This window comes from Podarcis gaigeae (assembly GCF_964106915.1).
Source record: "Podarcis gaigeae genome assembly, chromosome: 13".
NCBI lineage: Eukaryota > Metazoa > Chordata > Lepidosauria > Squamata > Lacertidae > Podarcis > Podarcis gaigeae.
This window is the reverse complement of record NC_139689.1, coordinates 8,109,079-8,181,167: the sequence shown is the minus strand read 5'-3', so window position 1 is coordinate 8,181,167 and position 72,089 is coordinate 8,109,079. Positions and strand designations below refer to the sequence as shown.

General features: G+C 44.9%; 1 protein-coding gene across 1 annotated transcript; it reads right to left on the bottom strand.

Moving 5' to 3' along the window:
- Nucleotides 1-38,650: 38,650 nt before the first annotated feature.
- Nucleotides 38,651-57,975, bottom strand: LOC310830884 (uncharacterized protein; the record flags this gene model as incomplete). The annotated part of the gene is made up of 3 exons (XM_083710720.1): nucleotides 57,867-57,975; nucleotides 39,966-40,184; nucleotides 38,651-38,937 (listed from the first exon to the last, which is right to left on the bottom strand). Exons 1-3 carry the CDS (start codon nucleotides 57,970-57,972, stop codon nucleotides 38,651-38,653), a joined length of 612 nt encoding a protein of 203 aa, XP_083566846.1. The 5' UTR covers nucleotides 57,973-57,975.
- Nucleotides 57,976-72,089: the final 14,114 nt, after the last annotated feature.

Sequence of the window (72,089 nt, the reverse complement as noted above, 5' to 3'; positions counted from 1 at the left end):
TCCCGCCAGAACATGTTTTAAAAGGGCATTGGATAGCAACCAACCAAAGATCTGGTTAAAGAGGAACATTTTTGCCTGGTGCCTCAATGTGTATAATGGAGGGCCATTAACAACACAAGAAAACTCCTTTCCCCCCTGCCCTGAGGTGTGAACAGAGGCAGGGATTTCAGGTGATGGGGTGGGGTGTTTGAGGGGACAGGACAAGGCAGTTTTTGAGCAAGGTTTGCTGGAAAGAAGCGGCAGGACAGGAGCTGAGCTCCATCTTGGGCAGGCAGGCTGAAGGATGCCTGCGCTGCCGCCCCATGAAATGACCATGCTGTAAGATTTGGACTCCCACCATGCAGACAGGAGGTGTAAATAGGTGAATAAACCATATTTCTTAAACTGACAATAGTCTCTACTGCGTTTTCTATTCTTCCAAAGGGACACAGACCCTGTGTCAGTGCCGGGGACCCCATGGGTTCTTGCCCCCACTCGGCAACAAGAAGGGCAGGCATTCAACTTTTGTAACAATATTTTAGGTCATACCATAGATTTGTATAACAGCATTATAATATTGGCTGTTTTATTTTCAGTTCTTTTCCTAATGTGGCTGCAGGGATCTATTTTAAATGAAGGGGTTCCCAGCAACCAGTCTTCTTAACGCAATCCGGTTCTTCAAGCTGCAATGCATGGAGTCAGGGCACAGGATGTGGGCTTGTATACAGGGGTGCCATCTTGTCCTCAGGATTGTGGGTGCCCACAGCCGTAACATGGAGGTGCAACATCACAGGCACACGCCTGCACATAGTGCTCATTGACTTTGTTGGTGCCCAGTCCCTGCAAATTACATTATTGTGGCTGCCCAAGCACCCACGGCCCCCTGGAGTTGACTCCTATCCTTGTATATTGTGATAGGAATTTTATGGTCCTAGATATATGGTAATGTTCATAACTGCATGTACATAGATCAGCATAGCGTGTGGGCTGCAGGGAGAAACTTATCCAAATTTCCTTATGTAAAACTTGGAACCATTGAGGGAAATCACCTTTAATGTGTCTTTTGCTCCAGGGGCTACTTAAGACAAAAGGGTTAAGTACTGGACCATCAAAAGTCAAGAGGCTGCCAAGTTTCAAATCTAACATGCCAAATTCTTTTCACAGGTATATATCAAAGCACTCTGTGATGGCCTGGGATTCCGATTCAGAGGCTGAACCAGAGGAATCCCAGCCTGCACAGGAGTCCCCGCCTCCAGGGCCGGCTGAATTGGGGCAGGGCTTGGATTCTGAAGCGTCTGCACCTATGTTAGATCCTCAGGAGCAGGCATCAGGTGATCCCACTCTGGCTCCAGGAGTGGTTGAGGACTCAGTGCCTGCAGGTGAGTCTCCCCCTGGGCCCAGTAACCCTTTAGCCTCTCCTGATCTGCAGAGACTCAGGGCAGAGAGGCGAAGGGAACTGGTTGCTCCCAGGAGGAGTGCTCGCCTTAAGGCCAAGAGAGGCGGGTCTCCTGGGGGCTGGGACCGCCCGTAGCCTCAGAATAGATAAAGGCTAGTCGGCCCGGTCCCAGGTTGTGGGAGCAACATCGTTGTTGAGTTCCTGTTCCTGCCCGGACCCAGACCTGACTCTCCAGTGCTCCTGTTCCCCGCCCGGCTTCCTGTTTTGGACCTCACCCCGCTCCTTGTGGACTGATTTCCAGGCTAGAGACTCCGGACCGGACTTTGACTACGCCTATGGTAACCTGCCCCCCGGGATCAGCACAGTTTGCTCCCACCACCCCGCACTCCCCCTTCGCTGGGGTGCGTTCGGGAAAAGCCAGAAGCCATGGCCAACCAAGCAGCTGCCCTGGTGGCATTGGCCCAGGAGAACCAGGCCTTGACCCACACCGTGCAGCAGCTCAGCGATGTGGTCACGGCACTTCAGCAACGGTTGGACGCCCTACCGGCTCCTGGGGCCGACGCCCCGGCTCCTGGCAAGTACCCAGTGGCTTTGCCAGAGAAATTTGATGGGGACCCGGCCAGCTTCCCCATGTTCCTTGCCCAGGCCAAGTTGTATATTCAAGGGAGAGCTCGGAACTTCCCTGATGACCGCACCAAGGTACACTTTTTGATTAGTTTGTTAAAGGACCAGGAAGCCAAATGGGTGTTGCCGCTGCTCAGGCAAGACTCCCCCTTGCTGATAGACTATATGGGGTTTTGCAATCTTTTGGAGGCCGCGTTTGGTAACCCCCAGAAGGGGAGTCAAGCCAACCGGGCAATCAGGCGGTTGAAACAGGGCAAGTCCACTGTGGCCGCATACACCACGGAATTCCGGCTGCTGGCACAGGACTTGACCTGAAATGACTCTGCTCTTCGGGACCAGTATCTCGAGGGGCTTTCAGACGAGATACTGGACCAGCTGGCCACAATGAAACGCCCCACCACGCTAGACGTCCTCATTCAACGGAGTCTGCAAATAGACGATCGGCTGGAGGACCGTCGCCAGGCCCGGGGCCGCCGGCACTTCCAGTTCTCGGCGCCAGTTTCTACTAGCAGCTCCACGGCCACAGCCGAGTCATCAGAGGAGCCTATGCAGCTTGGGGCAGTGCAGCCACGCCTCTCCCCCGCGGAGAAGGTGCTGCGTCGGGAGGGGAATCTATGCCTCTACTGTGGCGGAAGCGGACACTACGCCCGGTCCTGTCCTGAGAAACGCCAGCCACAGGGAAACCGACAACCCCCAGTAGCTGATGGCCCTGGCTACCTGGGGTCCCAAACAGCGCAGAATGGGGCCGCACCAATTGAATTGCAACACCTTATGGTTCCGGTACGTCTATACCCTCCAGGTGGGCCCTGGATCCTTACCCATGCTCTGGTGGATTCGGGGGCAACCCGCTCCTATATGGACGCTGCTTTTGCTGCCCATCATCGGGTGCCACTTCAGAACAAGCCAGAACCGGTACAGGTGGAGGCAATCGACGGACGGCTCCTGCGTTCAGGTGCCGTTACTCAGGAGACCCAGCCCTTGGTCCTGTGTCTCCAGCAGCACCGGGAGATGCGAACTTTGGACATTGCCTCCATGCCCCAGTTCCCCCTGGTGCTTGGGATGGACTGGCTGGAGGCTCACAATGTGCAGATTGACTGGGTCAAACAGACTGTGCACTTCCCAGACCCAAGCTCCCACGCCCAAACCGAGATGCTAGCAGCTGCGCCCTCTGAGGAGGCTGCATCTACGCTCCCCGTTGAGTACCGGGACTATCACGACGTGTTCGAGGAACGGGGGCAGACCAGCTGCCGCCACATCGCTCTTTTGACTGCGGCATAGACCTCCAGCCCGGAGCGCCTCTACCAGTGAGTCGCTTATACTCTCTTACAGAGCCAGAGCGCGAGGCTTTGCAAGACTTCTAGCGCAAGAACCTGGAGAAGTGTGGGGAGCTCCGCCTTTGCCATGATTATCGGGCCCTGAACAAAATTACCATCCCAGACCGGTACCCCTTGCCCCTTATTTCGGAGTTGCTGGAGCGGGTGCAAGGGGCGCAGGTGTTCACCAAGCTAGACCTCCGGGGGGCCTACAATCTGATTCGGATCCGAGCCTGTGATGAGTGGAAGACAGCATTCGGGACCCGGTACGGACAGTTCGAATACCTGGTGATGCCCTTCGGTTTGTGCAACGCGCCCGCTGTGTTCCAACGGTACATTAACCATGTGTTCCAGGACTTGCTAGACAAATACGTGGTGGTGTACTTGGATGACATTCTGGTCTTCTCCCGTGACCCGGCTCGCCACGAGGATCATGTCCGGACCGTGCTGCAGCGCTTGCGAGAGCACCGCCTGTATGCAAAGCTCAGCAAGTGCGAGTTCCATCAGCGGTCAGTGGACTTCCTTGGTCACCGACTCTCTCCAGATGGGGTGCAGATGGATCCTGGAAAGGTGGCAGCGGTTCGGGAATGGGCGGCACCTCGGAACTGCAAGGACCTACAGTGGTTCCTGGGGTTCCTGGGGTTCCGGACCCAGACCTGTGCTCCTGTTCCCCGCCCGGCTTCCTGTTTCGGACCTCGTCCCGCTCCTTGTGGACTGATTTCCAAGCTAGTGACTCCGGACCGGACTTTGACTACGCCTATGGTAACCTGCCCCCCGGGATCAGCACACACTCCCACTGTGAGTTCCTCTCTTGAGTAGTTCGCCTCCCCAATGGGATTAAAATTTTATAACAGGTTTTTTGTTTTTTTTTTTGTGTGTGTGTGTGTGTATTCCTATGCATTTTAGGAACAGCATTTCCTGACAGACTTCTCACATGAAATAATTTCCCCTTTTAACAGGATATGGGAACCTCTAACAAAGTGTCCTTTGAGGGGATGCAAACAGTGATTTAAATACTCTATAAAAAGTAATTGCATTTGTATTTCTTTTCCCTTACAGCCAAACAGTCTTTCTGTTCTGCGAAAGAAGTCTGAATCCCTGCTATATTACTTGACTTCCCTCTATCTCTTTGTGGCTTTGACACCTTTTTAAGGTTACAAATAATCTGTTTTCATTTATTTAATCAGTTTTTCCATGAATTAATTGAAGCACAACCAAACATATTTCTTATTAATTCTCTCATTGTGGCTAGTTCAAGGTACTTGCACAACTTTAAATTGCCATTCATATTTTCTGGGTATTAACTCATTTCCCAGTATTTTGCTATTAACATTCTAGCGGATGTTGTCACATCAAGAAACACTCTTTTATTTTCATTTGGGATGTTAGAATGCCAAATTAGATTACTTCAGGTTTCTTAAAAATTGTGTGTCTTAGCATTTATTTATTTTTGGTTCCTTTTTTAAATCATTTTTATTTGATTTTACAAATATAATACTAAATACATATCCATATACAGAGATTTCTCTGAATCTTAAGACTTCCCTCCATCCCCTCCATGGGTCCTATTGTCAACATTTTCAACTGCATATTATTTTGTAATCTATATTTTGTATCCATCTGCATTAGCCATAGTGTTTGTTACATTACAAGTGAGATTAAAATCCTGCTAATGTTCTCATCTGCTTACAGTGGTCTCCTAAATAAATTATAATTTTTTCCCATTCTTTAAAAAAGGTTTTGTCCTCTTGGTTCCTGAGCTTTCCTTTTTTTTTAATAATAATTTTTATTGTTATACATTTTATAAAATTCCATCCAATTTTTCGTTTAAACCCGCCTACAACAAATCTTAGTTATTTTTTGACTTCCTTCAGCGTCTCTGACAATCATCCGTGGTTATACCTTTAATACACATTCCCTTTTTTCGTATTGCCATTTTCCCACCTTACTCCCATTATTTCTAATAAACAATACTTGTTTTCTTTTTTTACAGTGCCTCTTTAAATCCCACTAGCGTTGTATTCACGCCACATATATTTTTCAGATAATCCACAAATTTTCCCCAGTCTTCGATGAACTTTTGATCTTTAGTATATCTGATTTTCCCAGTTAATTTATCCAGTTCTGCATAGTCTGTCATTTTTAGTCTCCATTCTTCTATCGTCGGTATTTCCTCTTGTTTCCACTTCTGGGCTAACAGGATTCTGGCTGCCGTTACCGCATACTGGAAAAGCTTACAGTCCTTTCTTCTGATGTCCTTTCCTACCATACCTAAGAGAAAAGCTTCGGGTTTTTTCACAAAAGTATATCTTAACATTTTTTTCAACTCATTATATATCATTTCCCAAAAACTTTTCACTTTCTTGCATTCCCACCACTGATGAAAGAATGTCCCTTCCTTATCTTTACACTTCCAACATTTGTTATCAACCTTATACATCTTTGCTAATTTTACAGGTGTCATATACCATCTATAAAACATTTTCATCACATTCTCCTTCAGTGTAGTACAAGCCATAAATTTTAAATGCTCTTTCCACAGTTTTTCCCAATCTTCATATTGAATATTGTACCCAAAATCCTTTGCCCACTGTATCATTACCGATTTAACCTCTTCATCTTTCGTATTCCATTCCAGCAGTATCTTATACATTTTTGACAAAGTTTTATATTCATTATTTATAATGTCCTTTTGGAAACTTGATTCTTTTTCCACATAACCTTTTTCCTTCAAATCTTTTTTAAATATTTCATTTACCTGGTAATGATGCAACCAATCATAAACTAAATCTTTAACTTGTTCATATGGCTTCAATTTCCATTTTCCTCCCTCATTAATTATCAATTCCCCATAGGTGGCCTCTTGGCTGTCACCCAAATTCCCAAATACTTAACCTTTTTCACCACCTCTATCTCTGTTCGTTGTTGCATTAATTCAATCATATTTGGATCCATATTTTTTACAATCATTTTTGTCTTTCTTTTATTCAGTCTGAATCCTGCCACCGTGCCAAATTTGTCCATCTCATCCAATACCTCCTCAATGCTTTCTATTGGTTCTTCCATAGTCAGTACCAAATCGTCGGCAAAGGCTTTAACTTTGTACTCGTTTTGACCTACTGTTACCCCCTTTATTTTCTTGTTTTGTCTGATTGCATTTAAAAAGACTTCCAGAACCGTTATAAATAACAATGGCGAAAGTGGACAACCTTGTCTTGTTCCTTTAGATATTTTTATATCTTCAGTGATAACATTATTCACTATTAATTGTGCTCTTTGTTCTGTATAGATTGCCTTTATGCCATTGAAAAACTCTTGACCAACCTCCATACGTTCCAAGTTTTTCAACATAAATTCCCAAATTATGTTGTCGAAGGCCTTTTCTGCGTCCACAAACATTAAAGTCGCTGGTTTGTCACACCTATCAGACAGATATTCTATGACATTAATTATATTTCTTATATTATCTCTCAATTGTCTGCCTGGTAGGAAACCTGCTTGATCTTATTTTTGGTTCCTCATAGGTTGTTGTGTGTGTGTGTGTGTTTTACTTTGGGGACATGTCCATCACATGCTGAAAGTCATTTTCATCAAGTTCTTTTAGCGCATGCTGAATTTTAAGCCTTTTCCCATTGTTTTCCCATTCTTTTCAGTCCAGTAGTAATCTGTGTGGTTTTTGATAATATCTTTGTATTATTTAATAATAATTCTTTTCTAAATCTGATGTCTTTGTGTCAAGTCTGTTTTCATCTGACTGGTAATCTAATTTTTTGCTTTCTTTTTTATTTTTTAACCTTTGTTGTATTTTTACAGTTCTCTTTCTATACATGTGAGGTAATTTTTTATTTAATAATATAAAAAAAACAACTAAGTGAAGGAAAGCAAACAAACTTAGCAGTAATTATAAGAGTAATTATATGGAAATGTGATAAAATTATTGAAATGAATAAGATGCTTAACGCGCTGGGATTTTATTATTTGCAGCTAACCAAGATAACTCAAGGAGATTTTCTTTGGAGGGGGGCTTTTGCTCCTTCCTTTTTATAAGTCTGTCTTTTAAGTCCCCCAAACCCTGCCCCCTTACAGGATATCACTTCTACAGATGGAAAAGCAGCAACAACCCCTCAACTCAGTTCTTCGCCATCACAAGATTATTACCTGCAACAACAGGCACCAGAGTTTTCAAAGTGTCCACAGCTATCTCTTTCAAAGGATATAGACTGATGGGGGAGTGGGGCTGACAAAGGGGGGTGGAGTTAAATTGCAAGGACATTTTTTCACTTTTGAACCTCAAGACTCTGGGCTCCAGGATTGAAAAGATATATACATAGAAGATCACAATTGTCTCAAGATATGCAACTGATATTTAATTAGTTTGTTGTGTATTATGTATTATTATGTAGGAATGTTGAAATGTGTTTGACAGTGTGTTATTCCCACAAAGGGGGGGCCCAATTATTGTGTGTTCTGTAATTGTTTTTATGTTTAATGTATACTGTCTTATCGCGTACACCCCAATGGAGGATTCTCATGCATTTTATGCTTTCTAATAGATCAGGCTATTGTGTAGTCCAATGTTTAGATTAGATCAATTTATAACCACCTTTCGCTGTCCCACCGGGCACTCTGCCAACCTTCCCTATCCATTTTAAAATGTGCTAAACCTCGTTTTACCAAGGACAAGCTTCTGGATCCCTAAAACCACCAGATACATAAAGGTGTATATGCTTTGGTTTAGCAGGAATGATCCCTTATAGAGTTAAATTGACTTATTTGGACAAGTACCCTTTTTAAGAATGGCTTTGTTTTAACAGATTGGTTTGAAAAGTTGAGAACCATGGGCACATATAAATTCAAACTGGACTCAGTTTGAATTGGCCAAGTGTATCCAGGCTACAATTCGCTTTTTGGTCCTTTAAGAGCAAGTGAGCAATTTCCCATGAGTGCAAGACCAGATCCTATAATAATAAAATCCCATAGAATGGCCAAGGCAAAGACATCTCTCTCATGACATGCCCAAACCTGTGCCAGCTATGGTGAGTGCCAGGCAACATGGTCAATGAAAGCCCCGAGGGGATTCACCAGGATTTGTTGCCGTACCACTATGCCAGTGTGAGACTGCAGAAGAGCTAGCTTGACACCTGAGAACACACACACAAAATGGTGGAGGACAAAGCAAACTGCATTTTTAGTGGACCTTCCTGCTAAATGTAAAGCATAGACCACTATTGAAAAAATGTTTCTCCCAAAAGCTAGAATGCCGCAAGTAATTTAGTAACAAAACGCAACATATGTTATTTTTATATGATATATTTACACAAAGGCATCCATTTACAACATACGATGTTATTATTTGTGGGGCAAAACTTTTTAAGAAAAATTCTAGCCTCAAAGGGGGGACATTGTGATAGGAATTTTATGGTCCTAGATATATGGTAATGTTCATAACTGCACGTACATAGATCAGCACAGGAAGACTGACCTGAAGCCATTTTTTATTCCTCAACTGAGCAAATGTTTCTCTGCATGGTCAAAGTGGAAAAACCTCCCTATTGTCTTTTCCTTCACAAATCTTCTCTTAAGGGTATGTCTGTGTTTGAATAGGGTGTGAGCCTGTGACATGGCCCAGGAACTAAGTATCACTATTTATCACTACAAAAGAATGGCCAGGCTCCTCAGGCAATCCAATCAAGTAACCTGCCAGACAGAAAATAAACAAGCAACAGGAGAAAAACAACATGCAAATGTTCTGTTTTAGACCGCCTTTTCTGTGATGTATCTGAGGGGTGGTCTTAGGTTACACCCCTTCTGTGATGTATGTATAATGTTTCTGGGGGTGGTCTTGATCTGCAGGATGGGAATTTCAAAAGTCTTTATAAGCCCTTGCACAGCATTTTTGTGGGTCCTCCTCCTTTCCTGCATGAGAGGGGAGCACCCTGTTGCAACAGATCAATAAATATCAAGCTTACTAGCTGCTTCTCATTATTCTCTGGTTGGCCTCTGTTATTTTCTCCTACCAATAAGGAACCTATGTAAGGACTCTATATGGGCTCTTGGATACCCCATAAGGGGAAAGGGCATATTTTTATTTACAACAATATTTCCTTCTCATTCATGATCTTGTGTCTTCCTGGTGCTATTGTGATACACCACACAGGGCCATACCCATGTATTTTTACAGGTTTCCAATTAGCGTCATTTTTTGGATTTGAGCCAGAACACAATTCTGCCATATTTGTTGGTTGAGAAGAAGGGGAGGAGGAGATTTCTGCCATTTTTTCAGCAGGAGGGAAATGCCAGTGAAATAGAGGATCTTGTTGGCTGTAGCGGAAGCAGACGGAGGGAGGGGTTACCAGCTGGCTGCAGAATCTACACAGAAGTGGGCTTTTGTGCTACAGTGGTGGATGGCCATGGCCTGGGAACATGGCTCTAGAGTAGAACTTGGTTCAAAGGACAGCAGCCACTTGAAGACAAACAGGATTGAAATGACACTCTGGGGGTCCTGGAAAGCAGGGCAGGGAACATTGCAATATCACATGCTGCTGATTGTAGCAGCTGCCAGAGGGCAGGCGAAGAGGAGGAGAGACTGCCACCAGCAAGGCCCAGCCCTGTGTGTGATGCGCTAGCTCTGAGGGGCAGGCGGAGGGTAGGGCCGGCCTGGGTGGGATGAAAGGAGGACTGGAGCATGTTTAATGTTTAATACAGTGTACTCTGCCTCCCCATTTTATCCTCAAAAACCCTGGTGAGGTGGGTTATGTGGATAGAAAGTGACTAGCCAAAAGCATTCTAGTGAAATTCATGGTTATGTGCTAAACACACTTTGCTTCTACAATAATCAAATTTCAGCATGATTTTGCAGGGAGATTAATCCGTTCCCCACTTCTTTCCAGAACCCACCCACCACCTCAATCAAGTGATCACATCAAGAGATATCTGTAAGTTTGCTCTCTTTTATTTAGCCTTAGGCTACATAATTACATGGATATTATTGAATCTGAGATAGACTGAGGAGGGAAAACTGGGATAGGTTGAGAAAGGGGTGTGCATCACTTTTCACCCTGGGATTTCTCCCATGATCCTAGGAGGCCAGTGATTAGCCCTTTACCATTTGAGTGCTGTTCCTCAACCCCACCCCCAAAGCAAATCTGTTAATTCCTTTTTTGAGATCTGATAATGACTCTCCACTGTTCTTTGCAGCATTATAATAATAAGTAGCAGGTGGCTAAGATATCCCCATAGGAACTGCACTCCAGGAAGGAACAGAAATCAACATGTTCAATGGCGGCATTTTGCAACTACCCGTTTAATATTATATATGAATGGCCTAAGCTTTCTATCATACTATGGCAGAATAAGAAGAATACAGGACATTCCATTTGCTAATCTAAAAAGTGACAGGTGGCCCATTCCCCATTCACCAGAAATTTGCCCCCAGAAGGGATGGATACAGGAGGATATGCTTCATCTAGTGTTGATTTGTATCCCACCGTTTCTCCAAAGAGCTGAAGTTAGCATACACACTACTACGCCTCTCTATATTATCATTACAGAACCCCTGTGATGTACATTAAGCTGAGAGATATTGAGATTTTATTTATCTATAGATGAAGCATGGAAATCTTTGAATCTGGGATAGGCTGAAGAGAAAGATGTAGTATAGGCTGGAGAGCTTGCGATGCTGAGGAAGGGGTGTGCATCATTTTTCACTCTGGGATTTCTCCTCAGGCCTCTGGGTGAGCTTCATGGTGTCATTGATTCAGTCAGAGTAGGAAACTATCACCTGGCTGAAGGCCAAGAGAGAAACCTTGCTGCTGTCCTTCAATACTCGGGTGTTCACATGCTGACCCACAATGAGGGAACCAGGCAGAGGGCCTTCTCAGTAGTGGCGCCCACCCTGTGGAATGCCCTCCCATCAGATGTCAAGGAAATAAACAACTATCTGAATTTTAGAAGACATTTGAAGGCATCCCTGTTTAGGGAGGTTTTTAATGTTTGATGTTTTATTGTACTTTTAATTCTGTTGGGAGCTGCCCAGAATGGCTGGGGAAGCCCAGCCTGATGGGTGGGGTATAAATTATTATTATTATTATTATTATTATTATTATTATTATTATTATTAATCCACTGAACAGAAACCTTACTTGTATTGAGCCCTGTGACCAAGCCGGTGAGCATTAGCTGTGCCTTGTCTTTTTAAGTTTCCGGTGGGAGTTAGTATGAGACAAAAGGAGAGGCAACAGTTATTAGATTTAGGCATACCTGATTTAGATTTAGATTTAGGCAGCATTTAGGAAATGGGGGTCTTGAAAGAAGGACAAGCAGGAGCATCTAGAAAGGGCTATGATGACATTCTGATGAACACAGGAATTCTTGACAGGGTTATTCTGAAGGGTTTGCCTACCTTCTGTATTTTTCATACATGCTTCACAGCAGCAGCACATTGTCCTTTTGCACTCCTTAAGTGTGTTATTTTAAACATAAAGCAGCTTAGAAATGATTTTAACCTCATTGAATGAAAAAATGCCTTGGATTCAAACCTCTGCTTTCCATCAACAGGCAGAAGACACTGGTCAGCAAAATGAATTGTTACTCCACTCACCTTTCTTTTTATAGGACATGCTCTGCTGGGGAGGGGCACACAAATATCTGTGCTCGGGAGAGTCTAAACCCTGGTGAGGAAGGATAGGCTAAGAGACAGTGACTAGCCAAAAGCCCCCCCAGTGAACTTCGTGGTTATGTGCCACTTTGCTTCTACAATAATCAAACTTCAACACGATTTTGCAGGGAGATTAATCCATTCCCCACTTCTTTACAGAACCCACCCACCACCTCAATCAAGTGATCACATCATGAAATATCAATGAGTTTGCTCACTTTTATTCAGCCTTAGGCCAAACATGGATACATGGAAATTATTTAATCTGGGATAGGCTGAAGAGGTTGTGATGCTAAGGATGGGGTGTGCATCATCTTCCACCCTGGGATTTCTCCTCAGGCCTCTGGGTGGGCTCCACGGTGCCTGCTGTGCGGGTAAACATACAGGAGTATGAAGTGCCATTGTTCCGGTCAGAGTAGGGAATTACCACCTGGCTGAGGGCCAAGAGGGAATCCTTGATGCTGCCCTTCAAGACTCGGGGATTCAGATGGTGACCTTCAAGGAGGGCATTCTTCACCCACTGGAGAGAAACTTCACTTGCATTGAGCCCTATGACCATGCCGGTGAGGACTATCTGTGCTCGCTGAATGCTGCTTTCGTTATGGGTGGCGTGAAAGAGGTTGTCATGGAGACCGTTCCCTTTGTCTTTTTAAGTTTTGGGGTGGGGAAAGTATGAGAGAAAGAGAGAGGCAAGAGCTATTAAGTTTAGACATAATTGATGGGCAACATTTATGACACTATTTAGTGCTGATTATTTCTGCTGGATTCTCTGACAAACATTTTTAATCTGTAGATAGAGGGGTGTAAATCCTTAATGAAAGCTTTAAGGAGCAAAGGGGATTTAACTGAAGTTCTTGTGTGTGTGGACCTGAGTAGGAAGATCTGTGGCACATACATGGGGCTTCCTTGAGCTGGATGAGGACACGGTGGGATAGTGGAGATTCCAGGAATATTTACACAGCTCCTTTCCCCAACATATATAAAGAAAGCGCCCAGCACAAAAAGCATCCCAGCCTTCCCAGAGAAGGTATTGGTGTATAGGCTGGGTTTGAAAACCAAGGTTAGCTAAAAACTTCCCATATCCAATGATACCATCTCTGCACAGTTGCTCCTGGAACAGCTAACTAGGTACGGAGCTCCTTAAATGTGTGGACTTGGCCACCAGGGCAAGGATATAGAAATCTGCCTCCAATAGAAAGGCACCATCTGTTCATCTAGGTCACCCTATGCTGGGTAAACATTATCAACAGGCAGATGAAGGTTAGAAGGATCCTTGGCTGGAGGTGGGAATGGTTTTTAATGGGGGTGGAAATTATTGTGGGAGACTCCTTGGTCCCTGCAGGGTACACATTCTTTCCTTTCCTTCTCCCATTGTTACCTTCTGATAAAAACATGCATTTAGTATTGTTCAAGAACGGTGAAAACCTTTCTGCAGAGATAAGAGGAGAATTACTGTTCAGACCTCCACCGGACTCATTCCAGTTTCAAGTTGTGTCTTTAGCCAATACTAGCACCGATATCATGGCAACTGGTGGGGAAAGTCTTTTCTCAACAGGCCATAATGGAAAGCGGAAATAAATTTCTAAATTAAGAAGGAAGCAGTCTTGAAATGGTCAGTCCCTGAGAGGATCTTAAGCAATCTGGAAGCAATCATCCCGCTCCCAAACCATGCTTTTCAAAAGAAAACTAAGTCCCAACTTTGTCGAGAGTTTTTACCTTCAGGTTCATTGACTTTTGTTTGGGACCCAGGGAAGGATACTTCACAGAGTATCGAGTTCAACGCTCCAATGAATACTTGTAGAAGGCTGAGGTGTGCTGTGCTACCAGTGCGTGCACTTATGATGCTGGAGGTGTTACCTGATTGGCCACCTGCCTGCCACGTAATCATCATGCCTTCGGGGACAGAGCCAGAGGCAGTGCACACCAATATTTCACCTAAGGGAACAAAATAGACAGACAGACAGAAAGACAGATGAAATTCCTGGTTTTATAATGACTTTATACTGCTGTTTTTATGGGGGTTTTTTATATTGCTTTATAGTTTTTATGTTGCTTAGTGCACTGTTTAGGATTTAAGCAGCTTAGAAATGATTTAAAAATCAGCAAATGAATAAATGCCGTAGGTTAAAACCTCTGCTTTTCATCTCACTCCTTCCAGTCTTGCTTTTGTCTGCCGTTTATTCTTCTCTACACCCCTTTGATTTTCCTTCTCTCTGACCCTCTTTCCCATGCATATTCTCTTTTCGTGGAATCATAGAATTCTAGAATTGGAAGGGACCCCAATGCTCATCTAGTTGAACCCCCTGTAATGCTTACTTACTTACTTCATCAAAACTTTTCTAGGCATTACTAATATAGGGCATCCTAAAACATCCTAAAACATTTAAAATATATACAAATAAACAGCCACATAAAATATATAATGATGAGGAATTTCATCGGGATTTCTTCCTGTTAAATAGAGCCATTTAGCACTGCAAGAGATACTATTAACAAAACCTCAGCCCCCCTTGCAGTTAATTCTGGGTTAATGTCAGACAAATAGAATCGGATATTTTCATTGTGCCCAAAAAGGGGGAGCAGCATGCGTTTGCGTAGCAGGTTGTAAAAAGGACAGTAGAAAAGGATATGTTCTACAGTGTCCGGCACATTCAAAGAACATCCACAATGTCTATCATTTCTGGGGATGTATAAAAATCTGCCCTTGACAAAAGTTGAAGGAAAAACATTCAGTCGGGCTAAGAAATTATTAATTTTGAGATATGTGACCCTGTTATCTCGGGGGAGCAAATTTTATTTACACCTGACTTGAAGTCAGCGGCATAGCGTGGGTTATCAGCACCCGGGGCAAGGCAAGTAATTTGCGCCCCCTAACCCGGGGCAAGGCAAGTAATTTGCGCCCCCTAACCCGGGGCAAGGCAAGTACAGTAATTTACTCTCCCAAGCAGCAGCAGCGAGGCTTCTCTTTCCCCCGCGCTCTCCCGGAGCTGCCTCTTTTCTTTCCTTTTTTCCCTTTCTCCAAGGCTTTTCGCTTTCTCTCCTTAATTGATTCCCCCTCCACACCGCGGCGTTTCCTGGCTGCTTCCCCCCCCTTCCCCTCTCTCTCCTCCTCGCTCTGCTTGCCTTGCCCTGCCCTGCCTGAGGGCGCCCTGAGGAGACTCCGCTCTCCTTTCTGACCAGGCGAGGTAGAAAAAAGGGGGGAAAGTCTCTTTCCGCCCCCTCGCCAGACTCCCTGCTCGGTGCGGCCAGTGGAGAGAGAGCCGCAATTACCATACAGCTCCTCTCCCTCCACTTCGCCAAGCTGTCAAAGCCCGCCAGCCAGCCAGCCAGCCCGCCCGCCCGCCCGCCCGGCTTCCTCTCCTTTTTTTGCCCGCGGCAGAAGGCTTTGCTCTCCCCCTTCTGCGACCTCCTCGCCAAGCCGAGCGAGCGCGGGCTCCCTAACCCGTGGATTTTAGTAGGGGCAGAGAGCTGCTAGTGCGAGTGCACCCCCCGCCCAAGTTGCGCCCGGTGCGACCGGCACCCCTGGCACCCCCCACGCTACGCCACTGCTTGAAGTTGTTTCCCCCAATGTACCTTAATCTGTTTTGACTATTGCAATAAATATATTGCTCACTCGAATTATACAAGGGCTTCAAGATCTGATTTGAATACCAATAGATCTGATTTTCCTATGTAAGAGTTGGAACTTCTGGATTTATCAGAGTCCATAAGTAGGTCAGAGAGTAGACTGAAATGTTGGCAACAAAATGGAAATGCAACCAGTATTTTATAGTGCTAGCCCACACCCAATATTCCATCGTGTGTATACCTAGTTCTGCACACCTTGTCTCATACATGACTGAACTTGGGAGCCCCAGGAGACGTCTCAGGCCGGATGTGAGGGTGATCCGACTGAGACATCTGTCACCCCATTGATCGCCAGGGCTGATCTGGCTGACCTGGCTGGCTAGGCAGGCGTCCTCCTGTTTCATGTCCGTCCCTCTCTAAGCTGCATGCTCGGTAGAAGAGGAAGACCATCACATGTAGAAGGAGTGTACTGTTGCTCGGTCAAGGCTTGATGATAGCTGTGCTCCCAGTATAGATAGAACCTTCCTGATAGAACCTCCCCTGTAATGCAGGAATCTCAGCTAAATAATTTCAGCACCATAGTTTGTAAGAGCCCTGCCTTCTTTGCCTCAATCAGAAGAATGTCTCTTCTGTCCCCTAAACCTACAAAGGTCTCAGCACACAGAAACAGGCACTTACAAATCTTAATAAAAGAGTATTTGTTTTGGAACCATGGGATTTGTCCCTTTGGAATGACTATGCCATTTACTGCTGGCAAATAAGCAGAAAAGTTGGTTATTGCTCTGTTTCTAAGGGTGGTTCCAGATGCCCAGATTTCAGGTACATGCATGAGACGGCTACAAAGAGGAAGGAAAGAGAAGCAAACTCACGTGGAACAGCCTGAGAAGAAGTCAGTGGCAGGCTGGCCCCACAAAGGAGTCCCACAAATGGTAAGAAGATCTTGGCCCACATTTTAGGATTCAGTGTGAATGGCATGTGGTCCACCAGGCCTGCTTATATAGCATCCTGGGAGACTTTGTTTCCCATCAGTAGCTCCACCCAGACAATCCAAGAGGAGGCTATTCTGTGAGGTTCTCAGAAAGTCCTTCCAGAAACTTGAGTGTAATTGGGATTATTTAATTGTTATTATTTAATTTGTATACCACCCTTAATTAGGAGATCACAGGCAGTTCAGAACATAAAAGTACAACATGAGAACACAAAATATATGATCTTCCTCCCTGATCTTCTTTAGAGGACAAGATGCAGAATTCGCAAGATGGAGAAGGAACATTGTGACCTTAATTCTCTGCTGCCTTGTGATGAGGGAGCACTGATTGGCTGATGTTTGTCTGAGCCCCTTATTCATGTACAACATCCCTATACAGTCTGTGGAACTGGCACTTTTACCAGTGCTACGTAAGGTACGTTCTGCACTTGCAAGTTCTCTCTTCAGCCGGTACCACCACTTTCTTGTTTAACGTTCAAGGGGATTTCTTTGGGCCTGTCTTCTTACTTAAAACCAGTGCAGCAGAAGACTGAACAGGCTCTGTTCTACCCTGGCAAGTGGGCAGCCAATGGCCTTTCAGCAGTGAGGCATCCCCTCTCACCTGTGCAGGCCTCTTATTGGCCAATTCAAAGTGCAGGAGGTTTAAAAGTCATGGTTTCTCCCCAGAGACTCATGGAGGCTTGCAGTTTGGTAGGAATGCTGGTTATTATCTGTTCGATCCTCTGTCATTTCAAATCTCTACAGAAGACTGGGGGTCATTGTGCGTGTGGCCCCGAGTAGGAAAATCTGTGGCCCGTTAGGCTTACATGAGCTGGATGAGGACATAGTCAGATAGCGGAGGTTCTAGAAATAAATTTATTGAGGGCAGAAGGTGTTGCTGGCTTTTATGTCTCAGGGGCTGCCCTGGCAGGTGGGCTGCTCGTGCCCTTTCAGCAGCAAAGCATCCCCTCTCACCCAAGCAGGCCTCTTATCCTGCTAGCTCCTCAGGTGTCATGGGGAACTCTTGGATGGCTACCTGACCATCTGCGTTCTGGCTGCTTGGGGATGGTGACCAAGCACGAGGATCTGCAACAGCCACCCACTCGGAGGAAGGGACAAGCCTCCATTTCCCAACATTATATGGAAGACACCCAGCATCCCAGCCTTTCCAGAGAAGGTATTGGCATGTTCAGGTTGGTGGACAGGCTGGGTTTGAAAACCAAGGAGAGCTAAAGACATCCCCTTTGTGGGGATGTTTAGGAGACAGTGGTACCTCGGGTTACATACGCTTCAGGTTACAGACTCCCCTAACCCAGAAATATTACCTCAGGTTAAGAACTTTGCTTCAGAATGAGAACAGAAATCATGCTCCGGCGGCACGGCAGCAGCAGGAGGCCCCATTAGCTAAAGTGGTGCTTCAGGTTAAGAACAGTTACAGGTTCAGTACGGACCTCCGGAACGAATTAAGTACTTTACCCGAGGTACCACTGTAATAGGCAACGAAATATTTGTTAAGTAGGGTCCTTCACTCACGCTAGTGAGTGATGTAGCAGAGCAAATCCCCTCTATTTTCCCCGAAGCTAGTTGGTAGATGTTATGTACTTAGTTGAATAGGATCCAAAATGCAGCAGTTTGATTGGTCCTAGAACAATGAGGAATTTGGTAGGTTTCTGGAGGAAACATCGGCATTAGATCCATTTCAGTCCGGTTTCCGTCCTGGTTTTGGGACAGAGACGGCTCTGGTTGCTCTAACAGATGATCTCCGTAGACAACTGGATCGAGGCGGGTCAGGACTGCTGATCCTTTTAGATTTGTCAGCAGCCTTTGACATGGTCGATCATGATCTTCTGGACCACCGCCTCACAGACGTGGGGATACAGGGCATAGCCCGTAACTGGTTGTGCTCTTTTATCTCTGGTCGGGGACAGAGGGTGGCACTAGGGAGCGAAATGTTGTCGCGCCACTCCTTGGTGTGTGGAGTGCCACAGGGCGCAATTCTCTCCCCAATGCTTTTTAACATCTTTATGCGCCCCCTTGCCCAGATTATACGGAGCTTTGGGCTGGGCTGTCACCAATATGCTGATGACACTCAGCTCTATCTGCTGATGGATGGCCACACCGACTCGACCCCAAACACACTGACCAGATGCTTGGAAGCTGTGGCTGGATGGTTTCGTGGGAGCCGATTGAAACTAAATCCTTCGAAGACAGAGGTCCTATGGCTAGGTGGGGTTGGATGGGGATGAGGGACCAACTGCCTTCTCTTGCAGGGGCCCAATTAGTGCCATTGCCTTCCGTTAAGAGTTTGGGTGTAATCCTTGACGCCTCCTTTTCCATGGAGGCGCAGGTTACAGCAACAGCTAAGGCGACATTTTTCCACCTTTGCCGCATCAAGCAGTTGGTCCCTTACCTTTCCCGTCCTGACTTGGCCACAGTGATCCATGCGACGGTCATCTCCAGGCTTGACTACTGTAATTCGCTCTACGCGGGGCTGCCCTTGAAGCTGTCCCAGAAACTCCAGCAGGTACAGAATGCTGCAGCGAGGCTCCTCACGGGGTCTCTGCCATGGGAGCATATTCACCCAGTGCTTTTCAAGCTGCACTGGCTCCCGGTGGAGTACAGGGTCAGATTTAAGGTGCTGCTTTTGACCTTTAAAGCCCTTCATGGCCTAGGACCCTTGTACCTACGGGACCGCCTCTCCTGGTATGCCCCACGGAGAGCCTCAAGGTCCATAAATAACAACACCCTAGTGGTCTCTGGCCCTAAGGAAGTTAGATTGGCTTCAACCAGAGCCAGGGCCTTTTCAACTCTGGCTCCGGTCTGGTGGAACGCTCTGCCTCATGAGACCAGGGCCCTGCGGGATCTGATTTCTTTCCGCAGGGCCTGTAAGACAGAGTTGTTCCGCCTGGCCTTTGGCTTGCAGCCAATTTGATTCCCTCCCTCCCTCTCTTTTTTTTTCTTTTCCTTCTCCTCCTGCGATGAGGCTACATTTTAATATTTTAATGTTCTATTATTATTATTTTTTAATAAATATTTATTAGGGTTTTTTTTATAAAAGAGATACACAGATAATAAACAATATTACTTATATCATAACAAAATTTGATAACTTCTATGGACTTCCTCACGTCTCCTGCTCCCACTTACATCGTTAAAAAGTTTTTTCAAACAAATTATCATCTTGTTTACAATCTTATATCCACTCATTTAAATATAATCTAGCAATTCTCCAAAAGGTTTATATTTTCCTTAATCTCACTTATCATCAAGTTCCAGTCTAATTTGGTGGTGGCCAATTATTTATGATCAAGCAACCTTCTTAACATTCAACCAGATTACAATATTTTTGTAAATAAATCTTAAATTTCTTCCAATCTTCTTCAATCCTTTCTTCCCCCAGGTCTCGGATTCTGCCAGTCATCTCCGCCAATTGCATATAGTCCATCAGCTGCATCTGCCACTCTTCCAGTGTGGGTAGATCTTGAGTTTTCCAGTTCTTAGCGATGAGTATCCTTGCTGCCGTTGTTGCATACATAAAAAATGTTCGGTCCTTCTTTAACACCTTCTGGCCGACAATACCCTGGGGGAAGGCCTCTGGTTTCTTAGTGAAGGTATACCTAAATACCTTTTTCAACTCATTATATATCATTTCCCAGAAGGCCTTCACTTTTGGGCAAGTCCACCAGAGGTGAAAGAATGTTCCTTCATTTTCTTTACATTTCCAACATTTATTATCAGACAAATGGTATATTTTGGCAAGTTTAACTGGGGTCATGTACCATCTGTATATCATTTTCATTACGTTTTCCTTCAAAGCATTACATGCAGTGAAGTTCAGCCCAGTGGTCCACAACCTTTCCCAGTCCTCAAACATAATGTTATGCCCAATGTCCTGTGCCCACTTTATCATAGCCGATTTAACCATTTCGTCTTCTGTGTTCCATTTTAGCAGCAAGTTATACATTCTTGATAATACCTTAGTCTTTGGTTCTAACAATTCTGTTTCCAACTTCGATTTCTCCACCTGGAACCCTAACTTTTTGTCATTTTTAAAAACTTCTTTAATCTGAGCGTAGTGTAACCAGTCTCGCACTTTATCCTTCATTTTCTCCAAACTCTGCAATTTCCAATTGTCTCCATCTTTTCCCAATATTTCCCAATATTTTGGCCATTTGGCCTCCATATTGGGTCTTTTTCGGGCCTTAGCTTCCAGAGGTGAAAGCCACCTTGGAGTTTTGTTTTCCAATAAGTCTTTGTATTTTATCCAGACATTAAACACTGCTTTCCTGACAATATGGTTCTTAAAGGCCTTATTGCTCTTAACCTTATCATACCATAAGTATGCATGCCAACCAAAAGCATTATTAAAACCTTCCAAGTCCAGTACATCAGTGTCTTCAAGAAGTAGCCAGTCTTTTAGCCAGCAGAAAGCTGCGGCTTCATAGTACAACTTTAAGTCTGGCAGGGCAAAGCCCCCTCTTTCTTTCGCATCAGTTAATATCTTAAACTTAATTCTGGGCTTTTTGCCCTGCCAGACAAATTTAGAAATATCTCTCTGCCACTTCCGGAAGCACTCCGTCTTGTCCACAATTTGCAATGTTTGAAACAAAAACAACATCTTTGGCAATACATTCATCTTAATAGCAGCAATTCGGCCTAACAGAGAAAGCTTCAATTTTGTCCAACTGTCCAAGTCTCTCTTAATTTCAGACCAACATTTTTCATAATTATCCTTAAATAGACTCAGATTTTTTGCTGTTATGTTTACCCCTAGGTACTTTACTTTTTTAACCATAGTTAATTCTGTTTCTCTCTGAAACCGTTCTGACTCTGTATCTGTCAAGTTTTTTCCCAACACCTTAGTTTTCTGTTTATTTAGTTTGAATCCCGCCACCCGACCAAAGTCTTGAATCAGTTGTAATACTCTTTTCGTACTAGATTCTGGCTCCTGCAGGGTCAAAACTAGGTCATCTGCAAAAGCTTTAAGTTTATATTGTTTCGCTCCGACCTGAATCCCTTGCACCAACCGGTCCCCTCTGATCATATTCAAGAGCACCTCCAGAACCGAAATGAATAACAGAGGGGAAATCGGGCAGCCTTGTCGTGTTCCTTTTTCAATTTTAAACTCTTCTGTAACCACATTGTTAACTATCAGTTTTGCCTTTTGTTCTGAATATATTGCATTAATCCCATTCTCAAAACCCCGTCCCACTCCCATTTCTTTTAAATTTCCCTTCATAAATTTCCAAGAGATATTATCAAAGGCCTTCTCCGCGTCTATAAAGATTAACACTGCTTTTGTATTTATGTCTGTTTGCAAAAGTTCCAAAATGTCAATAATGTTCCTTGTGTTAGCAAACATGTGTCTACCTGGGAGAAAGCCTGCCTGGTCTTTATGAATTACTTCATTTAAAACTCTTTTAAGTCTGCTTGCCAAAACGTCAGCAAATATTTTGTAATCCACATTTAAAAGGGAGATGGGACGATAGTTCTTGAGTTGTGTCTTTTCAGTTTCTGATTTTGGTATCAATGTGATAAAAGCTTCTTTCCACGATTCCGGCGCCTTCTTTCCCTCCATAATTTCATTACTGACCTCCGTCAATGATTGTATCAAATAGTCTCTTAGTGTCTTATAATACTTGGAGGTCAGGCCATCTGGCCCTGGAGATTTGCCCAATTTCATATTCTGAATGGCTTGTTCGATCTCTTGTCGTGTTATTTTGCTGTTCAGGAGTGATCTGTTTTCTTGTGACAGTTTTTTAAGTCCATTTTTTTCCAAAAATTGTTTAATCTCAACTTGATCCTGCGGCCCTTGAGTGTATAATTTTTTAAAATATTTCTGAAAACACTTTCTAATCTCCACGGGGTTCTGAATGTTTCTTCCTTCAATTTCCAGGTTTGTGACTATATTTAATTTTTGTCTCTTCTTCAACTGCCAAGCCAGCAGTTTCCCACATTTGTTTGCCGATTCAAAAGTTTTTTGTTTCATTAATTTAATCTTCCACTCTATTTCCTGGTTTATCAGTTTAGAATATTGTGCCTGATGGAGTTTAATTTCTCTCAGAATCGGCTGTGACTTCGGATTTAGTCTTAACTTCTTCTCTAACTCTTTAATTTTTTCCAAGATCTTGTCTTTCCTCTCATTTTGTGTTCTTTTCTTTACGGCATTCTGTTGTATCAAGAACCCCCTCATCACGGCTTTGCTTGCGTCCCAAATAATTCTTTTTTCCACCATAGTGTTCATATTTATCTCAAAGTAGTCCTTCAAAACTTTTTGGGCCTTCTTAATGATCTCCTGATCTCTAAACAAATTGTCATTCATCTTCCATCTAAAGGAACCGGTTGGTAATAATGTCATGTCCATTTTCAGTGCATTATGGTCGGAGCAGGTCTTTGGGCAGATTTCCACTTTCCTGACCTTGGGTGCCAGACCTCTAGTTATCCATATTTGGTCGATTCTTGTCCAAGTCAGCTGAGCTTCAGAGAAAAATGTTCCTTCTTTTCCCAAGGGGTTCTTCGTTCTCCAGATGTCAATCCAATCCATATTGTCTGTCATTTCAAAGAAGGTCTTTGGTAGTCTGCCATCTTTCGTGACATTTTGGCTTTGTGACTTATCCATGTTAGTTGATACGACTCCATTCATATCTCCCATCATAATAATGTTGTCATAGTCCAGATACTCCAGCATAGTCTCATGCAGCTTCTTATAAAATTCCGATTTCCCTTCATTTGGTGCATAAATTCCTAATAGCAAAATCTTCTCTCCTTGATGTTGTATTTCGATTGACAAAATTCTTCCATGTTCATCTTTGAATAAGAATTTAGGTGACAGGCTCTCTTTTGCATATATCACCACGCCTCTCTTCTTTACTGTGTCTGAAGATATAAATTCCTGACCAAGTCTTTTGTTTATTAACACTTTTCTATGGAGCCTAGTCACATGTGTTTCTTGTAAGCAAATAATGTCCAATTGTTCCTTTTTTAATATATGAAAAATTTTCCTCCTTTTTTCCGGAATATTACAGCCATTTATATTCCAACTCAAAAGTTGCAGAGACATCCTGAATAAATCTAGTTATTTTTCTGGGGGTGGTACCTTATTCACTGGGTCTTCAGAATCCAAAGGTGCAGGTGCCTCTGGTGCTCCAGGCCCCGGGGGTAATCCGAGTCCTTTTTGAAGGTCCTCTCCGTACGCGTTCAGAAATTTATCTCTGTCTTCCAATGTTCTAATTTTAATCTTCTTCCCTCTAAAAGTAAAAGATAATCCTTGAGGAAAGTCCCACCTGAAGATGATTGAATTACTCCTCAGCAGTCTTGCTAGTTCCAAGTACTCAGATCTAAGATCCAAAAGTTGTTTAGGAATGTCCTTGTAAATTTCAATTCTTTTGTCCAAAATGTCCAGTGACTTTCCGTAATGCAGGCCCAAAATCTTGTCCCTTTCCTCCTTTGATCTCAATGTTATCAAACAATCTCTGGGTTTGTCTTTCTTTATAAGTCTTCCAAGCCTGAAAGCTGATACAATTTTAAAGTCTCTTTCCTCTAAGTTCCAGGACTTGGAAAATATTTTGGTCAGAAACTCAGCTAAGTTGTCTTCTTCCACTTCTGGTACCGACCTTATCCTTAAGTTAGTCTCCCTGTTCCGCAATTCAATCATAGAAGGTAGGTCTGGTGTTCACCTACTTGTTTACTGAGTGGTCTTACCTCTTTTTCTAACTTTCCAAGTCTTTGGCTGGTATCCTCAGCCAGTTTCCGATTTTCACCTGCAGCCTCCTTCAATTTTCCAATTGCTTGTGCATTCTGTGCCACTTGTCCAGTTAATCTATTTAAGCATTCTGTGTTTTGGTCAATTTTAAATGTTTGCTCATCGGCTTTTTTATCCAAAGATTCCACTCTCTTATCCAAAGATTCCAATTTTTCATAGATTTTCTCTAAAATAGAAACAGTTGCTCCTGAGGCCATATCTTCCAATTGTGGTTCCTCAGTTTCTCCTTCCCCTGCCCGTGGCAGAGAAACAGCTTCTTCCTCAGAAAGCAAAATAGGCACAGACGATCTACGTGACTGTAAGGCTGAGGCTAAGGTTGTTTGTCTAGGCTCCTTTTCTTTAGACTCCTTTTTTCTTGCACCACTCATTCCAAAGTTATCTAAAAGTCAAGGTCAAGCTGAGTTATTCCCATGAGAAAGAGACGGCCCAGATGGTGACAGTCAAACAGGAGGCCGGGAAAGAGAAAGTAAAACAATGCCACTGCTGTAAATCCCAGTACCTCTAGGGGGAACTTAAAATGTCTTTCGGGAAGAGATCAGTTCCAGTAAAGTTCATAAATCAGAATTGATGTCCAGGAACCTTCAAATAATAAGTTTTAGCAGAGTTGGTATTAAAAGAACACAATGTCTCAAACAGCGCTTGCTGGTATTCCAAATGGTGCCTCAAAGTAACAAATCCAAACCCCCTCAGATTGTTTCCAAGTTTATATTCAAAATATCCAGATCTGCAGACTGACTGCTACAGTTACTCAAGCAGTTCCAGCACCTGGGTTTCTTACTTAAATTGTAATTCCAATAGAAGAAGATATCACAGTCCAAATCAAAAACATAAAATCCAATGCTTACAGTCCTTATTCTGCTTCAAATGAAATTCAGTGGGTGCTCAGATCCATTAGGTTAAAAGTTTACTCTATGCCTCCACTCCTCCTGCTCTTTGCTTTGAAGTTCAATAGCAGCGGAAGACGGACTTCCTTTTTTTTCGTCACTCCGCTTTCAGCCAAATTCAGTAACTTTTAAGTCTTTAGATTTTTTTTAAAAGTCCATATTACTCACGGGTTGTTGCTTTCCGGAACAAAAATTTCAGGAAGAAAGGTCAGCGCTCACCGGCAACAGCTACGCGGCTTCGCTCCGTTGATTGCGGAACGACCCTCAGCGCCACTACCCCCTCCGCGATCCGGAGCCCCTTACGGAGTTCCTTCAACGTTTTGGGGACCGCTCCTGGCGCCCGCCGGGTCCCAAGACCACAGGCTTCTGCCGCCTGTGGTTTTCCGATGTGGGTCTCCGCTTCGCCGTAGCGGACGACCCGTTTTCAGCTGAGCTTCCCTCTCCCGATTAGAAGAGGGCAGCCATTACCGTTCGCGCCACCTCCGGAAGTCCCTAATGTTCCATTATTTTAATGTATTTTATTTTTGTTTTTAAGTTGTAATCATTCATCTTGTTTTTATTATTGCTTGTAAGCCGCTCTGAGCCCGGCCTTGGCTGGGGAGGGCGGGGTATAAATAAATAAAAATTATTATTATTATTAACAATAGGATTCAGAATGCAGCAGTTTGATTGGTCTAGAACAATAGGATCCATTATTCAGTAGTCTGATTGGTCTGCAGGAGCCACCCAATCCAGCTCCAGGTGGAAGTGAATCCGCAACCTGATTGGCCTACAGGAGAATCCCGGAATTAGCCAATCATGTGGGGCCCATTGTGTAAATAATATATATAAAGCAGACGTTTGGGAGGAACTTCCATTCCTAGCTACTATGAGCTGAATAAAGAGCATGAAATCCACACTCGACTCTGAGTATATTTCAGTAGATTTGTTTGAATCTCTACAAAATGACTAATCCAATCTGGCTTGCCTAGATGGTTTTTTCCTGGTGTCCCCTTTTCTCTCTCTTAAAATACAATAAAGACTCACAAGTCTGTCTTTAAAAGTATAGCGATAAGTTTATTCACAAGTTGTTCACAGTGCACATCCTAGAAGGCAGGCTTTAAGCTTCAGTCTGCAAACATAGAACGTGGCTTACATCCTTTGTGACGATGGGCCCAAGTGCTGCTGGCTGAGAGCCAGCAGACAACAAAATGGTTGCGAGAATGAACTGAGAGTTAACTGAGACAAGATGACTGCATGACTTGCCCTTTTATAGAATCATGCCCATCTGCTGAGTCACTTACAGGGGGAGCAGGAAGTTCAACACCCGCCTGACAGTGTCCACTCTATGAAGCAAAGCATGTTGTATTTGACTGTACTGATGTATTACATCCCACACCATATCCCATAACCTCTGCACAGTTACATAGGTAGCTCTTTAATGTGTGGAATGGGCCACCAAGGCAAGGAAAGAAAAATCTGCCTCCAATAGAAGTGCACCACCTGTTCATCTAAGTCACTCTAAGCTGGGTAAACATTGCATGGCCAGGTGGCGACCTTCACAGGGACAACCAGAAAGGAATAATGACTCATGACGTGTTATGGAATGGAAATTTGGCCACAACTTTATTAACCTTTCAAATATAGGAAGCCTTGGCTTAGGCATTGGGCAAGTATCCCTCCCAGCCCTCCAGCCGGGAGAACTAGGGCTCCTCAGTGTAAATGGGATATGGGGGTTCCCCACAAGACACATGTGTATGCAGGCAGCCCACCCCATATCCCCTCATGCAGGGTAGTTCACTGACAGTCTTTCAGTGTATGACCAGTGACACCCTCATGATGTCAAGCCCCCTTCCCAATCTCAATGTCAAGTTAGCGCCCAGGGAAGATGGGGAGCCAAGAGACTCTTCAAAGGGACGTGGGCTAAATTGCAGCAACGCTACAAAGTGAAAGGTAGCTGCAAGCCCATTGCCTCTTTAAGCCCAGCTTAAGGAACAATCTGTGATGGGTTAATTGCTTCCATAAAGAAAAGGGGGGAAAGGGCATAAAAAGTCTGGCTTGAAAATTCATTTTATGCACACCAACCCCTCTCGCTCTCAAAGCTTCCAAGGTAGCTGCCTGAAGCCTCCAGAGCGCAGCGGGGACTCCCGCCGCACTCCGGAGGCTTCGGGTTGCCTTCACTGAAGGCAACTGAACGCACTTAACGTACCTTGTTTTAGAGGGGGAGAACAAGAAAAAAAACTTTATCCCCTCCGCTTTCTGTCCCATCCCCAAATATGGTAGTCATGACCCAACCGGGCACTGTGTTGATATGGAGCTGCCACACATTCTTATCCTCCTAATTTTTCTCAATAAATTCTTCTGGCATTATTTGCTTCAGAGATTCCCTCCTTCACTTTACCGTTTGCCAGTGGTGGTCTAGTGAAGACATTGTGACTGAACTCTGTCACATTATGCTTCCTCTATCACTAGCTAATACCAGGGAGGTTTGGAGCACTATGACCACATCACGTCATTAAATTATTGGTTGGGCTCAGACCCAGAACACCCTTAAAGAAAGGATAAGAACATAAGAATAATTTTTTGAATCAGCCAGCAGCCCATCTGTTCCATCATGCTTTTCTTATAGTGGCTAATTAGGTGCCTATGGGGCAGCTTGCAAACACCACACCTGCCGTTCCCAACACCTAGTACAGTCATACCTTGGATCTCAAACACTAATTTGAGATGGAACGACAAACTTCTTAAACTTCCCAGGGCAGGATTTTTTTTTTAAGTCATCAGCAAGGGTTTTTCAAATTTAATCATGCTACCCTCCCCAACAACAAAAAAAACAACCACCCTTATTTCACCACCAGTAAGCCTTGTTGCACACTCATTTCCAACGTAGCCCAGCCAGCATAACCAATGGCCCATCAATGAGAATGGAATATATAGTTCAATAAGACCTGAAAGGCCACCCCTGCCGCTCCTGGCCTCAGAGCTGCCCCCTTCCTGCCCTAAAGAGAGGTGCCTCCTCACACAGCCCCACAGGGGCCTGGGAAGAAGATGTCCCCAGACTTGGTGGCCCAACGGAGACTGGCCAAGGGTGATAGTGAGGCCAGCATCTTACCCAGGGAGCAGCAATGGCAGCAGTGGGCCCTGCCGGGCCTGCATAGAAGAAAGGCTCTCCTTCAGGACTGGGCATTCAGCTTCCAGGCAGGTATTGCATACAGCAAGCGCAGTAAAAGCCAGCATGGTGCCTGCCTGCCCAGCTTCCCACTTGTCTGTCCATTCCCAACATCAATGGCTGGCAGACTGGCCAGCTTGGCTACTCACCCGCTTGCTTGCTTGCTTGCTTGCTTGCTTGCTTGCTTGCTTGCTTGCTTATTTCAAGGCCGCCTCACCTCCTGGCAACCGTTCAAATATAGGAAGCCTTGGCTTAGGCATTGGGCATGTATCCCTCCCAGCCCCCCAGCCAGGGGAACTAGGGCTCCTCAGTGTAAATGGGATATGTGGCTGCCCCGCAAGACACATGTGTACGCAGGCAGCCCACCCCATATCCCCTCATGCAGGGTAGTTCACTGACAATCTTTCAGTGTATTGCCAGTGACACCCTCATGATGTCACGCCCCCTTCCCAATCTCAATGTCAAGTTAGCGCCCAGGGAAGATGGGGAGCCAAGTGACTCTTCAAAGGGACGTGGGCTAAATTGCAGCTACGCTACAAAGTGAAAGGTAGCTGCAAGCCCATTGCCTCTTTAAGACCAGCTTAAGGAAGAATCTGAGATGGGTTAATTGCTTCCATAAAGCAAAAAACAAAAAACAAAACATGCACAAAAAGCCTGACTTGAAAATTCATTTTATGTGAATGGTAGTGTGGTGGTGTTGTTGTTTAGTCGTTTAGTCGTGTCCGACTCTTCATGACCCCATGGACCAGAGCACGCCAGGCACCTCTGTCTTCCACTGCCTCCCGCAGTTTAGTCAAACAAATGCTAATGAACAAAAAACATGGAGTAGCTAGCATGAAACGTCTGTTTCCAAATACTTCCTTCATCAGTCTATTGCTGTAAAGCTGTCAGGGGCTGGCCAGCGTTGCATGCCAGAGACTGGTCTGACTCTGACCAGGAAGAAAGACAGTCCCAGACAGAGCAGCCTTTAACAGAGGAGGAAGAGAAGAACTGGGGGACCCTTCCTTCAAGATTCCCAGTAACAGGGAGAATAGCAGATTCAGAAGTATCACAGTTGGAGGTTGAGGGAAATAGACAGCCCTGATAACTTTGCTAGGTAACCAGGAGGGAGGGAGCGTCTGGAAGGCTCTGCCTCTGAGAGCAGCAGGTGATGCTGCTCCTTCCCCTCGGATTAGGAGGCAGGAAAGGGTTAAGGAGCAAGGGAAGCACAGGGGCAGGATGATGGGGAACTGGCGCTTAGTGCTGCGGAAGGGCAGGAGACTCAGACTGAGCAACTGATGTCTTGAGAGAAGTTGGCTCGATGCCACTCTCTCTGTGTTATTGTAAAAAAAATGGACTATAAACCTGTTGGAGGCTCATTAATTCTTATCAGAAGCTTCCATACATGCCTGCAGACCTGACAAAAGCCAAACACACAATAAATATTGCTGTCTGTTCAATATACGATCTGTAAACATTTTTAAAACCATGAGCCCCTGCTCAAATAAATAATCAATTCCATCAATACAAAAAAAGTTGTATTGTAAATATTGAACATAGATTACCGCCAAGGGAACCTTATATATAAAGGTACTGTTCAAAAACAATGATTCCTTCAGGTCTAAATTCACATCTTGACCTGAGTTCTTATATTTAAAGGTTGTTTAATCAGCTTAACCCCTTTTATGGGCATTTCTATCGTAACATTTAGCTAAGCAGAATTTGGAAACATTTCAAGTATGATTGGTTACAGCATACCTTTAAGGTGTGTTTCAGGTATAACCAACAGACTTTGTGTTCTGGTATAACTCTGATACAAGAGAATTTCATATTAAGATCAGGGCACCAGAAAATATTTTTTCAGTGAGGCTCATTTGATAATAAGATTGTGAGCAACAATTATTTATCATTTCAAGTGACCTAATTGTGGCAGTAGTAGTTTTTGGAGTATTTTTGATACAACGTATGTTGGAAAGACGTGCTATAGGCTCGCTACTCCATCTATCTTTTACTCAATAACATTTGATGCTGAATACACTGCCATTCCCATAAATTAAATTTTAAAATCAGCCTTTCCATGTACGTTTTGTTATTTTGCTTTTGCTTATATATACACGCCATGTTTTTTGTGTTTAATTGCTTTCAAGGCAGCCTCAGAAAATTCAGGAGACGTGTATGTTATTCCTTTCTCACTAATGAGTCTAGTCACAAGGCAGCGGAGGTGTAAGGTCAGAGTGTTCCTTCTCTGTTTTGCTAATTCTGCATCTTGTCCTCTAAAGAAGATTGGGATACTCATTCCCAAGGGAAAGAGCCCTTGGTTCCAAAACAAATATTGCTTTATTAATATTTGATACCAATCTAGTAGAGTTTGCATGCAGCAGAGCAAAAGGCAATGAACAGTCCAAGGATCATCCCATTCTTTGCCAGATGCCAAGTCACAATGATCGTCAGACACTGGTCACAAGACTTTCATGTGCAAGAAAAGGGTACACGTCTCGCACGTACACCAGGTCTACCGGCAATTGAAAAGCTCAACCTGTTCTCCAAGCCCTTCACAAAAAGGAAAGCAATGAGGGGACTAATAAAAATCAAGGCACATTGCCTTCCTTTGCATTTTCTGGTATCTTAAATTTGCACTTAAGTCAGTAATAATGTACCACGCCGTTTATTTCCAGAGAAGCCGCCCTGTTTGCAGCATCAACAAAGAGCCTTGGGACGCTTTAAAAACGCAACACATTCCTACGTTTAACCAGAACAAAATCCCATTACAGTGGTACCTTGGGTTAAGTACTTAATTGGTTCCGGATGTCCGTTCTTAACCCGAGGTACTTTTTCTGGGTTAGCAGATTCTGTAACCTGAAGCGTACGTAACCTGAAGCATATGTACCTTGAGGTACCACTGTAATGCATTAATACATGAGCATTTGCTTACTTTTTACACACCATTGCTGCCTAAAGGAAGCAGAAGAGGAGAGAGAAAGAGAAAATGAACTGTTTGCTCCCCACTGATGAAGAGACACTGTGTCTCACGCCCTTTCCCTACATATCCACCCTCTCCTTCTTTGAGCCTTCTCTTTAAGCCAGAGGTTTTCAACTTTTCTGAGTCCATGGCTCCCTTGACCAACTGCATGCTTTCTGCAGCACCCCTGTGGGGCTCAGAAGCCCATTTATGTCACCCTTGCCTGCAGAGCTGGCAGCTTCTCACCCTTTTCCACACACCCTCCCTGGTGGAGGGTTCCCTCAGTCTCCTCTCCTATCTCCTCTCCTTGGAGGTAGCCGCTGCTGCCGCTCCTGGTCTCAGAGCTGCCCCCTTCCTGCCCTAAAGAGAGGTGTCTCCTCACAACAGCCCCACGGGGGCCTGGGAAGAAGATGTCCCCAGACTTGGTGGCCCAAGGGAGACTGGCGAGGCATCTTACCCAGGGAGCAGCAATGGCAGCAGTGGGCCCTGCCAGGCCTGCATGGAAGAAAGGCTCCCCTTCAGCACTGGGCACTCAGATTCCTGTTCACCTGGCGCCATCATAATACACCTTTAGGTGCCTGGCAAAAATGTCCTCTTTAACCAGACGTTTGGTTGAAAAAGGATGGAGAGTTTCCTTGTTCTCTGTCTCTCTGCAAGCAACCTTGGGTGGGTCTCCCTAACTGATGGCCTCTGCTTGCTCTACATGAGCGATTTGGTGGGCGGGGGAGGGCACACACACCTACATGGTCTAAGGAGGGTGAGAGGCACCCATTGCTTAAGGCATTGGTTCTCAACCAGTGTGTCGTGGCACCCTGAGGTGCCTTGAATTGTGGTTAGGGCGCTGGCCCCTGGCCTCTTGAGTGAGATGGGCGCACAACCCCAGAGTCTGTCAAGACTGGCCCGTACGGGTAGGGGTACCTTTACCTTTACCTTTATGCTGGAAAGATGTGCTATAGGCTCGCTACTCCATCTATCTTTTACTCAATAACATTTGATGCTGAATACACTGCCATTCCCATAAATTAAATTTTAAAATCAGCCTTTCCATGTACATTTTGTTATTTTGCTTTAGCTTATGCATACACGCCATGTTTTTGTGTTTAATTGCTTTCAAGGCAGCCTCAGAAAATTCAGGAGACGTGTATGTTATTCCTTTCTCACAAATGAGTCTAGTCACAAGGCAGCGGAGTTGTAAGGTCAGAGTGTTCCTTCTCTGTTTTGCTAATTCTGCATCTTGTCCTCTAAAGAAGATTGGGATAGTCATTTCCAAGGGAAAGAGCCCTTGGTTCCAAAACAAATATTGCTTTATTAATATTTGATACCAATCTAGTAGAGTTTGCATGCAGCAGAGCAAAAGGCAATGAACAGTCCAAGGATCATCTCATTCTTTGCCAGATACCAAGTCACAATGATCTTCAGACACTGGTCACAAGACTTGCATGTGCAAGAAAAGGGTACACGTCTCGCACGTACACCTGGTCTACCGGCAGTAAAAAACCTCAACCTGTTCTCCAAGCCCTTCACAAAAAGGAAAGCAATGAGGGGACTAATAAAAATCAAGGCACATTGCCTTCCTTTGCATTTTCTGGTATCTTAAATTTGCAGTTAAGTCAGTAATAATGTACTACGCCATTTATTTCCAGAGAAGTCACCCTGTTTGCAGCATCAACAAAGAGCCTTGGGACGCTTTGAAAACGCAACACATTCCTACGTTTAACCAGAAAAAAATCCCATTAAAGTGGTACCTCGGGTTAAGTACTTAATTCGTTCCGGATGTTCGTTCTTAACCTGAAGCTGTTCTTCACCTGAAGCACCACTTTAGCTAATGGAACCACCCACTGCTGCCGTGCCGCCGGAGCACGATTTCTGTTCTCATCCTGAAGCAAGGTTCTTAAGCTGAGGTACTATTTCTGGGTTAGCAGAGTCTGTAATCTGAAGCGTATCTAACCCGAGGTACAACTGTAATGCATTAATACATGAGCATTTGCTTACTTTTTACACACCATTGCTGGCTAAAGGAAGCAGAAGAGGAGAGAGAAAGAGAAAATGTATTGTTTGCTCCCCAATGATGAAGAGACACTGTGTCTCACACCCTTTCCCTACACATCCACCCTCTCCTTCTTTAAGCCTTCTCTTTAAGCCAGAGGTTTTCAACTTTCCTGAGTCCATGGCTCCCTTGACCAACTGCATGCTTTCTGCAGCATCCCTGTGGGGCTCAGAACCCCATTTATGTCACCCTTGCCTGCAGAGCTGGCAGATTCTCACCCTTTTCCACACACCCTCCCTGGTGGAGGGTTCCCTCAGTCTCCTCTCCTATCTCCTCTCCTTGGGAGAACTCTGGGTAGCCGCTGCTTCCGCTCCTGGTCTCAGAGCTGCCCCCTTCCTGCCCTAAAGAGAGGTGTCTCCTCACAACAGCCCCACGGGGGCCTGGGAAGAAGATGTCCCCAGACTTGGTGGCCCAAGGGAGACTGGCGAGGCATCTTACCCAGGGAGCAGCAATGGCAGCAGTGGGCCCTGCCAGGCCTGCATGGAAGAAAGGCTCCCCTTCAGCACTGGGCACTCAGATTCCTGTTCACCTGGCGCCATCATAATACACCTTTAGGCGCCTGGCAAAAATGTCCTCTTTAACCAGACGTTTGGTTGAAAAAGGATGGAGAGTTTCCTTGTTCTCTGTCTCTCTGCAAGCAACCTTGGGTGGGTCTCCCTAACCGCGGGCAACCCTGGCCTCTGTCCCTCTTTCCTTCCCTCCCCCCTATGATGTCCTCTCACATCTATGACTCTCAAAGGCTTGCACAGCTGTGGTAAGAAGATCTGGTCCCACATTATAGGATACAGTGTGAATGGCATGTAGGCTACCAGGCCTGCTTACTGTACATAGCACCCCGGAAGACTTTGGTGAGATACTTTCCCACTCAATCCCTGTAACTCCACACAGACAATCCAAGAAGAGGCTATTCTGTGAGGTTCTCAGAAAGTCCTTCTAGAAACTTGAGTGTAATTGGGATTTGTGGGAAATCCCAATAGCTATTGGGAAGTTCTATTGTTATTATTTCAATTTGTACACCTCCCTTCATCTGGAGATCATAGGCAGTTCAGAACATAAAGGTACAACATGAGAACACAAAATACATAATCCTCTTCCCTGACCTTCGTTAGAGGACAAGATGCAGAATTAGCAAAATGGAGAAGGAACACTCTGACCTGAAACCTCTGCTGCCTTGTGGCCACTGCTTTCCCTCCCTTAAAAAAATGTTTAGGGGTTCTCTCAGTTTGACTCAAGAAAATCACGATTTTATAGTTCAAATCGGGGAAAATAAATATAGTAAATGGACAAAAGTACAAAGATTCACAAAATGTTTAGGGGTATGTGTACCCCTGTGTCCCCCAGAAAAGAGCACTGCTTGTGGCTATACTCAATACTGAAAGGTTTGGGCAGTAAAACCCAAGGAATAACATACACCCTATCTGCCCCAAATTTTCTGAAACTGCCATAGAAGCAATTAACCCACCATGGATTCTTCCTTTGCCCTGAAACATCCCAATTTAAGCTGCTCTTAAATGGGTAATGGGCTTGCAGCTACCTTGCACTTTTAGTGTAGCTGAAATTTTGCCCATGTCCCTTTTAAGAGTCACTTGGCTCCCCATCTTCCATAGGTGCCCACCAGTCATTGAGTTTGGGAAGGGGGTTGGTGTCACAACACACTGGTAGGAGCTAGGGGCTGTGAATGAACTGCTTCTATGAAAGCACCAGCCAGATGCAGTGCAAGGTCTACGACTCTCTGCTGGACCTTCCTGTGAACCTGCAGGTGGCCCACACCCTTGTGGTGGTTTCTGTGGTCATTCCATCCTGGGCCTCCTTGTTGCCATCTCCAGAGCTGGGTGCACTAACTGCATGGAGGACCCAGAGGCCAAAGGGAAAGTCTCAGACCTTGGGAGCGGCTGGCTCTGCTTCTGTCCATCTCTTGGTCTGCCAGCACCATCATCAGTAAAAAATTTAATCGGGCAACAGCTTTTTTCTCCTGCCTTGCCCCACCCTCCAACCCTAAAAGCCTTTCCCAGACCCTGAATTTGAGAATAGCAGAAGCATCTGGGAAGAGAAAAGAGGAATTCAGAGATATTATTTTTAGAAAGGGTTTTGTAAGTTGCATGTCCTTTGAGGAACATTTTATCCTTTTGCATGGTCTGTGGTTAGTTTTGTGATGGTTGTTGTTGTTGTTGTTAAGATTTCTATACTCCCCTATACTCGAAGGTCTTGGTGGTTCACAGGATAAAATCACAATAGAAAAACACCAAATACATAAGCAAAATGAAAATGAAAATAACCTTATAATCCCACCAGAACACGTTTTAAAGGGACATTGGATAGCAACCAACCAAAGATCTGGTTAAAGAGGAACATTTTTGCCTGGTGCCTCCATGTGTATAATGGAGGGCCATTAACAACACAAGAAAACTCCTTTCCCCCCTGCCCTGAGATGTGAACAGAGGCAGGGATTTCAGGTGATGGGGTGGGGTGTTTGAGGGGACAGGACAAGGCAGTTTTTGAGCAAGGTTTGCTGGGAAGAAGCGGCAGGACAGGCTGAAGGATGCCTGCACTGCCGCCCCATGAAATGACCATGCTGTAAGATTTGTACTCCCACCATGCAGACAGGAGGTGTAAATAGGTGAATAAACCATATTTCTTAAACCGACAATAGTCTCTACTGCGTTTTCTATTCCTCCAAAGGGACACAGACCCTGTTTCAGTGCCAGGGACCCCATGGGTTCTTGTCGCCACTCGGCAAAGAGAAGGGCAGGCATTCAACTTTTGTAACAATATTTTAGGTCACACCATAGATTTGTATAACAGCATTACAATATTGGCTGTTTTATTTTCAGTTCTTTTCCTAATGTGGCTGCAGAGATCTGTTTTAAATGAAGGGGTTCCCAGCAACCAGTCTTCTTAACCCCAATCCGGTTCTTCAAGCTGCAATGCATGGAGTCAGGACACAGGATGTGGGCTTGTATACAGGGGTGCCATCTTGCCCTCAGGATTGTGGGTGCCCACAGCCGTAACATGGAGGGGCAACATCACACGCATACCCCTGCACATAGTGCTCATTGACTTTGTGGGTGCCCAGTCCCTGCAAATTACATTATTGTGGGTGCCCAAGCACCCACGGGCCCCTGGAGTTGGATCCTATCCTTGTATATTTCCTTCTCATTCTTGCTGGTGCTATTGTGATACACCACACAGGGCCATACCCATGTATTTTTACAGGTTTCCAATTAGTGTCATTTTTTGAATTTGAGCCAGAACACAATTCTGCCATATTTGTCGGTGAGAAGATGGGAAGGAGGAGATTTTTTCAGCAGGAGGGAAATGCCAGTGAAATGGAGGATCTTGTAGCGGAAGCAGATGGAGGGAGGGGTTACCAGCTGGCTGCATAATCTACACAGAAGTGGGCTTTTGTGCTACCCTGGTGGATGGCCGTGGCCTATGAACATGGCTCTAGAGTAGAACTTGGTTCAAAGGACAGCAGCCACGTAAAGACAAACAGGATTGAAGTGACACTCTGGGGGTCATGGAAAGCAGGGCAGGGAACATTGCAATATCACATGCTGCTGATTGTAGCAGCTGCCAGAGGGCAGGCAAGAGGAGGGGAGACTGCCACCAGCAAGGCCCAGCCCTGTGTGGGATGCACCAGCTCTGAGGGGCAGGCGGAGGGTAGGGCCGGCCTGGGTGGGACGAAAGGAGGACTGGAGCTTGTTTAATCTTGCCCCTTTCTTAAAAAAATATTTATTGCTTTGTTTGTGTTTGTCTGTGTAAATTTACCAAAGAATAAAATAGAACAAAATGGGGACTAAGGTTTTTGGTCAGGGCGGTGGAGGGACTGTGTGTGCGATGTCCAGTGACTGCATAAAATCACATGATCCAACTTTGAATGTATTGTTATAGATTTAGTGGTGGCATCAGTGGCGTAGCGTGGGTTGTCAGCACCCGGGGCAAGGCATGTAATTTGCACCCCCTAACCCGTGGATTAACGCCCCCTAACCCTAACTCCAGATGTTGCGCCCGGTGCAGCCGGCCCCCCCTGCCCCCATGCTACGCCACTGGGTGGCATAGCTGTCAACATTTCCCTTTTCTTGTGAGGAATCCTATTCGAAATAAGGAAATTTCCCTTAAAAAAAGGGAAACGTTGACAGCTATGAGTGGTGGGGATCCCCCTAAACCCAAGAAATGAAGAAATGCTAGGATCCTGGGACCATTTCCCTTCTCTCTTTACATTTTGGGGTGGGGGGAGTATGAGAGAAAAGGAGAGGCAACAGTGATTAAGTTTAGACATAACTGATGGACAACAATTGGTATTGGTGATTTTAAATTGCTGCATAGGTTGGGTTTGAAAAACAATATTGGCTTAAAACCTCCCGTATCTTATAGTGTAACCTCTGCACAGTTGCCCCTGAATTAGCTATTTGTTGTTGTTGTTTAGTCATGTCCAACTTTTGTGACCCCGTGGACCAGAGCATTCCAGGCACTCCTGTCTTCCACTGCCTCCCGCAGTTTGGTCAAACTCATGTTGGTAGCTGTGAGAACACCCTAAATTAGCTATTTAGGGAGGTCTTGAAATGTGTGGACTGGGCCACCAGGGCAAGCGTCTGAACCTTCATCTGATAGGAAATGTTTTGCAGGAGTGGGCAACAGATAAAAAATGTGCCATTGAGGAGGGTCATATGGCGGAGTGAGTGAGAGTGAGAAATGTCCTTATTTTCAAATGAGGAATGTGGGAGAGTATACATACAGTGTACTCTGCCTCCCCATTTTATCCTCAAAAAACCCTGGTGAGGTGGGTTATGTGGATAGACAGTGACTAGCCAAAAGCATCTCAGCTAGCTATGTAGCTCCTTAATGTGTGGACTGGACCACCACAGCAAGGAAATGAAAATCTGTCTCCAACAGAACTGCACCACCTGTTCATCTAGGTCAACTGATGCTGGGTAAACATGATCAACAGGCAGAAGACCTTGGTCAGCAAAAGGAATTGTTGTCACTCCACTCACCTTTTTTTTTTATAGGACATGCTCGGCTGGGGGGGGGACACAGAAAAATCTGTGCTCGGGGAGAGTCTAAACCCTGGTGTGGAAGGATAGGCTAAGAGACAGTGACTAGCCAAAAGCCCCCCTGTGAACTTCATGGTTATGTGCTAAACACACTTTAGTTCTACAATAATCAAACTTCAACACGATTTTGCAGGGAGATTAATTCATTCCCCACTTCTTTCCAAAACCCACCCACCACCTCAATCAAGTGATCACATCATGAAATATCTGTGAATTTTCTCACTTTTATTCAGCCTTAGGCCAAACATGGATACATGGAAATTATTTAATCTGGGATAGGCTGAAGAGGTTGTGATGCTGAGGGTGGGGTTTGCATCATTTTTCACCCTGGGATTTGCCCTCAGGCCTCTGGGTGGGCTCCACAGTGCCTGCTGTGCGGGTAAACGTACAGGAGTATGAAGTCCCCTTGTTCCAGTCAGAGTAGGGGATTACCACCTGGCTGAGGGCCAAGAGGGAATCCTTGATGCTGCCCTTCAAGACTCGGGGATTCACATGGTGACCTTCAAGGAGGGCATTCTTCACCCACTGGACAGAAACTTCACTTGCATTGAGCCCTATGACCATGCCGGTGAGGATTGTCTGTGCTCGCTGAAGGCTGCGTTCTTTATGGTTGGCAGGGGAAAGTATGAGAGAAACAGGCAACAGCTATTAATTTTAGACATAACTGATGCACAACATTTATGACACCATTTAGTGCTGATTATTTTCTGCTGGATTCTCTGACAAACATTTTTAATCTGTAGATAGAGAGTGTAAATCCTTAATGAAAGCTTTAAGGAGCAAAGGGGATTTAACTGAAGTTCTTGTGTGTGTGGACCTGAGTAGGAAGATCTGTGGCACATACATGGGGCTTCCTTGAGCTGGATGAGGACACAGTGGGATAGTGGAGATTCCAAGAATATTTACACAGCTCCTTTCCCCAACATATATAACGAAAGCGCCCAGCACAAAAAGCATCCCAGTCTTCCCAGAGAAGGTATTGGTGTATAGGCTGGGTTTGAAAACCAAGGATAGTTAAAAGCTTCCCATATCCAATGATACCATCTCTGCACAGTTGCTCCTGGAGCAGCTAACTAGGTACGGAGCTCCTTAAATGTGTGGACTTGGCCACCAGGGCAAGGATATAAAAATCTGCCTCCAATAGAAGGTAAACATTATCAACAGGCAGATGAAGGTCAGAAGGATCCTTGGCGGGAGGTGGGAATGTTTTTTAATGGGGCTGGAAATTATTGTGGGAGACACCTTGGGCCTTGCAGGGTACACATTCTTTCCTTTCCTTCTCCCATTGTTACCTTCTGATAAAAACATGCATTTAGTATTGTTCAAGAACGGTGAAAACCTTTCTGCAGAGATAAGAGGAGAATTGCTGTTCAGACCTCCACCGGACTGATTGAATTTTCAAGTTGTGTCTTTAGCCAATACCAGCACCGATATCATGGCAACTGGTGGGGAAAGTCTTATCTCAACAGGCCATAATGGAAAGCAGAAATAAATTTCTGAATTAAGGAGGAAGCAGTTTTGAAATGGTCAGTCCCTGAGAGGATCTTAAGCAATCAGGAAACAATCATCCCGCTCCCAAACCATGTTTTTCAAAGGAAAACTAAGTCCCAACTGTGTCGAGAGTTTTTACCTTCAGGTTCCTTGACTTTTGTTTGGGACCCAGGAAGGGATACTTGACAGACGTAGCTGTTTCTCCGCACAAAGTCTGCAAATGCAAGGCTGAGGTATCCTGTGCTACCAAAGCTTGCACTTATGATGCCGGAGGTGTTACCTGATTGGCCACCTGCCTCCCACATAATCACCATGCCTTCGGGGACAGAGTCAGAGGTAGTACACACCAATATTGCACCTAAGGGAACAAAATATATAGACAGACAGACAGACAGACAGATGAAATTCCTGGTTTTTTGAGATTTAAACAGCTTAGAAATGATTTAAAAATCAGCAAATGAATAAATGCCGCAGGTTAAAACCTCTGCTTTTCATCTCAGTCCTTCCAGTCTTGCTTTTGTCTGCCATCTGTTCTTCTCTACACCCCTGTGATTTTCCTTCTCTCCGACCCTCTTTCCCATGCATATTCTCTTTTTGTGGAATCATAGTATTACCGGAGAATCCGAGGGCTCCCTTGGGCAGAAATCAAGACACCAACCAGAGCAATTTGGAGCAAATCAGCAGCCTGTAGGTTCAGTCTTTATTGAAGAAAAACTGTCACGACAGGTCTCCCACCACCCACAAGATAAAGCAAGATGGAAGCCCAGAACAAAAGAAGACCCCAAATTTTATTAGCTCCTAATCTCCTAAGTTACACCCCTAGAAATACATCATATTTACATCATGACTACATTAAAAACAGGAGGAGTCAGGGGAGGGGTTGCACAGGTAATCTGAGTATCCTGACACCTGGCCGGAGCCCCTTCTCTCCCTCCCCATGAGTCATTTTCAGAAAACAAACGGAAAGCCGCAGTTTCCTGCCCCCTGAGGGGAATCCGGTCACGGTCCCTTTGTCATAGTCCGTGTTGAATACACTAGTGTATGCAGTTTGTTGTGTCCTTGATAGTCTTCTGTCTGAGCCCATCAAGATGACTATCAAGGTTGCCATGTCAACTGGGAAGGGCTGTAGAGTACGTGCCTGCTCGGTCAAGGGATTATGGCCGACTGGTATCAGGCCACCCCCCTTTGATAGTCCTTGTAATACGAAGCAGAATAAAAGTGGTCCGTAAAAATCCGATATACGGCTGATTTATAGTGAATTTATGAAGAATACTGTCCTTGAAGTTCAAAGCACTTTCGCCTTTCCGGAAGCGGTTTGCAACATTTTGATTAAATCAGTCACGGTCAATTGGACTCAGAAACTTTGTATTTGAGAGCTGTCAAAGATAGAGAAGCGGGCGCCTGCTGCCTGCAGTACCTGCGTGGCCGCCAAAAGAGGTGCTGTTCGGTAACGCTGATTGGCTAAAACGGCAGCCGATTGACCCTGAGTTCAGACAGTTGGTCTACCCATAATAAGGATAGGGCGAGGTAGAGTGTTACGGTCTACTAAGGGAAAATATACGAAAATAAAGGGGTTCCATGCGGAGCTGTCAAGCTAGCGCTTCCTTATTTACGGAAGGCTTTTAGGGGATGCCCCTCTAGAAGGGACATCTCTGGGCTCAGGGAGGTGGGAGGTGTGTGTGTGTGTGTGTGTGTGGTGCTTGTGCATTACGTTGTAATGAAGAGGGGTCTCCTGCTACAATAGAATTCTAGAATTGGAAGGGACCCCAATGCTCATCTAGTCCCACCCCCTGTAATGCTTACTTACTTACTTCAGCAAAACTTTTCTAGGCATTGCAAATATAGGACATCCTAAAACATTTAAAATATATACAAATAAGCAGCCATGTAGAATATATAATGATGAGGAACTTCACTGGGATTTCTTCCCGCTAAATATTGCCATTTGGCACTCCAAGAGATACTATTAACAAAACCTCACACCCCCCCCATGCAGTTAATTCCAGGTTAATCAGATATTTTCATTGTGCCCAAAAAGGGGGGGGGGTAGCATGCATTTGCGTAGCAGGTTGTAAAATGGACAGTAGAAAAGGATATGTTCTACAGTGTCTGGCACATTCAAAGAACATCCACAATGTCTATCATTTCTGGGGGTGTTTAAAAATCTGCCCTTGACAAAAGCTGAAGGGAAAACATTCATTTGGGCTAAGATAAAGGTCCTGCTTTGGACAGAAATTATTATTTTTGAGATATGTGATACAGTTATCTTGGGGAAGCAAATTTATTTGCACCTGACTTGTTGTTTATTCCCCCAATGTACCTTCATCTGGTTTGACTATTGCAATAAATATTGCTCACTCGAATTATACAAGGGTTCCAAGTCAATACCAATAGATCTGATTTTCCTATGTAAGAGTTGGAACTTCTGGATTTATCAGAGTCCGTAATTCCGTCAGAGAGTAGACTCAAATGCTGGCAACAAAATGGAAATGCAACCCGTATTTTATAGTGCTACCCCACACCCAATATTCCATTGTGTGTATACCTAGTTCTGCACACATTGTCTCATTCATGATTGAACTTGGGAGCCCCAGGAGACATCTCAAGATGGATGTGAGGGTGATCCGACTGAGATATCTGTCACCTCATTGATCGCCAGGGCTGATCTGGCTGACTTGGCTGGCTAGGCAGGTGTCCCCATGTTTCATACGCGTCCCTCCCTAAGCTGCACGCTCGGTGGAAGAGGAAGACCATCCCAGATAGGAGTGTAACGTTCTTCAATCAAGGCTTGATGATAGCTGTTTTCTGCATAGATAGAACCTCCCTGATAGAACCTCCCCCTGTAATGCAGAAATCTCAGCTAAATAATTTCAGCTACATAGTTTGTGAGAGCCTTCCTTCTTTGCCCCTATCAGAAAAAAGTCTCTTCTGTCCCCTAAACCTACAAAGATCTCAGCACACAGAAATAGGCACTTACAAATGTTAATAAAAGGGTATTTGTTTTGGAACCATGGGATCTGTCCCTTTGGAATGACTGTCCCGTTTAATGCTGGCAAATAAGCAGAAAAGTTGGCATAAGAGAGTCCAAGGGTTGTTACTGCTCTGTTTCTAAGGGTGGTTCCAGATGCCCAGACTTCAGGTACATGCATGAGAAGGCTGCAAAGAGGAAGGAAAGAGAAGCAAACTCACCTGTATCAGCCTGGGAAGAAGTCAGTGGCAGGCTAGCCCCGCAAAAGAATCCCACAAATGGTAAGAAGATCTTGGCCCACATTTTAGGATTCAGTGTGAATGGCATGTGGGCCACCAGGCCTACTTATATAGCATCCTGGGAGACTTTGGTGAGATATGTTTCCCATCAGTAGCTCCACCCAGACAATCCAAGAAGAGGCTATTCTGTGAGGTTCTCAGAAAGTCCTTCCAGAAACTTGAGTGTAATTAGGGTTTGTGGGAAATCCTAATAGCCACGGGGAAGTTCGCCTATTGTTATTATTTAATTTGTATACCACCCTTCATTAGCAGATCACAGGCAGTTTAGAACATAAATGTACAACATGAGAACACAAAATATATAATCTTCTTCCCTGATCTTCTTTAGAGGACAAGATGCAGAATTTGCAAAATGGAGAAGGAAGATTGTGACCTTAATTCTCTGCTGCCTTGTGATGAGGGAACACTGATGGGCTAATGTTTGTCTGAGCCCCTTATTCATGTACAACATCCCTATATGTGGAACTGACACTTTTACCAGTGCTACATAAGGTACGTTCCGTACTTGCAAGGAATTGGTTCTCTCTGCAGCCGGCACCACCACTTTCTTGTTTAATGTTCAAGGATTTTGAAAGGATCGGGTGGGATCTGGACTCGGAACCTATTCAAATGTTGTTTGAGGAGGGCCTGTCCCCAGCGGTGAAGAACGAGTTGTCCTGCGCGCCCCGCCCACAGTCGATGGATCAGCTCACCAAGGCTGTGCTCGTGATTGGAGTACGGCAGGAAGCGCGGGCTCAGGAGAAACACGAAGTGAGAGGGGAACTTTGCCATGACTACCGCATTCCTGAAATACCAAGACAGCCTTCCCAGGCGGCGGAGCCAATGGAAATTGATGGCGCGCACGCAAGGTTTCAAACTTCAGTGAAGGTCGCAAAAGGGAGGGGAAGGATTGGAAAACTACCAAGAAGTGTTTCCTCTGCCAGCGACCAGGACATTTTGCTAAGGTCTGCCCTCAAAGAAAGGCCTGGCAAGGGATGGTGGGGGCTGCCGGCTGTGAGGAGAAGGGGGAGGAAGGGCAGGCGCAGGGAAACGACAATGCCTGGCTGCCAACCAGAGGGGGCAGCAGCCAGGCCAGTGACCAATAGAAGTGCCCCAACCTGACCCCCCCCCAAAGCAGCTATAGCCATAGAAGTAGTGCTAGAACTCCCAAATGGGCACCCTGTCAAGGTTAAGGGGCTGCTGGATTCGGGCAGCTCGTGTAATTTCTTCAGTAGAGACTTCGCTCTAGAGCACCAGCTCCACCTACTACCCCTTGATTTTCCCTTGCAAGTCACAACCATAGATGGCTGGGAACTTCTGGGGGGGGAGTGACCCACCAGACCCCACCAATGCGCATGAGGGTTTCCAGGCACACAGAGACCATCACCTTTCACGTGGCCACACTGGCAGGACCCCCAATTATATTGGGAATGAGCTGGTTGGCGCTGCATGATCTAGTAGTGTCATGGCATCAGCGGTCAGTCACCTTTGGGTCAGCGTACTGCTTGGAACACTGTCTAGGAGAGGAAAACCCAAGGATGACAGTGGCCAGGGTGGCTGGGCTAGCGGTGGAACGAAAAGCGGAGGTGCCACCACAATATGCTGACCTGAAGGAAGTCTTCAGCGAGAAGGAGGCAGATAGACTACCCCCCCCATAGGCCCTTTGACTGCCAAATCAACCTACTCCCAGGGGCTCAGCTGCCGGTGGGTAAGCTGTATGCTATGTCTAACCGGGAGATGCAGGAGTTGTGGCAATTTATTGACAAGAATCTGCAGAGGGGGTTCATAAGTGAATCAAAGGCGGTGGGGGTAGTCCGGTGTTCTTTATGGACAAAAAGGAGGCTAAGCAGCCCAGACTAGTCGTAGATTATAGGGCCCTCAACCTGGTCTCAGAGCCCGTGACCTTCCCAATGCCCAGGATTGACGACATTTTAACATGGGTGAGGAAGGGGAAAATTTTTACCAAACTGGACCTCAGGGGAGCATACAATTTGATTAGGATAAGGGAGGGGGATGAATGGAAAACTACCATGTTCACCCCCCTAGGGGCCTTTGAGTACTTAGTTATGCCATTTGGATTACAATCGGGCTCCGCCTGTTTTCAAGCATTCATGCACCACGTGTTGGGGTCCCTGCTGTACAAGAATTACGTAGCCTTTTTGGATGACGTCTTAATCTATTCGGACAATGAGGAGCAACACGTCAGAGACGTCAGAGAAGTACTACAGATACTGCAGAAGCGCCAGTTGTGGGTCAAGCTGGAAAAATGGCAATTTCACGCCAGAGAGGTCGAGTTTCTGGGGTACAAGTTGTCAGACAAGGGCCTAGCTATGGACCCAAGCAAGGTGAAGGCAGTGCAGGAATGGAAGGCCCCTAAAACCCGGAAGGATGTGCAGAGGTTCTTCGGGTTCAGCAACTTCTACAGGAAGTTCATAAAGAACTTCGCTCACTTGACCGCGCCCATCACAGATTGTGTGAGTAGCAAAAAGAAGTTCGCGTGGACCGAAAGTGCCCAGCAATCCTTTGAAAGACTGAAGAAGACGTTTGCTTTGGAGGAGCAGCTCCTGCACGTGGATCTGGAGAAGCCCATCAGACTGGAGACGGACGCGTCCGACCGAGCCGTTGGGGCGGTCCTTTTGTAGCCGGGGGCCAAGCAGGGCTGGAGACTGTGTGCCTTTTTCTCAAGGAAGCTGAGCAAGCCGGAGCAAAACTACCGTGTATGACCGCGAACTGCTGGCAATCTATGCGGCTTTTCGGCAATGGAGACATCTGTTGATAGGGCGCGGCACAAGATCCAGGTCTGTACTGACCACAAGAACTTGGAATACTGGCGGACTGTGCGAGTACTCAACCAGAGGCAGATTCGATGGGCTCAGGAGTTCTCCAAGTTTTCCTTCAAGATACGATACGTGCCGGGAGAGGAAAACGTAAGAGTGGATGCTCTCTCCAGGAAGCCAGAGTACATGGAAGGAGAGGGACCGTCGGAGATCCGACACGTGTCTCCCGAGGACAGATGGGTGTGGGGGGGAGCGTTGGTTGGGAAACGAGAACTGGTAGGGCTTACCAGAGACAACGCGTTCGCTCAAGCGAAAATGAGAGAACTCCGGGATGGAAGGGAAGACAATGGAGGGTTTGAGGAAAAATAAGGGCTACTGTACTATAAGGGGGCACTGTATGTACCGGGGGAGACCTTGAGGGGGAAGGTACTCAAACAGCTCCACGACAATCCAACCGCTGGACACTTTGGACAGCACAAGACCATACTGCTCGTCACCAGGCAGTTCTGGTGGCCAAAGGTGAGGGAGGATGTGCGGGAATATGTACGGGGGTGTGACAGATGCCAGAGGGCAAAAGTGGAGAGGGCTGCCCCCGCAGGGTTTCTGGAACCTTTACCCACACCGGGAAGACCCTGGGAGGTGGTGTCCATTGATTTCATGACCGATTTGCCCAAGTCGAGGGGGAAGACAGCAGTCATGGTAGTAGTCGATCTACTGACCAAGATGTGCTTGCTCACATGTGGTGACGGCAGAGGAGACGGCCAGGTTGTTTGTAGATCACATCTTCAGGCTGCATGGGGCTCCCTCGAGGGTCATCTCGGATCGCGGGAAACAATTTACTTCCCGGTTCTGGAGGAAGCTCATGAGCTTGCTACAGGTTGAGGTGGGCTTCTCGACGGCGAGGCACCCAGAAACCAACAGACAAGCAGAAAGAGCGAACAGTATACTCCAGCAATACCTACGCTGCTACGTCAGCGAGAGACAGAATGATTGGGTAGAGAAACTAGAGTTGGCTGAATTTTACATTCTCTTCTTTCACTAATTAACAATCCATTTTTACTTAGTCCTTTATAACATTTCTGCTAAAACCACATAACTTCATTCCAACATCCTTCTAACAATCCTTAATTTTACAATGTTTCTGTAGATAAACTTTAAATTTCTTCCAATCTTCTTCCACCGACTCTTCTCCCTGGTCTCGGATTCTGCCAGTCATTTCCGCCAGTTCCATGTAGTCCATCACCTTCATCTTCCATTCTTCCCAGGTGGGTAGATCTTGTGTCTTCCAGTACTTTGCAATAAGTATTCTTGCTGCTGTTGTGGCATACATAAAGAAAGTTCTATCCTTCTGTGACACCAATTGGCCGACCATGCCCAGGAGAAAGGCCTCTGGTTTCTTCAGAAAGGTATATTTAAATACCTTTTTCATTTCATTATAGATCATCTCCCAGAAAATCTTAATCCTTGGGCATGTCCACCAAAGGTGAAAGAATGTACCTTCAGTCTCTTTGCATTTCCAACATTTATTTTCGGGCAAGCTTGACTGGTGTCATGTACCACATGTAGATCATTTTCATTATATTCTCTCTTAAGGCATTACATGCCGTGAACTTCATACCTGTGGTCCATAACTGTTCCCAGTCAGCCATCATAATATTATGTCCAACATCTTGTGCCCATTTAATCATAGCTGATTTCACCATTTCATCCTGAGTGTTCCATTTCAACAGCAAGTTATACATTCTTGACAAATTCTTAATTTTGGGATCTAACAGTTCTGTTTCCAATTTTGATTTCTTCACCTGGAAGCCAATTTTTTTGTCCAAATTATATGCCTCCATTATTTGATAATAATGGAGCCAGTCTCGCACTCTATTTTTTAGTTTTTCAAAGCTCTGCAGTTTTAATCTGTCTCCCTCTTGTTCCAAAATTTCCCAATATTTCAGCCATTTGGCCTCCATATTGAGATTTTTCTGAGCCTTCGCTTCCATTGGTGACAACCACCTTGGGGTTTTATTTTCAAGCAAGTCCTTATATCTTACCCAGACGTTAAACAGTGCTTTTCTGACAATATGGTTTTTAAACGCTTTATGTGCTTTGACCTTGTCATACCACAAGTTTGCATGCCACCCCTTAAAACCTTCTAAGTCCAGAATGTCAGTGTTTTCAAGAAGCAGCCATTCTCTCAGCCAACAAAATGCGGCTGATTCATAGTAAAGCTTAAGGTCTGGCAGGGCAATTCCACCTCTTTCTTTAGCATCAGTTAATATCTTAAATTTTATTCGGGCCCTGCCAAACAAATCTAGAAATGTCTCTCTGCCACTTCTTGAAACAATCCATTTTGTCCAAAATTTGCAATGTTTGGAACAAGAACAGCATCCTTGGCAATACATTCATTTTTATGGCAGCAATTCGGCCTAGCAATGATAACTTCAGATTTGACCATATTTCTAAATCTTTTTTGACTTCCGTCCAGCATTTTTCATAATTGTCTTTAAATAATTTCACATTCTTGGAAGTCATATTAACCCCTAGGTATTTCACTTTCTTAACCAGTGTTAAACCTGTCTCCTTCTGAAACCTCTCTCTCTCAATCACTGTTAGATTTTTCTCTAAAACCTTAGTTTTCATCTTATTCAACTTAAATCCCGCTACCTGACCAAATTCTTGAATCAATTCCAGTACTCTTTTGGTAATAGATTCTGGCTCCTGTAATGTCAATACCAGATCATCGGCAAATGCTTCCAATTTGTACTGTTTAGCTCCGACTTGTATACCTTTAACTAATGGGTCCCTTCTAATCATATTTAAAAGGACCTCCAGGACCGATATAAAAAGCAAAGGAGAGATTGGGCAACCTTGTCGTGTTCCTTTCTCTATCTTAAATTCTCCCGTCACCACATTATTAACAATTAATTTAGCCTTTTGTTCTGAGTAAATTGCACCTATACCATTTCCAAAACCTTGGCCAACCCCCATCCCCTGTAAATTCTTCTTCATAAAACTCCAAGAAATATTGTCAAGGGCTTTCTCCACGTCCACAAATATCAAAACTGCTTTGGTGTAAATATTCACTTGTAATTTTTCTAAAATGTTGATTATATTCCTCGTATTGTCAGACAAGTGCCTACCCGGGAGAAAGCCCGCTTGATCTTTATGTATTTCTTCTACTAAAACCTTTTTTAGTCTTTTAGTCATGATATCTGCAAAAATTTTATAATCCACATTAAGCAGGGATATGGGGCGGTAGTTCTTAAGCTGTGTCTTCTCAGACTCTGTTTTCGGTATAAGTGTAATATAAGCTTCCTTCCATGACACTGGTGCCTTTTTCTCTTCCAATATTTCATTACAAACTTCCTTTAGAGGTTGTACTAACCATTCTTTCAAGGATCTATAATATCTTGAAGTCAGACCATCCGGCCCTGGAGATTTACCTAATTGCATGTTTTGAATGGCCCCTTCTACCTCCTGGTCTGTTATTTTGTAATTCAGCATTAGCTTATTTTCTTGAGAGATTTTTTGTAGTCCATTTATTTTCAAAAATCGATCAATGTCCAATTCTTTCTGCGTCTCCTGTGTGTATAGTTGTTTAAAATAGCTCTGAAAGCACTACCTAATCTCCACTGGATTCTGTATATTCTTTCCCTCCACTTCCAAGTTCGTAATAGTATTAAGTTTTTGTCTTTTTTTTCATTTGCCAAGCCAATAATTTCCCGCATTTATTTGCTGATTCAAATGTATTTTGAGTGCACTGTTTAAGATTTAAGCAGCTTAAATCTAAAGGTAAAGGGACCCCTGACCATTAGGTCCAGTCGTGACCGACTCTGGGGTTGTGGCGCTCATCTCGCTTTATTGGCCGAGGGAGCCGGCATACACCTTCCAGGTCATGTGGCCAGCATGACTAAGCTGCTTCTGGTGAACCAGAGCAGCACACGGAAACACCGTTTACCTTCCCGCCAGAGCGGTACCTATTTATCTGCTTGCACTTTGACATGCTTTCGAATTGCTAGGTTGGTAGGAGCAGGGGCCGAGCAACGGGACCTCACCCCGTCGCGGGGATTCGAACTGCCGACCTTCTGATCAGCAAGTGCTAGGCTCTGCAGTTTAACCCACAGTGCCACCTGCATCCCTTAATGTAATGGCCTGGGATTCCGATTCAGAGGCTGAACCAGAGGAATCCCAGCCTGCACAGGAGTCCCCGCCTCCAGGGCCGGCTGAACTGGGGCAAGGCCTAGATTCTGAGGAGCCTGCACCTGTGTCAGACCCTCATGAGCAGGCACCAGGTGAAACCATTCTGGCCCCAGAGGTGCTTGAGGACTCAGTGTCTACAGGTGAGCCTCCTCCGGGGCCCAGTAACCCTTCGGCCTCTCCTGAACTGCAGAGGCTTAGGGCAGAGAGGCGAAGGGAACTAGTTGCTCCCAGGAGGAGTGCTCGCCTTAAGGCCAGAGGAGGCGGGGCTCCTGGGGGCCGGGACCGCCCCTGGCCTTAGAAGAAGATAAAGGTCAGTCAGCCCGGTCCCAGGTTGCGGGAGCAACGTCGTTGCTGGCTTCAGACCTTCCAGTGTTCCTGTTCTCTGCCCGGCCTCCTGCTCCTGATCTTCCAGCGTTCCTGTTCCCTGCCCGGCCTCCTGCTTCTGACCTTCCAGCGTTCCTGTTCCCGCCCGGCTCCCAGCTTCTGACCTCCCAGCGTTCCTGTTCCCCACCCGGCTCCCTGTTTCGGACCTCGCCTCTCATCTTGTGAACTCTGACTACGATCACGGTACCTTCCCCCCGGGACCAGCACACTTAAGCAGCTTAGAAATGATTTTAAAATAAGCAAATGAATAAATGCCGTAGGTTAAAACCTCTGCTTTTCGTCTAACTCCTTCCAGTCTTGCTTTGGTCATGTAAAATATATAATGAAATACTCAGGGCGTGTGGCCCTGTGTAGGAAAATCTGATTTGAGGTATCAGAGACAAGTCCACCAATGATAGCCATGAGCTTTTTGTGTCTGTCACACTGGTAGTTGGGAACAAATTTATCTGTTTTGAAGAGCACATCCAAAGTGGTATGATAAGTCATCCTTGCATCATAGTAGCTATCATAGATATGGAATCCAAGTCTAACATTGGGTAGGAACTTCGGATTCTCATTGATTTCATTCACAGCAAATGCCAAACCAAGGATGTGCTGGTAGAATTTTGTCACCATTCTGCATATAGAGGTAGAATTTGTTCATCCCTTTGTATAATGAGTATGTTTCCTGCTATCATATCACAATATTGGTAATTTCTAATAGATTCTATTGGGGGAGGGATTGGCTTTTACATGCTTTTAAACGCTTTTAAACGCTTTTACAATAACCTGTCCTGACAAACAGAGGAATCATTCATTCTGGCAAAGTGAAGGGGGTGGTGGGGGGGTGGAAATTAAGTCATTTGCACTGGTTGTCACCAACGATTTCAATCATTTTGTTACACGAAAGAATGGCAGCGCCTCTTGAAAAACTGACTCCTGCAAATCAATGCATGCAAATGACAAGAGCTCAGGAACAGGAAACAGGACTTGAGGTGCTCCTGAAGCATAATGCTTTGTAGCAAATCAAGGCCCATTGTGAAAGTCCACGGACCACTTCCTGATTGAACAGAATGTCAGGGAAGACTTTTGTTATGGTTTAATCGCAGTGGGAAGAAAACACTACACACAGAGAGAGATGGACACACACACACACACACACAATTTCGTACTCTGGAACATCAAACTGGTTCTGAGAAGGATGTTCACTGAATGAAACTTCATGAGAATGGTAAACTCACTGAGAAGCAATTCCACCAATGAAGAGAGCTCCTGGCTGGAACCCCTCATGTGGAACAGGGTGGGGATCATTTCTGGGACACTCTACAGTATCTACGTTGTACCCCATAGGAAGCAACCAAGGTAGAGCTATCAGAAGCCACAACATCCAATCAGCAAAGCATCCCTCTAGATTGAGAATCTCCTCTGTACAGAAACTACCAGATTTAACAGTCTACATAAGTTGGTGGCTAATTCTGCTAACACACCTCTTAAGAGAAATACATCAGCTATGTCTTTGACTGAGACACCAATGCATGCCTTAAAGTGCTAGCAAGGTTAGCTGATGTAAGGTGGAATAAAAGGGGAAACGTATTAAAGGAAAGTGACGGAGCCCTGCTCGCCTTTTCACCTACTCTCGGGTGTACATTGCTTGGGGGGTATTTATATCAATTTTCAGATTTACTGGTTGATCATTTTCTAGTATCCTCTGGCAGGTATTTGGAGCTTTGGCCAGTTGGAACAAATTATAGGGGCTTCTATGATCCTAGGAGGCCAGTGATTAGCCCTTTACCATTTGAGTGCTGTTCCTCAACCCCACCCCCAAAGCAAATCTGTTAATTCCTTTTTCGAGATCTGATAATAACTCTCCACTGTTCCTTGCAGCACTATAATAACAAGTGGCAGGTAGCTAAGAGATCCCCATGGGAACTGCACTCCAGGAAGGAACAGAAATCAACATGTTCAATGTTGGCATTTTGCAACTACCCTTTTAATATTATATATGAATGGCCTAAGCTTTCTATCATACTATGGCAGAATAAGAAGAATACAAGACATTCCATTTGCTAATCTAAAAAGTGACAGGGGGCCCATTCCCCTTTCACCAGAAATTTGCCCCCATATCCAAGAATCTCCTGACAAGTCTGCTGATTCTCCAGAGAGGAGGAGCAGTGTTCTGCTTTCTACTTATTCAGCTCCAGCACCAAGTCAGTCAGTCAGTCAGTGTGTCGGAGAGAGAGAGAGACTGAGTGTTAGAGATCGTGTGTAGAGATAAGGTTGCTGCTAAGAGCAGCTGCAGACACTCAGTGCAGCATTCATTTATGCTTAGACCTATTTAGCTCTGTATATAGTTTTGTATCATAGTTGTAGTTATAGAATAAAAGAAGATATTCTACAGAGCTGCTCTCCCAGTGGTTTATACACTGCAAGACTCTGCTATACTCTGCTGTGCAACGACTGTATTATGGAAGTGAATCGGGTGCTCACAACTCTAAGCTGTGAGTCCACAGCACTTTGACCTGTTCCTGTGAGAAAGGTGGTCTCTGGAAGTGCTACCCAGCTCGCCTAGCCCAGTCAGGGCTGAAGTGCATGAGTCCAGTTGGTGCACTGGCTCAAGGGCGATGCTGACACCCAGATCGGATGGATACAGTAGGATATGCTTCATCTAGTGTTGATTTGTATCCCACCGTTTCTCTAAAGAGCTGAAGTTAGCATACACACTACTACGCCTCTCTATATTATCATTACAGAACCCCTGTGATGTACATTAAGCTGAGAGATATTGAGATTTTATTTATCTATAGATGAAGCATGGAAATCTTTGAATCTGGTATAGGCTGAAGAGAATGATGTAGTATAGGCTGGAGAGCTTGTGATGCTGAGGAAGGGGTGTGCATCATTTTTCACTCTGGGATTTTTCCTCAGGCCTCTGGGTGGGCTCCACGGTGCCTGCTGTTCGGGTAAACGTACAGGAGTATGAAGTGCCGTTGTTCCAGTCAGAGTAGGGGATTACCACCTGGCTGAGGGCCAAGAGGGAATCCTTGATGCTGCCCTTCAAGTCTTGGGGATTCACATGGTGACCTTCAAGGAGGGCATTCTTCACCCACTGGACAGAAACTTCACTTGCATTGAGCCCTATGACCATGCCGGTGAGGATTGTCTGTGCTCGCTGAAGGCTGCTTTCTTTATGGGTGGCGCGAAATAGGTTGTCATGCAGACCGTTCCCTTTGTCTTTTTAAGTTTTGGGGTGGGGAAAGTATGAGAGAAAGGGAGAGGCAAGAGCTATTGAGTTTAGACATAATTGATGGACAACATTTATGACACTATTTAGTGCTGATTATTTTCTGCTGGATTCTCTGACAAACATTTTTAATCTGTAGATAGAGGGTGTAAATCCTTAATGAAAGCTTTAAGGAGCAAAGGGGATTTAACTGAAGTTCTTGTGTGTGTGTACCTGAGTTGGAATATTTGTGGCACATACATGGGGCTTCCTTGAGCTGGATGAGGACACGGTGGGATAGTGGAGATTCCAGGAATCTTTACACAGCTCCTTTCCCCCAACATATATAAAAAAGCGCCCAGCACAAAAAGCATGCCAGCCTTCCCAGAGAAGGTTTTGGTGTATAGGCTGGGTTTGAAAACCAAGGTTAGCTAAAAACTTCCCATATTGAATGATACCATCTCTGCACAGTTGCTCCTGGAGCAGCTAACTAGGTACAGAGTTCCTTAAATGTGTGGGCTTGGCTACCAGGGCAAGGATATAGAAATCTGCCTCCAATAGAAGGGCACCATCTGTTCATCTAGGTCACCCTATGCTGGGTAAACATTATCAACAGGCAGATGAAGGTTAGAAGGATCCTTGGCTGGAGGTGGGAATGGTTTTTAATGGGGGTGGAAATTATTGTGGGAGACTCCTTGGTCCCTGCAGGGTACACATTCTTTCCTTTCCTTCTCCCATTGTTACCTTCTGATAAAAACATGCATTTAGTATTCTTCAAGAACGGTGAAAACCTTTCTGCAGAGATAAGAGGAGAATTACTGTTCAGACCTCCACCGGACTGATTGCAGTTTCAAGTTGTGTCTTTAGCCAATACTAGCACCGATATCATGGCAACTGGTGGGGAAAGTCTTATCTCAACAGGCCATAATGGAAAGCAGAAATAAATTTCTGAATTAAGGAGGAAGCAGTCTTGAAATGGTCAGTCCCTGAGAGGATCTTAAGCAATCTGGAAACTATCATCCCTCTCCCAAACCATGCTTTTCAAAGGAAAACTAAGTCCCAACTGTGTCAAGAGTTTTTACCTTCAGGTTCATTGACTTCAGTTTGGTAGTCAAGGTTGGAAATATAACGGGTTATTTCACAGACGTTGTTGTTCACCGCCGTAATGAATTGTTCTAAAAAGCTGAGGTATACTCTGCTACCAATGCCTGCACTTATGATGCCGGAGGTGTTACCTGATTGGCCACCTGCCTGCCACGTAATCTTCATGCCTTCGGGGACAGAGCCAGTGACAGTGCACATCAATATTACACCTAAGAAAACAAAACAAATAGATAGACAGACAGAAAGAAAGATGAAATTCCTGGTTTTTAAATGACTTTATATTGCTGTTTTTATGGGGGTGGTTATATTGCTTTACAGTTTTTATGTTGCTTAGTGCACTTTTTAAGATTTAAACAGCTTAGAAATGATTTAAAAATCAGCAAATGAATAAATGTCGTAGGTTAAAACCTCTGCTTTTCATCTCAGTCCTTCCAGTCTTGCTGTTGTCTGCCATCTGTTCTTCTCTACACTCCTGTGATTTTCCTTCTCTCCGACCCTCTTTCCCATGCATATTCTCTTTTCGTGGAATCATAGTGTTACTGGAGAATACGAGGGCTCCCTTGGGCAGAAATCAAGACACCAACCAGAGCAATTTGGAGCAAATCAGCAGCCTGTAGGCTCAGTCTTTATTGAAGAAAAACTGTCACGACAGGTCTCCCACCACCCACAAGATAAAGCAAGATGGAAGCCCAGAACAAAAGAAGACCCCAAATTTTATTAGCTCCTAATCTCCTAAGTTACACCCCTAGAAATACATCATATTTACATCATGACTACATTAAAAACAGGAGGAGTCAGGGGAGGGGTTGCACAGGTAATCTGAGTATCCTGACACCTGGCCGGAGCCCCTTCTCTCCCTCCCCATGAGTCATTTTCAGAAAACAAACGGAAAGGTGCAGTTTCCTGCCCCCTGAGGGGAATCCGGTCACGGTCCCTTTGTCATAGTCCGTGTTGAATACACTAGTGTATGCAGTTTGTTGTGTCCTTGATAGTCTTCTGTCTGAGCCCATCAAGATGACTATCAAGGTTGCCATGTCAACTGGGAAGGGCTGTAGAGTACGTGCCTGCTCGGTCAAGGGATTATGGCCGACTGGTATCAGGCCACCCCCCCCTTTGATAGTCCTTGTAATACGAAGCAGAATAAAAGTGGTCCGGTGAAAATCCGATATACGGCTGATTTATAGTGAATTTATGAAGAATACTGTCCTTGAAATTCAAAGCACTTTCGCCTTTCCGGAAGCGGTTTGCAACATTTTGATTAAATCAGTCACGGTCAATTGGACTCAGAAACTTTGTATTTGAGAGCTGTCAAAGATAGAGAAGCGGGCGCCTGCTGCCTGCAGTACCTGCGTGGCCGCCAAAAGAGGTGCTGTTCGGTAACGCTGATTGGCTAAAACGGCGGCCGATTGACCCTGAGTTCAGACAGTTGGTCTACCCATAATAAGGATAGGGCGAGGTAGAGTGTTACGGTCTACTAAGGGAAAATATACGAAAATAAAGGGGTTACATGCGGAGCTGTCAAGCTAGCGCTTCCTTATTTACGGAAGGCTTTTAGGGGATGCCCCTCTAGAAGGGACATCTCTGGGCTCAGGGAGGTGGGAGGTGTGTGTGTGTGTGTGTGTGTGTGTGTGTGTGTGTGTGTGGTGCTTGTGCATTACGTTGTAATGAAGGGGGGGTCTCCTGCTACAATAGAATTCTAGAATTGGAAGGGACCCCAATGCTCATCTAGTCCCACCCCTGTAATGCTTACTTACTTACTTCAGCAAAACTTTTCTAGGCATTTCAAATATAGGACATCCTAAAACATTTAAAATATATACAAATAAGCAGCCATGTAGAATATATAATGATGAGGAATTTCACTGGGATTTATTCCCGCTAAATATTGCCATTTGGCACTCCAAGAGATACTATTAACAAAACCTCACACACACACACCCCATGCAGTTAATTCCAGGTTAATCAGATATTTTCATTGTGCCCAAAAGGGGGGGTAGCATGCATTTGCGTAGCAGGTTGTAAAATAGACAGTAGAAAAGGATATGTTCTACAGTGTCCGGCACATTCAAAGAACATCCACAATGTCTATCATTTCTGGGGGTGTTTAAAAATCTGCGCTTGACAAAAGCTGAAGGGAAAACATTCATTTGGGCTAAGATAAAGGTCCTGCTTTGGACAGAAATTATTATTTTTGAGATATGTGATACAATTATTTTGGGGAAGCAAATTTATTTACACCTGACTTGTTGTTTATTCCCCCAATGTACCTTAATCTGGTTTGACTATTGCAATAAATATTGCTCACTCGAATTATACAAGGGTTCCAAGTCAATACCAATAGATCTGATTTTCCTATGTAAGAGTTGGAACTTCTGGATTTATCAGAGTCCGTAATTCCGTCAGAGAGTAGACTCAAATGCTGGCAACAAAATGGAAATGCAACCCGTATTTTATATTGCTAGCCCACACCCAATATTCCATTGTGTGTATATCTAGTTCTGCACACATTGTCTCATTCATGATTGAACTTGGGAGCCCCAGAGGACGTCTCAAGATGGATGTGAGGGTGATCCGACTGAGATATCTGTCACCTCATTGATTGCCAGGGCTGATCTGGCTGGCCTGGCTGGCTAGGCAGGTGTCCCCCTGTTTCATACGCGTCCCTCCCTAAGCTGCACGCTCGGTGGAAGAGGAAGACCATCCCAGATAGGACTCTACTGGTTCTTCAGTCAAGGCTTGATGATAGCTGCGCTCCCTGTAGAGATAGAACCTCCCTGATAGAACCTCCCCCTGTAATGCAGGAATCTCAGCTAAATAATTTCAGCTACATAGTTTATGAGAGCCTTCCTTATTTGCCCCTATCAGAAGAATGTCTCTTCTGTTCCCTAAACCTACAAAGATCGCAGCAATCACAAACAGGCACTTACAAACGTTAATAAAAGGGTATTTGTTTTGGAACCATGAGATCTGTCCCTTTGGAATGACTATCCCATTTACTGCTGGCAAATAAGCAGAAAAGTTGGAGGAAGAGAATCCAAGGGTTGTTATTGCTCTGTTTCTAAGGGTGGTTCCAGATGCCCAGATTTCAGGTACATGCATGAGAAGGCTGCAAAGAGGAAGGAAAGAGAAGCAAACTCACCTGGAGCAGCCTGGGAAGAAGTCAGTGGCAGGCTGGCCCCGCAAAGGAGTCCCACAAATGGTAAGAAGATCTTGGCCCACATTTTAGGATTCAGTGTGAATGGCATGTGGGCCACCAGTCCTGCTTATATAGTATCCTGGGAGACTTTGGTGAGATATGTTTCCCATCAGTAGCTCCACCCAGACAATCCAAGAAGAGGCTATTCTGTGAGGTTCCCAGAAAGTCCTTCCAGAAACGTGAGTGTAATTAGGATTTGTGGGAAATCCTAATAGCTATGGGGAAATTCACCTATTGTTATTATTTAATTTGTATACCACCCTTCATTAGCAGATCACAGGCAGTTCAGAACATAAATGTACAACATGAGAACACAAAATATATAATCTTCTTCCCTTATCTTCTTTAGAGGACAAGATGCAGGATTTGCAAAATGGAGAAGGAAGATTGTGACCTTAATTCTCTGCTGCCTTGTGATGAGGGAGCACTGATTGGCTAATGTTTGTCTGAACCCCTTATTCATGTACAACATCCCTATATGTGGAACTGGCACTTTTACCAGGGCTACGTAAGGTACATTCTGCACTTGCAAGATTAATTAATTAATTAATTAATTTACGGCTATTAGCCCATAAGATATGTACAAACATAAAAGCACAGAAGCATAAAAACCAATACATCTAACAACAGAAGGGGAACACCACGATGCAAGGGTGGGTCATTGAGCAGTGACAAATAACAGCTTGGGGCCCGGAAAGATCCAAGGGACGGTTCACAGAAAAAGGAGAACGGGAGACGAGATCCATCATGGACTCTCATCATAACTGTCCGATTAGTTTTTGTTGTTGTTGTTGTTGTTTGGTGGTTTTTGTGTGTGGGATAACCGCATTCAGGAATCTCGCCACCTGCAGAGTTACAGAAGGATCTGTATCCTGCAAAAGCAGTGCGGCATGTGACTCAACAGGCCTGCCAACCAAGCGCAGTAAAGCAGGACCCAAGAATTTAGTCCTAGCTATGATATGTAAGGGACAGTTGAACATTATATGTGGAAGAGATTCAACTGTTTTCCCGTCACACTCGCATAGCGGAGACACCAAACCCTTGGAAAATCTGTGGCTCAGCAGGTTCGATGGAAAAACATTGAACCTTGCACGAATAAATGCAAGTCGGTGTGGTACAGATGAAAGAGAATTGCAAGGAATTGGTTCTCTCTGCAGCCGGCACCACCACTTTCTTGTTTAACGTTTAAGGATTTTGAAAGGAGACTGGTTTCTTTGGGCCTGTCTTCTTACTTAAAACCAGTGCAGCAGAAGACTGAACAGGCTCTGTTTTACCCTGGCAGGTGGGCAGCCAATGGCCTTTCAGCAGGCCTCTCATTGGCCAATTCAAAGTGCAGGAGCTGGCGGGAACTCCACCTGGGCCATATCAACACCATGCTTTAAGCAACTGATGTATTCAGCATGGCAGGGTTATTCCAAAGGACGTGCCTCCTTTCTTTCTTTTTCACACCAGCTTCACAGCAGCAAGATGTCCCCAAACTTTATCCCAACTCTTTGATCATATTATCTGAAACTACATGAGGCTTTCCCAGAATCTACCTGCATTCTGCTTTCTGGTCAGGAAATATTCCTCCTCTCAATGACACATGTTCCCCAAGGAGTAGAGGAGCCCCTGTCTTGTAACATTCACATTCATCATTAGTGGTAGAAAAACTGCTTTAAAAATGAACCCGTAAGCCTCCTCAATAACTCTAACTCCTCTCTCTTTTATATCCAGGTTACAATCCCTGCAAAGGTTTAAATGTCATGGTTTCACCCCAGAGAATCATGGAGGCTTGCAGTTTGGCAGGAGTGCTGATTATTATCTCTTAGATTCTCTGACATTTCAAATCTCTACAGAAGACCGGGGGTGGGGTGGTAAATATTCAGTAACGTTAAGGAGTTAAAGTGCATTCAGCTGAAGTCATTGTGCGTGTGGCCCTGAGTAGGAGAATCTGTGGCCCATTAGGCTTACTTGAGCTGGATGAGGAAACAGTCAGATAGTGGAGGTTCGAGAAAAAAAATTATTGAGGGCAGAAGGTGTTGCTGGCTTTTATGTCTCAGTGGCTGCCCTGGCAGGTGGGCTGCTAGTGCCCTTTCAGCAGCAAAGCATCCCCTCTCACCCAAGCAGGCCTCTTATCCTGCCAGCTCCCCAGGTGTCATGGGGAACTCTTGGATGGCTACCTGACCATCTGCGATTTGGCTGCTTGGGGACAGTGACCAAGCACGAGGATCTGCAACAGCCACCCACTCAGATGAAGGGGCAAGCGCCCATTTCCCAACATTATATGGAAGACACCCAGCATCCCAGCCTTTCCAGAGAAGGTATTGGCATGTTCAGGTTGCTGTACAGGCTGGGTATGAAAACCAAGGAGAGCTAAAAACATCCCCCTTGTGGGGATGTTTAGGAGACAGTGGTACTTCGGGTTACATACGCTTCAGTTTACAGACTCCACTAACCCTAACCCAGAAATATTACCTCAGGTTAAGAACTTTGCTTCAGGATGAGAACAGAAATTGTGTGGTGGTGGCGTGGCAGCAGCAGGAGGCCCCATTAGCTAAAGTGGTGCTTCGGGTTAAGAACAGTTTCAGGTTAAGTATGGTCCTCCGGAACGAATTAAGTACATAACCCGAGGTACCACTGTAATAGGCAAGGAAATATTTGTTAAGTAATATCCTTCCTTCGCTCACACTAGAGCAAATCCCCTCTATATTCCCAGAAGCTAATTGGTAGATGTTATGTACTATGTTGAATAGGATCCAAAATGCAGCAGTTTGATTGGTCCTAGAACAATAGGATCCATTATGCAGCCGTCTGATTGGTCCTAGAACAATAGGATCCAGAATGCAGTAGTCTGATTGGTCCGCAGGAACCACCCAACCCAACTCCAGGTGGAAGTGAATCCGTAAGCTGATTGGCCTACTGGAGAATACCAGAATTAGCCAATCACGTGGGGCCCATGGTGTAAATAATTTATATAAAGCAGACGTTTGGGGGGAACTTCCATTCCTCGCTACTATGAGCTGAATAAACGACTCCACAATCGACTCCGAGTATATTTCAGTAGATATCTTTGAATCTCTACAAGATGACTAATCCAATCTGGTTTGCCTAGATGGTTTATTCCTGGTGTCCCCTTTTCTCCTTCTTAAAATACAATAAAGACTCACAAGTCTGTCTTTAAAAGTATAACAATAAGTTTACTCACAAGTTGTTCACAGTACACATCCTAGAAGGCAGGCTTTAAGCTTCAGGTTGCAAATATAGAACGTGGCTTACATCCTTTGTGAGGATGGCCCCAAGTGCTGCAGGCTGAGGGCCAGCAGACAACAAAATGGTTGCGAGAATGAACTGAGAGTTAACTGTGACAAGATTACTGCGTGACTTGCCCTTTTACAGAACCATGCCCACCTGCTGAGTCACTTACAGCGGGAGAAGGAAGTTCAACACCCGCCTGACAGTGTCCACTCTAGGAAGCAAAGCATGTTGTAATTGACTGTACTGATGCGTTACATCCTACACCATATCCCATAACCTCTGCACAGTTACCTAGGTAACTCCTTAAATGTGTGGAATGGGCCACCAAGGCTAGGATATAAAAATCTGCCTCTAATAGAAGGGCACTATCTGTTCATCTATGTCACTCTAGGCTGGGTAAACATTGCGTGACCAGGTGGCGACCTTCCCAGGGACAACCAGAAAGGAATAATGACTCATGACAACGTGTTATGGAACGGAAATTTGGCCACAACTTTATTAACCTTTCAAATATAGGAGGACCTTGGCTTAGGCATTGGGCATGTATCCCTGCCAGCCCTCCAGCCGGGGGAACTAGGGCTCCTCAGTGTAAATGGGATATGGGGGTTCCCCACAAGACACATGTGTACGCAGGCAGCCCACCCCATATCCCCTCATGCAGGGTAGTTCACTGACAATCTTTCAGTGTATGACCAGTGACACCCTCATGATGTCAAGCCCCCTTCCCAATCTCAATGTCAAGTTAGCGCCCCGGGAAGATAGGGAGCCAAGTGATTCTTCAAAGGGACTTGGGCTAAATTGCAGCTACGCTACAAAGTGAAAGGTAGCTGCAAGCCCATTGCCTCTTTAAGACCAGCTTAAGGAAGAATCCATGATGGGTTAATTGCTTCCATAAAGCAAAAAACAAAAACAAAACAAAACATGCACAAAAAGTCTGACTTGAAAATTCATTTTATGTGAATGGTAGTGTGGTGGTGTTGTTGTTTAGTCGTTTAGTCATGTCCGACTCTTTGTGACCCCATGGACCAGAGCACGCCAGGCACCTCTGTCTTCCACTGCCTCCTGCAGTTTAGTCAAACAAATGCTAATGAACAAAAAACATGGAGTAGCTAGCATGAAACACCTGTTTCCAAATACATCCTTCATCAGTGTACTGCTGTAAAGCTGTCAGGGGCTGGCCAGCGTTGCATGCCAGAGACTGGTCTGATTCTGACCAGAAAGAAAGACAGTCCCAGGCAGAGCAGCCTTTAACAGAGGAGGAAGAGAAGAACTGGGGGCCCCGTCCTTCAAGATTCCCAGGAACAGGGAGAAAAGCAGATTCAGAAGTATCACAGTTGGAGGTTGACGGAAATAGACAGCCCTGATAACTTTGCTAGGTAACCAGGAGGGAGGGAGCGTCTGGAAGGCTCTGCCTCTGAGAGCAGCGGTGATGCTGCTCCTTCCCCTTGGATTAGGAGGCAGGAAAGGGTTAAAGAGCAAGGGAAGCACAGGGGCAGGATGATGGGGAACTGGCGCTTCCTGCTGCGGAAGGGCAGGAGACTCAGACTGAGCAACTGATGTCTTGAGAAAAGTTGGCTCGATGCCACTCTCTCTGTGTTATTGTAAATAAATGGACTATAAACCTGTCGGAGGCTCATTAGTTCTTATCAGAAACGTCCGTGCATGCCTGACAAAAGCCAAACACAAAAAATTATTGCTGTCTGTTCAATATATGATCTATAAACATTTTTAAAACCATGAGACCCAGATCAAATAAATAATCAATTCCATCAATACAATAAAAGTTGTATTGTAAATATTGAACATAGATTACGGTCAAGGGAACCTTATATATAAAGGTACCGTTAGAAGACAATGATTCCTTCAGGTCTAAATTCATATCTTGACCTGAGTTCTTATATTTAAAGGTTGTTTAATCAGCCTAAGCCCTTTTATGGGCATTTGTATCGTAACATTTAGCTAAGCAGAATTTGGCAACATTTCCAGTCTGAATGGTAACAGCATACCTTTAAGGTGTGTTTCGGGAGTAACCAACAGACTTTGTGTTCTGGTATAACTCTGATACAAGAGAATTTCATATTAAGATCAGGGCACCAGAAAAATATTTTTTCAGTGAGGCTCCTTTGATAATAATATTGGTGAGCAACAATTATTCATCATTTCAAGTGATCTACCATATTTTTCGCTCCATTGGACGCAGTTTTTCCCCTCCAAAAATTGAGGGGAAATGTGTGTGAGGGGAAATGTGTGTGCGTCCTATGGAGCGAATGCAGGCTTGTGCTATGGCCACGCACAACCACTCCGGCAGGGAGAGGCTGCACGGGCAGGGAGGGATTGCACAGGGCTAAAGAGGAAGCCAAAGCAGCCAGCGGGATCCATCCCGCTCGCTGTCTTGGCTTGTTCCATAGCCACGCGCAACCCCTCCGGCAGGGAGAGGCTGCAAGGGGCTATGGCTTCTTTAGCTCCACGCAGGGAGAGGTTGTGCGCAGCCTGTACGCTGCTCTTTGGGGCTGTGGGGGGTAATTTTTTTTATTGATTTCCCTGTCTAAAAACTAGGTGCGCCCTATGGTCCGGTGCGCCCTATGGTGCAAAAAATACGGTAATTATGGCAATAGTATTTTTTGGAGTATTTTTGATACATCTTATGTTGGAAAGACGTGCTATAGGCTAGCTACTCCATCTATCTTTTACTCAATAACACTTGAGGCTGATTATATTGCCATTCCCATAAATTACATTTTCAAATCAGCCTTTCCATGTACATTTTGTTATTTTGCTTTAGCTTATACATACACACCATTTTTTTGTATTTAATTGCTTTCAAGGCAGCCTGAGAAAATTCTGGACAGTTGACATGTATGTTATTCCTTTCTCACAAATGAGTCTAGTCACAAGGCAGCGGAGGTGTAAGGTCAGAGTGTTCCTTCTCTGTTTTGCTAATTCTGCATCTTGTCCTCTAAAGAAGATTGGGATAGTCATTCCCAAGGGAAAGATCCCTTGGTTCCAAAACAAATATTGCTTTATTAATATTTGCTATCAATCTAGCAGAGTTTGCACGCAGCAGAGCAAAAGGCAATGAACAGTCCAAGGATCATCCCATTCTTTGCCAGATGCCAAGTCACAATGATCATCAGACACTGGTCACAAGACTTGCATGTGCAAGAAAAGGGTACACGTCTCGCATGTACACCTGGTCTACCGGCAGTAAAAAACCTCAACCTGTTCTCCAAGCCCTTCACAAAAAGGAAAGCAATGAGGGGACTAATAAAAATCAAGGCACATTGCCTTCCTTTGCATTTTCTGGTATCTTAAATTTGCAGTTAAGTCAGTAATAATGTACTACGCCATTTATTTCCAGAGAAGTCGCCCTGTTTGCAGCATCAACAAAGAGCCTTGGGACGCTTTGAAAACGCAACACATTCCTACGTTTAACCAGAAAAAAATCCCATTAAAGTGGTACCTCGGGTTAAGTACTTAATTCGTTCCGGATGTTCGTTCTTAACCTGAAGCTGTTCTTCACCTGAAGCACCACTTTAGCTAATGGAACCACCCACTGCTGCCGTGCCGCCGGAGCACGATTTCTGTTCTCATCCTGAAGCAAGGTTCTTAAGCTGAGGTACTATTTCTGGGTTAGCAGAGTCTGTAACCTGAAGCGTATCTAACCCGAGGTACCTCTGTAATGCATTAATACATGAGCATTTGCTTACTTTTTACACACCATTGCTGGCTAAAGGAAGCAGAAGAGGAGAGAGAAAGAGAAAATGTATTGTTTGCTCCCCAATGATGAAGAGACACTGTGTCTCACACCCTTTCCCTACACATCCACCCTCTCCTTCTTTAAGCCTTCTCTTTAAGCCAGAGGTTTTCAACTTTCCTGAGTCCATGGCTCCCTTGACCAACTGCATGCTTTCTGCAGCACCCCTGTGGGGCTCAGAACCCCATTTATGTCACCCTTGCCTGCAGAGCTGGCAGCTTCTCACCCTTTTCCACACACCCTCCCTGGTGGAGGGTTCCCTCAGTCTCCTCTCCTATCTCCTCTCCTTGGAGGTAGCCGCTGCTGCCGCTCCTGGTCTCAGAGCTGCCCCCTTCCTGCCCTAAAGAGAGGTGTCTCCTCACAACAGCCCCACGGGGGCCTGGGAAGAAGATGTCCCCAGACTTGGTGGCCCAAGGGAGACTGGCGAGGCATCATACCCAGGGAGCAGCAATGGCAGCAGTGGGCCCTGCCAGGCCTGCATGGAAGAAAGGCTCCCCTTCAGCACTGGGCACTCAGATTCCTGTTCACCTGGCGCCATCATAATACACCTTTAGGCACCTGGCAAAAATGTCCTCTTTAACCAGACGTTTGGTTGAAAAAGGATGGAGAGTTTCCTTGTTCTCTGTCTCTCTGCAAGCAACCTTGGGTGGGTCTCCCTAACCGATGGCCTCTGCTTGCTCTACATGGGCGATTTGGTGGGCGGGAGAGGGCACACACACCTACATGGTCTAAGGAGGGTGAGAGGCACCCATTGCTTAAGGCATTGGTTCTCAACCAGTGTGTCGTGGCACCCTGAGGTGCCTTGAATTGTGGTCAGGGCTGCCGCGGGCAACACTGGCCTCTGTCCCTCTTTCCTTCCCTCCCCCCTATGATGTCCTCTCACATCTATGACTCTCAAAGGCTTGCACAGCTGTGGTAAGAAGATCTGGTCCCACATTATAGGATACAGTGTGAATGGCATGTAGGCTACCAGGCCTGCTTACTGTATATAGCACCCCGGAAGACTTTGGTGAGATACTTTCCCACTCAATCCCTGTAACTCCACCCAGACAATCCAAGAAGAGGCTATTCTGTGAGGTTCTCTGAAAGTCCTTCTAGAAACTTGAGTGTAATTGGGATTTGTGGGAAATCCCAATAGCTATTGGGAAGTTCTATTGTTATTATTTCAATTTGTACACCTCCCTTCATCTGGAGATCATAGGCAGTTCAGAACATAAAGGTACAACATGAGAACACAAAATACATAATCCTCTTCCCTGACCTTCGTTAGAGGACAAGATGCAGAATTAGCAAAATGGAGAAGGAACACTCTGACCTGAAACCTCTGCTGCCTTGTGGCCACTGCTTTCCCTCCCTTAAAAAATGTTTAGGGGTTCTCTCAGTTTGACTCAAGAAAATCACGATTTTATAGTTCAAATCGGGGAAAATAAATATAGTAAATGGACAAAAGTACAAAGATTCACAAAATATTTAGGGGTATGTGTACCCCTGTGTCCCCCCAGAAAAGAGCACTGCTTGTGGTTATACTCAATAGTGAAAGGTTTGGGCAGTAAACCCCAAGGAATAACATACAGCTCATCTGCCCCAAATTTTCTGAAACTGCCATAGAAGCAATTAACCCACCATGGATTCTTCCTTTGCCCTGAAACGTCCCGATTTAAGCAGCTCTTAAAGGGGTAATGGGCTTGCAGCTACCTTGCACTTTTAGTGTAGCTGAAATTTTGCCCATGTCCCTTTTAAGAGTCACTTGGCTCCCCATCTTCCATAGGTGCCCACCAGTCATTGAGTTTGGGAAGGGGGTTGGTGTCACAACACACTGGTAGGAGCTAGGGGCTGTGAATGAACTGCTTCTATGAAAGCACCAGCCAGATGCAGTGCAAGGTCTACGACTCTCTGCTGGACCTTCCTGTGAACCTGCAGGTGGCCCACACCTTTGTGTTGGTTTCTGTGGTCATTCCACCCTGGGCCTCCTTGTTGCCATCTCCAGAGCTGGGTGCACCAACTGCATGGACGACCCAGATGCCAAAGGGAAAGTCTCAGACCTTGGGAGCGGCTGGCTCTGCTTCTGTCCATCTCTTGGTCTGCCAGCACCATCATCAGTAAAAAATTTAATCGGGCAACAGCTTTTTTCTCCTGCCTTGCCCAACCCTCCAACCCTAAAAGCCTTTCCCAGACCCTGAATTTGAGAATAGCAGAAGCATCTGGGAAGAGAAAAGAGGAATTCAGAGATATTATTTTTAGAAAGGGTTTTGTAAGTTGCATGTGCTTTGAGGAACCTTTTATCCTTTTGCATGGTCTGTGGTTAGTTTTGTGATGGTTGTTGTTGTTGTTGTTAAGATTTCTATACTCCCCTATACTCGAAGGTCTTGGTGGTTCACAGGATAAAATCACAATAGAAAAACACCAAATACATAAGCAAAATAAAAATGAAAATAACCTTATAATCCCACCAGAACACATTTTAAAGGGACATTGGATAGCAACCAACCAAAGATCTGGTTAAAGAGGAACATTTTTGCCTGGTGCCTCCATGTGTATAATGGAGGGCCATTAACAACACAAGAAAACTCCTTTCCCCCCTGCCCTGAGATGTGAACAGAGGCAGGGATTTCAGGTGATGGGGTGGGGTGTTTGAGGGGACAGGACAAGGCAGTTTTTGAGCAAGGTTTGCTGGGAAGAAGCGGCAGGACAGGAGCTGAGCTCCATCTTGGGCAGGCAGGCTGAAGGATGCCTGCGCTGCCGCCCCATGAAATGACCATGCTGTAAGATTTGGACTCCCACCATGCAGACAGGAGGTGTAAATAGGTGAATAAACCATATTTCTTAAACCGACAATAGTCTCTACTGCGTTTTCTATTCCTCCAAAGGGACACAGACCCTGTGTCAGTGCCAGGGACCCCATGGGTTCTTGTCCCCACTCGGCAAAGAGATGGGCAGGCATTCAACTTTTGTAACAATATTTTAGGTCACACCATAGATTTGTATAACAGCATTACAATATTGGCTGTTTTATTTTCAGTTCTTTTCCTAATGTGGCTGCAGGGATCTGTTTTAAATGAAGGGGTTCCCAGCAACCAGTCTTCTTAACCCCAATCCGGTTCTTCAAGCTGCAATGCATGGAGTCAGGACACAGGATGTGGGCTTGTATACAGGGGTGCCATCTTGCCCTCAGGATTGTGGGTGCCCACAGCCGTAACATGGAGGTGCAACATCACACGCATACCCCTGCACATAGTGCTCATTGACTTTGTGGGTGCCCAGTCCCTGCAAATTACATTATTGTGGGTGCCCAAGCACCCACGAGCCCCTGGAGTTGGCTCCTATCCTTGTATATTTCCTTCTCATTCTTGCTGGTGCTATTGTGATACACCACACAGGGCCATACCCATGTATTTTTACAGGTTTCCAATTAGTGTCATTTTTTGAATTTGAGCCAGAACACAATTCTGCCATATTTGTCGGTGAGAAGATGGGAAGGAGGAGATTTCTGCCATTTTTTCAGCAGGAGGGAAATGCCAGTGAAATGGAGGATCTTGTAGTGGAGGCAGATGGAGGGAGGGGTTACCAGCTGGCTGCAGAATCTACACAGAATTGGGCTTTTGTGCTACCCTGGTGGATGGCCGTGGCCTATGAACATGGCTCTAGAGTAGAACTTGGTTCAAAGGACAGCAGCCACGTAAAGACAAACAGGATTGAAGTGACACTCTGGGGGTCATGGAAAGCAGGGCAGGGAACATTGCAATATCACATGCTGCTGATTGTAGCAGCTGCCAGAGGGCAGGCGAAGAGGAGGAGAGACTGCCACCAGCAAGGCCCAGCCCTGTGTGGGTTGCGCCAGCTCTGAGGGGCAGGCGGAGGGTAGGGCCGGCCTGGGTGGGATGAAAGGAGGACTGGAGCTTGTTTAATCTTGCCCCTTTCTTAAAAAAAATATTTATTGGTTTGTTTGTGTTTGTCTGTGTAAATTTACCAAAGAATAAAATAGAACAAAATGGGGACTAAGGTTTTTGGTCAGGGCGGTGGAGGGACTGTGTGTGCGATGTCCAGGGACTGCTTAAAATCACATGATCCAACTTTGAATGTATTGTTATAGATTTAGTGGTGGCATCAGTGGCGTAGCGTGGGTTGTCAGCACCCGGGGCAAGGCATGTAATTTGCACCCCCTAACCCGTGGATTAGTGCCCCCTAACCCTAACCCCCAGATGTTGCGCCCGGTGCGGCCGGGGCCCCCCTGCCCCCCCACACTACGCCACTGGGTGGCATAGCTGTCAACATTTCCCCTTTCTTGCGAGGAATCCTATTCGGAATAAGGAAATTTCCCTTTAAAAAAGGGAAACGTTGACAGCTATGAGTGGTGGGGATCCCCCTAAACCCAAGAAATGAAGAAATGTCAGGATCCTGGGACCATTTCCCTTCTCTCTTTACAATTTGGGGTGGGGGGAGTATGAGAGAAAAGGAGAGGCAACAGCGATTAAGTTTAGACATAACTGATGGACAACAATTGGAATTGGTGATTTCAAGTTGCTGCATAGGTTGGGTTGGGGGAAAAAAATTGGCTTAAAACCTCCCGTATCTTATAGTGTAACCTCTGCACAGCTGCCCCTGAATTAGCTATTTGTTGTTGTTGTTTAGTCATGTCCAACTTTTGTGACCCCATCGACCAGAGCATTCCAGGCACTCCTGTCTTCCACTGCCTCCCGCAGTTTGGTCAAATTCATGTTGGTAGCTGTGAGAACACCCTAAATTAGCTATTTAAGGAGGTCTTTAAATGTGTGGACTGGGCCACCAGGGCAAGCGTCTGAACCTTCATCTGATAGGAAATGTTTTGCAGGAGTGGGCAACAGATAAAAAACGTGCCATTGAGGAGGGAGTGAGAGTGAGAAATGTCCTTATTTTCAAATGAGGAATGTTGGAGAGTATGCATACAGTGTATTCTGCCTCCCCATTTTATCCTCAAAAAAACCCTGGTGAGGTGGGTTATGTGGATAGACAGTGACTAGCCAAAAGCATTCTAGTGAACTTCATGGTTATGTGCTACACACACTTTGCTTCTACAATAATCAAACTTCAACACAATTTTGCAGGGAGATTAATCCATTCCCCATTTCTTTCCAGAACCCACCCACCACCTCAATCAAGTGATAACATCAAGAGATATCTGTGAGTTAGGCTACATAATTACATGGAAATTATTGAATCTGGGACGGGCTGAGGAGGGAAAACTGGGATAGGTTGAGAAAGGGGTGTGCATCACTTTTCACCCTGGGATTTCTCCTCAGGCCTCTGGGTGGGCTCCATGGTGCCTGCTGTGCAGGCCATATTGTTAGAAAAGCATTGTTTAATGTTTGGATAAGATATAAGGATTTGTTAGAAAATAAAACCCCAAGATGGTTGTCACCAATGGAAGCAAAGTCTCAGAAAAAACTCAATATGGAGGCTAAATGGCCGAAGTATTGGGAAATTTTGGAACAAGAGGGAGACAGACTAAAATTGCAGAGCTTTGAAAAATTAAAAAACAGAGTGCGAGACTGGCTCCATTATTATCAAATAATGGAGGCATATAATTTGGACAAAAAAATAGGCTTCCAAGTGGAAAAATCAAAATTGGAAACAGAACTGCTAGACTCTAAAGTTAAGAATTTGTCAAGAATGTATAACCTGCTGTTGAAATGGAATACTCAAGATGAAACGGTGAAATCTGCTATGATTAAATGGGCACAAGATGTTGGACATAATATTATGATGGCTGACTGGGAACACTTATGGACCACTGGTATGAAATTTACGGCATGCAATGCCTTAAAAGAGAATTTAATGAAAATGATCTATAGGTGGTACATAACACCAGTCAAGCTTGCAAAAAATTACCATTTGCCTGATAATAAATGCTGGAAATGTAAGGAGGTACTTTTTTCCACCTTTGGTGGACATGCCCAAAGATTAAGGCATTCTGGGAGATGATCTATAATGAAATGAAAAAGGTATTTAAATATACCTTTCTGAAGAAACCAGAGGCCTTGCTACTGGGCATGGTCGGCCAATTGGTGCCAAAGAAAGATAGAACGTTTTTTATGTATGCCACAACAGCATCAAGAATACTTATTGCAAAGTATTGGAAGACGCAAGATCTACCTACCAGGGAAGAATGGCAGATGAAACTGATGGACTACATGGAAATGGCGGAAATGACTGGCAGAATCCGAGACCAGGGAGAAGAGTCAATGGAAGAAGATTGGAAAAAAATTAAAGTATATTTAAAAAAATATTGTAAAATCAATGAATGTTAGAAAGATGCTGGAATGAATTTACATTGTCTTAGCAGAAAGGTTGTAAAGAAATAAGTTAGAATGGATTGTTAATGGGTTAAAGTGTAAAATTTAAGGTTAAATTGCGTTAAGTTAAATTATGGAACAAAATCTGAGAAAGAGGGAAAGGACATGCTGAAACAATTATGTATTAGAATACAAAAAGGGAGGTGTGAGGAAGTCAAGGAAATAAGTAAATGAAAGATAAAGATATGAAAATACTGGATGTTAGTGTTTTTAAATGTTATTGTTTAGCTGTATTGTTTTGGGGTTTCCTTTTTTTCTTTTTCTCTCTTCTCCTTTTTTCTTTTTAGTATTGTATTTTCCTTTATTTTTGAAGTATTGTAATCTTTTTTGTATTATTATTGTCTGTTTTTCTTTTTTCTGTAATTGTTAAACCTTAATAAATATCTTTTAAAAAAAACACAACAAAGTGGTATGATAAGTCATCCTTGCATCGTAGTAGCTATCGTAGATATGGAATCCAAGTGTGACATTGGGTAGGAACTTAGGATTCTCAATGATTTTGTTCACAGCAAATGCCAAAGCACGGATGTGCTGGTAGAATTTTGTCACCATTCTGCATATAGAGGTAGAATTCGTTCATCTCTTTGTATAATGAGTATGTTTCCTGCTATCATATCACAATATTGGTAATTTCTAATAGGGTCTATTGGGGGGTATTGGCCAAACCTACACACACACACGGACAGACACACACACACACACACACACACACACACCATTCTGTCATTTACAGAAAAATATATTTGTGATCTGAGCAACTACAAAAGATGCAGAGCAAACGAAGCCATTTCTTACTGTGGAACATCAAGCTGGTTCTGAGAAGGATGTTCACTGAATGAAACTTCA